Raw genomic sequence first — 60948 nt, forward strand, 5'->3', positions numbered from 1 at the left:
ATACCACATTCTCCTCTTGTTTACCTGAGTATTGTGGTCGTTATAAAACACTCAGTTACATCTTGGTTATATAGCTGTCTGGGACTGAATGTGCATTGGATCTACATGTGAGGACTAATGTGTCTGATTGTGATGGGGGATGACTGTGTATTCAACTGCTCTTGTTTTTTTAATGAATGATGGAGGTATATGCTGGGGGAGTGTAATGTTTGGCATGCAATGAATGTTGCCAACATACTGGGAAATTTGAGTGGAAAGCATAATGTTTGCATAAATGATGCATCATATTACGATCACAGTGAGCTAGCAACGCGCGTGTGAAGTCCCAAATGATGTGTGTGGAACTGGGGGCTGCAGTGCTTTATTTCTTTAAAAAAAATGTTTAGGAGGTACTCTCATTTCCCTACTCATATTGAAATACTGCCCCTCAATGAGGCCAAACTTAGATTCACAAAATGTTTAGGGCTATGCGTACCCCTGCGGCCCCCCAGGAAAAAGCACTGGGGGGCTGTATGTGAAGACTGCAACACAAGGGAGATGCAGAAGCATTATCAAACACTGCATGAATATGATTGCATGTATGTATGCCAGTACACGAGATTTTGAAAATCTGCATGTACGTACATTGGAGGTACACTTGAATCTGTGGTGTAAATAACATGTGTTTGCATACAACTGAAATGTGGATGTGCATGTGTACCATCTCATTTTGTGGCAGTCAGACCTGAGGCTGCATAGATGGATATGAAGTGATATAAATAGGCATGAATGGATAAGGATGGAGGCATGGGAGGGGAGTGTGTGCGAAGGGTGGATCTGGATGTGGTGCATAGATTTGAATGGAGGGATGAGAGTTGGTACACAATATTGATGAAGACTGAAAATGATGAAGCATTAGCTGAAGAGGAAAGGCATTTTTATGGAGGCAGCGCTTGAGCATGCCATGGGAAGGGGAGCATATGGGGGCTGAAAGAATCCAGAAAATGGCTGGACAAACTGATGGATGGATAAAAAGGGTTCAGACGAGGGGTGGGGAGACAGAAAAGAACCTGTTGGTGGACTAATACAAGCTTGGACGACTAGCCCGCTTGGTGCAGCAAGCAGAGAAACAGCATAGCAGGAGCTCTAGTACAGAAGCACAACAGGCAAGTCTCGCATGTGTTCAGCAACAACAAAAACAGCTCAGTAAAACCTTACATATTCACAGACACACAAACAATTCAGCAAATGGTGGATCCTCCTGTTTGGGGACACAGCAAAGAAGAACGATTTGGGGAGCTTCACCCGACCAAAACAGACCCGACAAATTCGATATCCCTCGACTGCCTGCAGCAAATTTAAGATGCCCATCATTTGCCCGTCGAGAGCCAGACTTCTAGGTTAGATCCGATGCCTACATAGGTGCATAAAACTTTCTTGGTTGGCGCTCTCCTTGTGCCCACCTAGGCAGATCCCTGCCCCTTGCGCACCCGCCCCGCCGCCCGGGGCTTCCTGGACCCCCACCGCCCCCTCCCCACCCGCAGGACCCCTTGCCACGAGAGAGCGCCCTGCCGGCGCGGGACCCGGCCAGGGCGCGAGCGAGGCAAGCCGCAGGGCTGTGCGCACAACCCCCCGCCTGCCCCCGCGAGCCCTGCGCGGCTTCCCGCCGCCCTGCCCTACCTCTCCGCCTTTCACTCCCGCGCCCGATCCTCCGCTGCCAGAACCACCAGCAGCGCGCGCGCTTCGCCCGCCGCAATCCGCCGTCGTTTGCATTCCTTCGGCGTCCGCGTCCTGCGCGCTTCCCAGACTGGCGCTGCGTGCGCCTCGCGGGGGCGGCGGGAGTGGGATGCGCGCGCGCGCACAAGCAGCCCCCCCCCCCCAGCGCGCAATCCCACTCCCTCCCCAGCCCCGCTTCGCCCTGCCCTGCCCTCTGCCAAGCCTGCCCCCCCCCCGATGGCTGCCCTCCATCCTACCTGCTGGCAGCCAGGCGGGAGCGCCGTGCGGAGTCAGCCCATGCCCGAGCCCGGCAGCCCCTTCCCGGCCCACGGAGCCAGCCAGCCACGCAGAGCGGCCCGCCTCCCGCCTCCACGCCTGGCGCGCCGGCTCCCTCCACCCTCCTCCTCGCCCGTCTCCCTTAAAGCAGCGCTCGGGCCCGGCCTTGTAAGGAAATAACTGGCCGGCGCCGTGGTCTCTCCGGAGAGGCTGGAAATCGCCGGAGGGGGACACGAGTGGTCACTCCAGAGCCGCTACTGCCTGAGAAGGAGGGACCATCAGAGGACATACGATCGGTCCAGGGTGTCGGGCACGATCTCCGAAACAGAGCCTCCACGTGCGGCGGCAGTGTATCTCTTGGCAGAGGGAGCTGAAGTCCTCTGTTGGAAGATCGCGTCTGACACGAAGGGACTAAGTCCCCCTGCGCTGCAGGGCTACCCTCCCACCCCCCCCAACTGCAATTCAGAGATATCATAGAACAATTCTAATTAACCTTGCGGGATGGTTGTCAAAAGGACCAGATCATACACCTGAAGCACTCTGAATACAGGCTTGTTCGCGTGGCACCTTGTATTGAGCACAGCTACAGTATGTCTCTACACAGGGCCACGTGTGTGTACACTCCGTGATTTGCACATTCAGTTACTGCGTATGCAGACTGAACCCTCTTAAAATGTTACGTGTGAATGACCCTGGAAGCCTGTGGCTCAGTTATTTGTTGACACATGTAAGCAGATTGTTCGCCTCTCTAACATCCTCCTAACAGCATCTGGTGGTGGTTCTTATTACAGTATTACAGATTCTGGGGCAAAGAACAAGGCAGGGCTGTTCCTGTGTTGCTCTGCTTGTAAGCCACTTCACAAGCACATGCAAAGCCACTGGTGTTCAGAGCATCCAGTGCCAAATGACAGGGCCGGCCCGCCCAGGAGACAAGGTGTGGTGACGGACCCAGCCTCCAAGGGAGGCATTGCCCGCTTCCAACGCTGCTGCTACTGTGGTGGCAGCAATAGCTTTGGTGCGGTTCCCAGAGGCTGGGTCTGCCGCCTCCTTGGCAGCCTCCCCCGCCCCCAGCAACCTCTTGGCAAATTTCTAACACATTTTTTCCTAACATAGTTTTTTGAAAATAGTATTTTATGACCACAAATCCATTTTCAACATGGGAATAATAATGCTACTCTACTTAGAGGGATACTCCAAGGATTACTGAGATAATGTATGTGAAGTTCTGCAGACTTGCAACTAGCACTATCCCAGCCTGTTCACAGGTCCTTATATGATCAGTGAAAACAGTTGGTCCTGGCAAGTTTTAACCGCTCTCAATCTTAACCTGATAGCTGCCATTTGTCCAGATTTTAATTTGTCTGAATTAATTTTAAGATGTATTTTAATTAATTGATGGCTGCTTTTATGTATACTGTGTTATTTATATGATGTTAGCCGCTCTGAGCCCAGCTCCAGCTGGGGAAGGCGGGGTACAAATAAAAATTATTATTGTTGTTGTTGTTATTATTATTATTACTATTATTATTAAATGGGATATGCTGCTGGTCTCCTCCCACCCTTGTCCCTGATGTTGATCTCCCCCACCTACATCCAGATGTAGATGTTCACTCACCCCTTCTTCCTCAGCAAGAAGGAAGGCACTATTTTGTGGTTCGCTTCAGGTGCCAAAATGTCTTGAGCCTGCCCTGCTAGATTGACCCAAATTCTGACGCAGCAAGGCACTTATAGATGACACAGATAGAAGAACTGAATCACAGTTCAGCAGTGCCGACTTGGACCCCAGACTGTGGGTGCCCAGCACGCATGCAGCGCCATTGTAACATTGTGTGGCATGACCTCATGACGCCATGTGATGTTGTGACAGCATGGCGTGGGGTGCACACACTCTGGTGCCACAGTGGTGACTGGGCCGGAGCCTGTGCCTCTGGTCGCAGCAGGCCCATGGCGTGTAGGTGCAGGCGCCGTCTAAGTCGCCCCCATGGCGCTGGAGTAGCAGAGGTAAGGTGGCGACTGGCAGGGGAGGGGAGGGGTAGAGGCCAGGCACCCACAGCAAAAAAATTGTGGGTGCCCAGGCAGCCCAGGCCCCCTGAAGCTGGCACCACTGCAAGTGTTAATCTTGCCCAGTCCTGATCATAGCTGCTGTAGGCCTCTGGTTGGCCCCTTTGAGAACCAGGTGCTGGAGTAGGTCACCTTTGGCCTGATCCAGCAGCGCTCTTCTTCTGTCATAGAATCATAGAATCATAGAGTTGGAAGAGACCACAAGGGCCATCGAGTCCAACCCCCTGCCAAGCAGGAAACACCACCAGAGCACTCCTGACATATGGTTGTCAAGCCTCTGCTTAAAGACCTCCAAAGAAGGAGACTCCACCACACTCCTTGGCAGCAAATTCCACTGTCAAACAGCTCTTACTGTCAGGAAGTTCTTCCTAATGTTTAGGTGGAATCTTCTTTCTTGTAGTTTGGATCCATTGCTCCGTGTCCGCTTCTCTGGAGCAGCAGAAAACAACCTTTCTCCCTCCTCTATGTGACATCCTTTTATATATTTGAACATGGCTATCATATCACCCCTTAACCTCCTCTTCTCCAGGCTAAACATGCCCAGCTCCCTTAGCCGTTCCTCATAAGGCATCGTTTCCAGGCCTTTGACCATTTTGGTTGCCCTCCTCTGGACACGTTCCAGTTTATCAGTGTCCTTCTTGAACTGTGGTGCCCAGAACTGGACACAGTACTCCAGGTGAGGTCTGACCAGAGCAGAATACAGTGGCACTATTACTTCCCTTGATCTAGATGCTATACTCCTATTGATGCAGCCCAGAATTGCATTGGCTTTTTTAGCTGCCGCGTCACACTGTTGGCTCATGTCAAGTTTGTGGTCAACCAAGACTCCTAGATCCTTTTCACATGTACTGCTCTCAAGCCAGGTGTCACCCATCTTGTATTTGTGCCTCTCATTTTTTTTGCCCAATTGCAATACTTTACATTTCTCCCTGTTAAAATTCATCTTGTTTGTTTTGGCCCAGTTCTCTAATCTGTCAAGGTCATTTTGAAGTGTGATCCTGTCCTCTGGGGTGTTAGCCACCCCTCCCAGTTTGGTGTCATCTGCAAATTTGATCAGGATGCCCTTGAGTCCATCATCCAAGTCGTTGATAAAGATGTTGAATAAGACCGGGCCCAAGACAGAACCCTGTGGCACCCCACTAGTCACTCTTCTCCAGGATGAAGAGGAACCATTGATGAGCACCCTTTGGGTTCGGTCAGTCAGCCAGTTACTTAATCTGTGGCCCTTGCAGACACTGATGGACTACAGCACCCCTTGGCCCTGAGCACTGGCAATACAAGCTGTTGGGAGTCGGGAGTACAATGAGATCCAGAGGTCCACTGGTTTCCCATTCCTGATCTATGGCAAAAGATGCTGACACAGTCAACAGGGAAAGTGCAAAAGCAATGCTCCTCAGCACCCATCAATTGCACATGTTCCAGCTAGACTATTCCCTTCTCTCCCCACACCAACTGTCTTGTGGGAAGGATTCTGGTGCATATGTGTGTGTGTATTTTAATGTGGTTTGATGTTTCTAGTGAGCTGTCTTGGAAGGATTTGTATGCTGAAAGGCGGGATAAAAATCACGGAAAGAAATAACCTGCCTTAATTAGAGGCTCCGCTTGCCTTGCCACGGCCAATGTCTATTGATAGACAAGATATTTTGCTGCCTGGGGCAAATGGCACCCACAATTCTAACAAAGCACTCAAATTATTTTGGCCCCCAAGGAAGAAAGTTCCAGGCACATGTGTCTCTGCCCCTCTATCCAGTAAAAAAATATAACAATAATAAATTCAAGTAACTAAAAATGGGCTGCCCTTCCATCCACCTCACATCGCTGAATGGTAGGGCTGGCCTGGGATAGGCCTATCCTCTCATGTCCACAATGGTCTAGAAGGGGAGGGAGTGGGGGACTGGCAACCTAGGAGAGGAGGGCAACTGATAACTTCTAGGCACAAGTTATGGACCATCCTCCTTTCCAAAGGCGGTTAGGGAAAGATCAGTGTTGGCATTCGTGCAGATAAATGAGCTGTTTTGCAACACATGGACACTAGATGGCATGTTTGCTTCAGTAAGGCAACAACACACTCAAGCATATGGTTGTGGGCAGTACACATGTATGTTGAAAAGCATTGTGTTTGAGGCAAGAGACAATTTAAGCCAGACTTTCCCAATCTCGGGCCCCAAAAAGTTATTGGACTACAATTCCCACCATCCCTGAACCATGATGGCTGGTGCTGATGGAAGTTGCAGTCCAACACCACCTGGGGACAGAAAGTTGGGAAAGGCTGATATGGATGGGTTTTTTGCGTGTGTGAATGGGAGACCATCAAGATTCCATGATCATATTTTTTCAGTTGTGGCCCCGATCTGGTGGAACGCTCTGTCACAAGAGACCAGGGCCCTGCGGGACTTGACATCTTTCTGCAGGGCCTGCAAGACAGAGCTGTTCCACTAGGCCTTTGGCCAAGGCACAGTCTGACCCCCTCGTTTGGTAATCCTCACAGAACTCTAGCCCAATGGTTGCCATTGATTTGATTTTGAACTGATTTTAGAATGAATTGATTTTAGAATGCTGTGTTTCTTTTATTGTTGTTAGCCACTCTGAGCCCATCTTCGACTGGGGAGGGCAGGATATAAATAATTTTTTTATTATTTTTATGACGATGATGATGATGATGTACCCCTGGAGTTGTGGTAAAGAGGCACAGGCCAACCTCCACTGAGGTAGAGGATGGCATATTTGAATGCTAAAAGGACTACGCACACACACATACACACAGCTGGAGGAGAAACATTCAGCCTTTCCTTATCCCTAAGAAGTTTTATTTTGTAATGGGGTCATTCCAACACATAGCCTCAAACTGGCAGCCTGAAGTGGTAGAATCCAGGAAAAGCTTTATCAGTTGATCTGTTATGTACTGAGCTGAATCCTAGATCAATAGGATCCAGAACGCAGCAGTCTGATTGGTCCGCAGGAGCCACCCAATCCAGCTCCAGGTGGAAGTGAATCAGCGATCTGATTGGCTTGCAGCAGCAGCCAATCAGGCTTCTGGAGGAGGTGAATCCACAACCTGATTGGCCTACAGGAGCAGCCCGGAATTAGCCAATCACACAGGGCCCATTGTGTAAATAATGTATATATAGCTAGACGTTTGTGGTTGAAGTTTCATTCATTGCTACTATGAGCTGAATAAAGAGCATGAAATTCACTCTCGACTCCAAGTATATTTCATGATCCCACCAAATGTACAAATGGGTCATAAGCAGCTAACTAGGACAGCTCACTTCAGGGTGGATCACCAGTTAATGGGTATTGGAAAAGATCCTGGCGAGCCCCTGGCAGTCAATGTAGCCATCACTAAACTAGGCAGGCAAATGATCTGACCTGTTGTGTGGTCTGTTGCAACAGTGCAGCGTGGAGGTGCTGTGGGTGCTGTGGCCTCAGGCACATTTCTTTTAGGGGGCACAACCAGGCGCCCCCACAGCAGGCTCCCTCATTGGAGCCTAACTCTGGCATGTGTGGGGGCTGTAGAGACAGCTTCCTTGTGTGGCCCAATGCCACCAGCCGCAGCTCCACTTCCAGGTCAAGCCTGACCGAGGGGTGGAGGGAGGCTGCATTGTGTGAGGCACCTGGCCACAACAGGTCTCACCTCTGTCGGGGGTGTGCCCCAGGCGCCCACCCAGAGCACCTTTAGATTATGCTCCACCACTGGTCTGTTGGTTGGCAAAGAAGAATTAGTTCTAAAAAGGAGAATTTCCTGGATGCCAGGATCCAGGTTTGGGGCAAGTGCTTTTTGGTGGGAGAACCCCAGCAGAGATTTAAAACCACAAAACATGCAGCAAAGCAAAGCATGGAAATATAGGCTGTTAGACCTTTAAAACATGTCCTTCTAAGTCCCTTCCAAAATTTCTCACTCCCCCTAGAGTAGAAAATGACCACACATTTGGTAAGCTAAAAATGGTTTATTTACAAACTCTCCAAAGATCAGATTCATGTGCTTTTGCATAACCTAGCATTCAGAAAACACAGGCAGTAAAACTTAGGTTAGTTCCAAAGTGATGGAAGTTCCTAGATTATTGTTATAGGAACATAAGGATGGCTTGTAGAAATGCCATCATGAGAACAAGTAATCATGAATGTATAATAAAAAGGATGTCTGGAGATACCACCCAAGTCTCCAGTTCTGAGCAGCCCTAAGGCCATTTATGGAACATTCATGAAATTCCACCTGGTTACAGTAGGGGGCTCCATGTCCATTCCACATGTAGGCAGCCGTGCTTTCTCAGCCAGAACTTACTTGACTTTAAAGACCATCATAAAGACAAATCTCGTTGCCACAGGATGGCAATGGAAATATTTGCAGGGCAGAACCTGAGAAACTCAGGACAAAATCAGAACTAGAATTCTGCAGTAGGAATTAGTTAAAGATGCAATTCAATACCGATTTGGTTTAAAAAAATATGCAACCTTCCCAGTAATACTTTTATACTGTAAAGCACCATGCGAAGGGCAGTAGATAAATATAATATGAATGAATGAATGGAACTGAACTCCTCTGGAAGCAATGTTATCAACTTCTGTTGATGCACAAGAAATACCAAGACTGCTATTAATGGGCATTGCTCCAAAAGATGTTGCTCCTTATCCCCTGTTCTCCTCCTTATTGGGGGAGGAGAATTGACCCTCACTGAAACATTTGACAACTTCCAGGTATTGCAAAAAAGCTTTGAATTTAGATGATAGAATAGAGCAAGGAGGCAAATGGGGGAAGCAATAGGTTTTATTAAATTACGCTGTAGGCTGCAACTTGATCAGAAATACATTGCACTACACCAGTGACTCACAGGATTAAAACCTCATGCAAGGTGGCAAAGTCCCGAGAGATCAAGTGACATGCCCAAGGTCATGTGAGGTATATATAACGGCAGAGTTGGAGTGTCTGCCTTTACCTTTCTTACCCCCACAATTCCTCCCATTCATTTCCTTTACTGAAAAGCCCTGGAGTGTTTCTGTTCTGCTCTGTATAAGAATCAGCTGGTCTGTGGGTCATTGCCAGATTTCCATGCCAAACCCAGATGGTCTGTGGGCCAAAGCCAAACCCCAGAAGGCTTTGTGTGTGAATTGCAGTGGAAATCTCATCACCTTCTGGGGCAACACGGAAATCCCCTCTTCCCGCATCACCCACCTTTTGCAAAATTGCTCATCCCATTTAATTTCAGCAGAAGAAACGAGACTCACCATCTGGTGACTTTTCCTCCATCTGGGAAAGGTGACAAGGAATGTGTCAGCTGAAAAACACATGTCTTCACACACACACATTTTCAGAAAGGCCATGACTTTCCTCCCATAATGTAAAGGGAACCAATATGGAATGGGATATGAGGCCTGGAAGAGGCAGGGACATTAAGAGTTTCAGGTGAAGTCCTGAGGGCAGGAGGCTTTTGGTTTTTTTTGTCTCAGTGGGACAAGAAATGGGGTCATATTGGACTTCTCCCTTTTAAGGAGTGGCCTGATTATTATTTATTTATACAATACAATTGAAGCACAGCGTGCCTCTATGGGATTGCATGAGGAGCTCAGCAGGTTCCTCTCTGGCAATTTAATGTGGATAATGCAGGGGAGAACAGAGGGAGTGGTGAGGAGGAGGCGGCAAGCAAATGTAGAAAAGAATCCTATTATTAGATAAGAACCTAAGAAGAACCTTGCTGGATCAGACCCATGGCCATCTAGCCTAGCATCCTCCCTCACAGTGGCCAGCTAGAGGCCCCCAAGGGAAGCCCACAAACAGGACCTGAGCGTGTGTTTGTGTATGGGAAAGAGAGGGGGGTGGGGAGAGGGGGTAGGACACTGTATTCTTGACTTGATTTGAAGCTGCTGGGCACCAGCCCTGTGACAGATGACATCCTCTCTGAGGAAGGGGCTTCTCCTCTGCTCAGGGCAGGAGGCAACACACCTCCAGGTGGTAAGATCTGTCAGGGTTTCTAATCCTGACTTCTCTTTCACACTAGATGAGCCTTCAGGGGGGAGCTCTTGGCATAGGCTTTGCTGCAGCCAGCACAGGTGTGCATGGCAGTCCATTTGCAGGGCCAGGAGCAGCAGCCCCTCTTGGGCTTGGCTTCCAGCAGAGAGAAGCTCATTGGAGTGGAGCACTGGCACAAAGGGGCTGCCCCATGCCCTGTTCCACCCCCAAAGTGCTGCCCCTAAAGGGATGACACCTTTCGGTGTTGCCCCTTCAGCAGCATCAATGACAAAGGGCTTATACAGCACCATGTATATAGAATTGTGCTTTACAAAATTCACGTTTTGTAATATTGTAGATGTATTGTAAAGGGACCCCTGACCGTTAGGTCCAGTTGTGGCCCACTCTGGGGTTGCGGTGCTCATCTCGCTTTATTGGCCGAGGGAGCCGGCGTACAGCTTCCATGTCATGTGACCAGCATGACTAAGCCGCTTCTGGTGAAACCAGAGCAGCGCACGGAAACACAATTTACCTTCCCGCCGGAGCGGTATCTATTTATCTACTTGCACTTTGAGGTGCTTTCGAACTGCTAGGTTGGCAGGAGCAGGGACCGAGCAACAGGAGCTCACCCCATCACGGGGATTTGAACCGCCGACCTTCTGATCGGCAAGTCCAAGGCTCTGTGGTTTAACCCACAGTGCCACCCACATCCCATATTGTAGATGTAGATATGAACAATAAAAAAGGATGCGAACTATTGAATTCACAGAGGCAGATCTTTCTGGAGCAGGGCTGGCCCACACATGAGGCAAAAACGAGGCTACTGCCTCAGGCAGCAAGTTCCCCAGGGGCAGCAGATCCCCATGCTGATCTTGCTCCACCACCTCTTGTTCCTGATGTTGAGCTTCCCCCACCCCTTCTTCCCTGGTGGGAAGGAGAGGTGCCTCATTTTGGGGTTCACCTCAGGTGCCAAAATGTCTCAGGCTGGCCATGCTCTGGGGAGGAGGTGGAGCCCAGAAAGGTGCCAAGGGTATTTTTATTTTGTAAATTTGGGGACAGAGCCCAGTTGGGGTTTTTTCAGGGGGGCTGGGGGCAGAGTCCAGTACAAAACCTGTCTGTTTAAGATGATGTACAACTTTAGCCTTCCTCCTGTTTTTCTGGCAACCAAAGGCAAAGCAAACAAACCACCAAGCTATGTGTGCTGGAGTTTTTTAACCCCAGCCGGTACATGAATAGTCTGTCCTGTTCCCCGGTGGGTAGGAGGTGAGGAGGTGGGAAAGACACCTACCCCCCCCCCCCGCCATGAAGGAGAAGCTTCCCCACCCTAGGAAGAGACAGGAAGGGACAGATCTTGCCAGGCTGGCAACCTTCCCTGGCATCATGTGCCTGAGCTTGGATTCTTTTTTTAAAGCGATCTCTCCCAGGCAGCGTTAAGAGGCAAATCCTGTTTATTTCAGGAGGTTGGTGGCTTATGCAGCATGCTGGGGACGCAAAGTGATTAGAGACATAAATTATCTTATGCTGAAGAGGGCCAGGAGTGCCAGGCAAGGGAGCAGAGGAACCATCTATGCCTGGGTCTCGTTCTCACACAAGAGACCTAACACTCCATCATTTAGCCCACCTTTTCAACAGATGCAGCATTATGAGGGGACAAAAATGACAGTGATCAATATGAATTTGCATGGATTTAGCCACCTCTGAATACTAGTTAGAACAGCAAAGTTTTTCAGCTTTCCTCCCCATTCCACTCCCCGCTCTCGCCCCCCCGAACACACACTTGGAGGTAGGGATCAGGATTCACAGAATTATGTCATAAACATGCATACCAAATTTCACTGAAATACCTCATGCTCAAGGGAGAGTATGGTTTACATATTTCCTGGCTCCTCTGAAAATGAGTAAGGCGTTAAGCTGGCTGTAGTTCAAACTTTAAATGGGGGGGGGGTGTTTCCTGAGCGCCTGCTTTCAGTGCAATGTCTCATTCTTCCAAGTATTTATCACTCTGTGGTGGGTTCTAAATCTTTCCTGGCACCTTTGGAAACAGCTGCAGCAAACTTCAGTTCTGCAACAGGGTCCCGAATGTTCACACTGGTTCAGAGCTTCCACAGAAATTAAGTCTCATTTTGTCCAATGGGGCTTACACACTAAAAAGTGCATTTAGGATTGCTGCCTGAATCTTTCTGGTATATAGCACAGTGCATGATATTCAATATGTTCTGCCTCCCTTTTGAGGAAAAAAGACAGGCTCTGAGGTGGCATTTGAACCTGAAGCACAGAATTGTGTTCTGAGCACATATACTAAATTCCGTTCAGATATCTCAATGATCAAAAGCTTTCTCATGTTACGAACAAATGAAATGCTGAATGGGCTATTTAAACCAAAGACCTCCTATTGCATGAAGTACAGAAGAGGGCAGCCAAAGTGACCAGGAGAGACTGGAGCACCTTCTTCAAGGAAAGCCTGAAGCATCAGACATTTTTTAGTTTAGAATGGGAGGGATGCATGATTGAAGTTTGTAAAAACTTGAATGCTGTTGGGGGTGGGGAGCGCTAGATTTATCTCCCTCTCTCAGGTTCACCAAATGAGAGGAAGGGGCAATTAGAATCTTAGAAGGGAACTTTGGGGTCATTGGGTCTTCTTAACCCCTGCTCAGTGCCGGCTCTGCAACAACAGCATCCCTGGCAAGATGTAGCGCAGACCCTCCAAGTGTCCCTATTTTCCAGGGACATCCCTGATTTAGAGAAGCTATCCTGGTTTCTGATTTCATCCTGAGATGTCCTGCTTTTCCTTAGGATGTCCCTATTTTCATTGGAGAAACATTGGACAGTATGGACTTATCCAAACCCCAAGCCATCTGAAGGCAATCCTTTATAGGGAAGTTTTTTTAAATGTTTAATGTTTTATGGTGTTTTTATATATGTTGGAAGCCACCCAGAGTGGCTGGGACAACCCAGTCAGATGGGTGGGGTATAAATAGTAAAATTATCATTATGGAATGTGACGTCCCTATTTTAATCGGAGAAATGTTGGAGGTTATGGTAGTGTGCTGACCTCTAATTTAGATAGCTTAACAAAAAGATTAGACACATTCAACAGATTTGCCAATCAGGAATATAGAAACACAGGAAGTTATCTTCTACTGACTCAGGCTCTTAGTCCATCAAAGATAAGTAATCAAATCAGTACTGTAATTGTGAATTTGTGTATGTGGCAAAATGCACATGCACACAATGCCATTCCATTTTGCACCAGGAAATGGAGGCAGAGAGAACAGGAATCCTGACTGCTGGCTTCTTCTGCTCTTACTTAGGTTGCCAGCTTTCGATTCCCTACTACATTCTGGTACATGGAAGGCCAGGGAGAAGATGCTGGATCAGACCCAGGGACAGGCAGAGCCCGGCAGACACCAGCAGAGGCACAGCTAATAGTAAAAGCTTTTTGCTGGCAGATACCATGCTTTGATCCGAGTGTGGGATGAAGAAGGGAATGTGAGTGTGAAGGCAATCTCTAAAAGATTCCTCAGCTAAGGTGTTGTGTGGCCATCACTCACCATGCACTCTGCTCCCTTAGGCACAAGAGAGTCAGGGCCTTTGAAAGTGCTCTGGGGTGCTGAGTTCATCAGCCTAGCTCATGCGCATGTGTGTGTGTGTGTGTGTGTGTGTGTGTGTGTGCATGTCTGCAAGGCTGAACAATAAACAGCAAATATGATTGTGGATTCAAAGATTACATGAGAATGCTGCCACTGATGACACACTCCCCTGCCCCCAAAACTTTCCAGCGTTACTTGCAAAATGTGGGCTGTGAGCCCAAAATTCTGGCTTTTGTATTAAAATAACAATAGGCAACTGCCCCAGAAGCCACAAAGCCTGGTCAATTTTTTGTTTTGCTCTGTTGGCAATCCTAGCACTTCTGTGATCCAATCCAAAGAAATTTATTTCTTCCCCTGTTTCAGGAAATGAAACCCAACAGGTCTCAGGGCCTGCAGTAGAGAAAAGAGGCAGCAATATGAACTCTAAAGCAGGGATAGGAGATGTAGTGCCTTCCAGACATTTTGGACTACAACTCCCACTGTCCCTTGTCATCTGCCACGCTGCCTGCAGTGGGTGAGAGTTGACATCTGGCACATCTGGAGGGCACCCTGTTGGCTTCCCCTGCCCTAAAGGGTGGTCTTGGCCAGTCCTGTTGCAGGACTCAGTTTGAACCAGGTCCAAGAACCTCCTTTCAGTGCCAGAACACGGACTTGGAGCACAGAGCACCTTTGAGCGCATGCACAGGGCATTCATTATAACAAGCAGTCTTGGCACAGCTGGAATGAGGGGTCTAGGTCAGTTATTTGAGGAAGGGTTAAGCCCCAGCGCCTGGCATTTTAGAAGTTAAGCACTCCCTAATTTCCAAGAATCCAAGGTCCCCTTGTACTAAAGAAGTGGTGGGGGAAACCTGTGGCCTTCCAGACGTGGTTGGATCAATGGGGGTTGCAGTCCAGCAACATCTGCAAGGCCACAGTTTAGCCACCTCTGCATTAAAGGATAGTATATTCTCTTGACCACAAGGGAGCTGGTTTATGAATTTTCATGGGGCTTTGTGGTAGCCAAGCAAAGTCATGGTTGCTTGCAGATGATCCAAGACATGATGAAAGAACAGGCATGACTGCTGAAGGAAATTGGTGAGGTGAATGCAGGAGTATAAGAGAGTCCTATGCTGGATCAGATGAATGGCTTCTCTTGCTCATCATCCTGTTTTTCTATGAGAAGTCCGGAAGCAGGACATGAGGGCAATAGTCCTCTCCCACTGTCATTCCCCAGGGACTGCTGTTCAGAAGCATCTCATCTTTTGGCCATCTGTCATAGATGCTTTAGTTGAGATTCCTGCGTTGCAGGAGGTTGGACTGGATGACCCTTGGGGTCCCTTCCAACTCTACAATTCTATGATTCTATGATTCCATGATCTTGGAGGGTAGAATGTAGCCTTCAGAGGTCACATGGGTCCTGAAACCCTGCAAATAATGGAGCCACAGGAGAGCTAGCAGCTGAGGAGGGAGGGGTTGTATGGCTTGGAGGGAGAAATAGGGCTCACTGGTGCTTACCCCGGACCCAAAATATTGTGTCCCCCTCCCTCCATTACAATACAGTACAAATACAACTAAAACATTAACGTCAAATATATGCATACCATTCATTAAGGCATAGGGAAACTTCCATATAAACTAACGCCCAATTTTTAGTCGTTAATGAAAATCAGTAAAGGAGTCTCATCATGTCTCCTTCTTGCCAATGCAAAGAGCAAATGCATGCATTTAGTTTATTTTGCCATTTTGGCTGCTCTCCATATTTTGGTTAGCTGCTGCTTGAAGGCTGGAGACCTGGGGCAGGACAGACCATTTGTTTGCATTCTCACAGCAGTCAAAAAGTTCCAAACCATGATGATGGCGCACTCTGGGGGTTCAGGCTTGTTAGCCTAAGTCTAGTGGCCCAAACGACAAGTAATGGCTCCACAGGCACAGGGAGCTCTTGAGCCTTTTTCAAAGCTTGGGTTTAGGTCTAAAATACGTGGAGTGAAACTGACAAAAAAGGCAAGTACAAAGTCCAGAGGCAAAATCATGTTGCAACAAAAACAACCAAACAGCCTTGTGGTGCCCTAAACACGTTTGTACAAAGTCCACAAGGGAGCATCTGACGGAGGCTCTAGCCTATAAAATATTATAAAACAATAACCTTGTGAAGCACGTAATTCCCTACATCAGGTGTGGGGAACCTTTGGCCCTCCAGATGTTGCTAAATAACCACTCCCATCAGCCCCAGTAAGAATGGCCAGTGCTGGATTTTGGGTGGTGTGGGTGGTTCCCCTGCACAGGGTGCCAAGTTGAGGGGGTGCAAAATTGAGAAGATCCATCCTTGAGAAGATTCATGGGGGGGCCACCAACTTTTGGCCTAGTTCAGGGTGCCATACTGTACTACCAAAGATGACCAAAGTCTGCCCCTGAGTGGCCTGTGGTGGTTAGGGATTGTGGTTCAACAACATCTGGAAGGACAATGATACTCCACACTCGTTCTACTCCACATGTTTACTCAGAAGTTAATTTCACTGTGTTCACTGGGGGCTACGCCCCAACAAACAAAAGCAACATGTTCATTAGCAGACTGAAGCAGCTACCTCAGGAGACTGATGCAGGTTGACTGAGGAGTGTTGCCAAAGTGTTAGAAGGCAAGAGTTGTGTGCGCTACATCAGAACCAGCCTGTGTCTGCTAAGGTAGCTGACTCCCATTGCTTACAATGGAGGGCACTGATCTATTGTAATTGCTGAAGTACTGTGTCCAGTTCTGGGTACCACAATTTAAGAGGGATGCTGACAAGCTGGAATGTGTGCAGAGGAGGCCAACCAAGATGATCAAGGGACTGGAAACCAAGCCTTATGAGGAATAGTTGAAGGAGCTGGTATGTTAAACCTGAGAAAGAGGAGAGTGAGAAGAGATCTGATGGCCATCTTCAAATGTCTCAAGGCCTGTCACATGGAAGAGGGAACAAGCTTGTTTTCTCCTGCTCTGGAGACTAGGAATCAAACCAATGGCTTCAAGTTACAAGAATGGAGATTCCAACTAAATGTCAGAAAAAACTTTCTGACAGTAAGAGCTGTTAGACTCTCCTTCCTAGGAGGTTTTTAAGCAGAGCTTGGATGGCCATCTGTCACTGATGCTTCAGTTGAGATTCCTGCATTGCAGGGGGTTGGACTAGATGACCCTCGGGATCCCTTCCAACTCTACACAGTTCTATAATTCTAAGATTCAACTTCTGTATGTGGGATTGCGAGGTGGAGAGAAGGGGAAATATTTTTTTTTTCTTTCACCTTAGACAGCTAAATGCCTTGGGCCAGCCAGTAACTCTATTTAGGACGGCAGCCAAAGTCTTTTAAGGTGTCCCATGACTCTGCTGCTTCTCATGTGCAAAGGGCCTTGTATCGCTGAGTGACTACAAGCCCTCCTGACACATATGAGTCTGCAGCACGGGATATTTGTGGGGGAGGGCACGCACAAAGAGTTGAGGTGAAGAGGGTTTTTTGCTTCATTTAAAGAAGACTTTGCCAATCTCCAGTTAATTTTAGACCACGGTGGTCCAATGTGTGGCCCGAGGGCCACGTGTAGCCTTTTTTAGTGACCCTCAGCAACCTCTGACACCCCCATCACCCACCCCCCAGCCCTCCTGCTGCCTTCCCAAAGCCCAGTGCTTTGGAAAGGAGTTGTGGGGCTCTAGGAGCCTGTCGAAGTATTGCTGGGGCCCACTTGGAATGAAGAGCCGGACCTCTCTCTTTTAGACTAAAACTACCCTCGATCCCGGGCTGATGGGAGTTGTAGTCCAAAGCATCTGGAGGGCACAGTTCAGACAGAGTCTAGTAGTATCCAGCCCGTGGTGAAATTTAACATTTCCTTATAGCCATTTAATCACCAACGAAGCGACTCCCCACCCCCCCAGCTCCAACGGGAGGTGGGAAGATAGATGCATAAGGCGGGCGGGAGCAGGTTTTGAAATTATCCTGCGCACATAACAGGATTATTTACAACAATGAGCAGAAGGCGGCATAACTCAGAGGTTTAATCCGTAACTGCTAGGGAAGGCAACCACAACAAAGAGAAGAGAGTCTTGCGTTCAAGCTCGGTTAGGAAAGTGCCGCGCGGGGGGGGGGGGACTCGCGGGAGGGGAGCGTGTGCTGTCACAGACTAACAGGCAGCGATCCTAAGCCTGCTAAACAACGAAGTGCGTCCACTTTTATTCAAGGAGGCGGAATCGGCCAGCGAGGCCGGCGCCGCCAGGGACGAGGCACCAGGCTCCGGGCGCGGGTGAGGAAGAGTATTGGGGAGCGCCGCGAGGCAGAGCGGATGTTGCGGCTGATTTCTTTGGGGATCCTATAGGCGACGGGCTGCCGCTGCTGCCTTTCTCTCTAGACGCCTCTCCCTTCGGAGCAGGTGCAACGGGGCTGGGCTGGGGGGGGGGAAGCAGCTCTTCCTCCGCGCCCCCCAACACCCACCGACCCAGCGAGCGGCTGCCCGTCTCTCCCTCCTGGCGGCCGGCGATGCTGGCGCGGCGCGCGGAGGAGGCGGGAGGAGGAGCCGGCGGGGGCGGGATCCTGACGGGGCGTGACGTCACGCGCGCTCCCTCCAGCTGCCTTCGAGGGAGGCGAGGGAGCGGCGGCGGCGGCAGAAGCGCAAAGGGAGCCGAGGCGGACGGGCGCGCAGCAGAAGGGAAGGGCTGACCGACCCCGCTCCGCCCGCGGCCCCGCTGAGCCTCCGGGCCGGCCACTGCGGGGGTGTCCCCCGCTCGGCTGCCCTCGCCGACCTTCGCCCTCCAGCAACTCCCTTCCCGCGTCCACTGAACACATGAGGTTTTTCAGGTTGACCTTCAAGTGCTTCGTGGATTGTTTCTGAGTCCCCCGGACTCGCCCCCGCGCTCCCCCCGCCGAGCCCCGACCCAGCGAGACCCCCCTCTCTGCCGCCGCCGCCGCCCGCCGCCCGCCCCTCCAGAGGGGCACCGGCTCCGCCGAGACCCCCCACGCGCCCGCCCGCCCGCCCGCCCGCCCGCCTTCCTCGGAGCATCGCCCGATTCGCCTGGAGGGGGGCGGCAGGGACTCGGGGTCCCCCCCCGGCGCCATGGCCAAGGGGGCTTCGTCGGACAGCAGCGGCTGCGGCGGCATCTACAGCGTCTCGGTGGAGCAGCAGGACAAAAAGGCCGCCATGTGCCCGGGAGTCCCCGCGGCGGGCAAAGGGGAGGCCGCGGACCCTCCTGGGCCGAGCGTGGCCCTGCCGCCCCCCGAGAGGGAGACGTGGACCCGGCAGATGGATTTTATCATGTCCTGCGTGGGCTTCGCCGTGGGGCTGGGCAACGTGTGGCGCTTCCCTTACCTGTGCTACAAGAACGGGGGAGGTGAGCAGCTGCGGGCACGTGCCGGGGGGGCGGGGTGCAACGGGGGGGTCCCGTCGGAAGGGCGCCCACCGAGGGGAGGCGGGTGCTGCCGCTTAGGGTGAGCGAGCAATTCCTCAGCAGGCGGGGATCGGGCTCCGAGAGGCGAACCTCTAGCAGGGGAATCTGGACAGGGGAGCTTTTTGCAGAAGCCGAGAGACAGGGTCCCCCCTCCCCGTACAAGTAGGTCCGAGATCCAAGGTAGTCCAGCCCAGCAGTGGGGAGCGTCGACAGGCGTCCAGCCTGGAAACGGAGACTGGGATCTCCAGGCGTCTCTTGCTATTCCCTGAACAAAAGGGCTGCTGTGTTCCATTCACGGACTCACGGCGGCAAAAGCAAAAAAGGAAAAAGAGATCACTTGGGATCCATTGGGAGAAAAGAGAGAGGGCCCTTTCCTACAAAAAGGAGGCTGCAGGGTTGAATTAGGGCACGTCTGCTTTTGGCCCCAGACGCTGTTTCAAAAGTCCAGGCACACGTGTAAAGAACATGTCTCTTGGCATGTCTAGAATGTCTTTCCCTTCCTAATGAATGACCACAGCCAACCTTCAGGCATCTGGGATCAAGCTCCTGGGGGACTACAGTGCTGGGTAATCTTCGGCTCCAGAAGGACCTCACATTTCAGAACTGAAACACCCTCCCTCGAAAAATGAGTCATGGCATCACTTGACATAAGGAATCTTGCCAGGTTGTAATTCTGGAGGCAACAGATAGAATCTGGAGGTGAGATGCTGGGAGGGAAGTTGAGAGGGTAGGGGTCCTGGTTATTGACCTGTAAAAAGGGACCAGAGGTGCCCATTTGAATAAAATATTTTTGGGTGGGGCAGGTAAGCCCTGCCCTGTCACCCTTAGGAGCCTCCAATATCCAGTCACTCGCCTTCCTTCACAGTCCGGCTACTTCAGCCTACAATTGTGGACCAAACTAGGGAAGTGAGGGGGGCACCTTGACCACCCCCTGCCTGCTGATTTATGTGGAAAATCCTGCCTCCCCTCCCTTGTTATTATTGCAAAGTATTTTTTTCTCTCAGGTAAATTTTGAAAGTGGACTTGAGCCTACTTAGTTGCAGGGGAACCCAGCCTCAGAGGAGGCATTTGTTTAAGGGAGAGTTTTGTATACATATGAGAGATTAGGCACTCCATTCTCCTGTCCCCATTGGCAAATGTGGCTGGGAACACATGCTCACTGAGGTAATGTCTAGCTTGATGCTTTGTATGTGAGGGAGCACACAGGTGGGGGGAGATATTTTATTTTTCAGTCTATCCCATTTAGGTCTTCTCTTTTTTCCAATGAGGTGGCACACATGGTTGCCCCCCTGCCCCATTTTAGCCCCACTACAACACTGTCAGGGAGGTTAGGCTGAGAGGGAGCGACAGGCTCAAGGTCACCCAAAGAGTTCTGTGGCTGAGTGAGGATTTGAACCCCTCAGGTCCTTGCCATCTGATGCTCTAAGCACTGCCATCTTCGGGTTCTCTCAAAACAGGTGGGCCTGTTGTTTCTTAGTTTCCGTGGGGCCCAAATGTCCTCTTGAGGCAAACCATGTCTCAGTAAGTAATAAAATAGCATAAACGTGAAGCAAACGTCCCCTGGCATCAGCCAAGGGTGTACTGGGCGCAGTGACTGCTGCCTGAATCTGCAGAGAACCTGAACAGACAAGAGCTCTTGGGCAGATCTGCTTGCACTCATTAAATCTCAATAGAGCGCCAGACCGTTAAGGTCAAGGATGACACATCAGGCCACCGTCAGCACCAACCGCCTCATGATTGGTCCATTTTTAACTGATGAAGCAGGGGATGGATGTGGAGGAGGAAGTCAATGGGAAGCGAGGATCAATTTGTTTCCACACAGGTGTGTTTAATTGGCACAACATGGTGCAGGAAGCAAGTGTTGTCAAACTACAATGGAAGGACAAATCTGCCAGGGAGAGATGGGAAAGAGGCAGGCGGGTGGGCACTGCCAGGGCGTTTTAGCTAAGCTCCAGGACCTGTTTCCAAAACATGAAACACAGGAAGGTCCGGAGTATGCTCTGTACATGCTCAGATGAAAGCCCCACACCCTAAAGGTTGCCACAGCCAGCTCCCATACACCTTGGCTTACATGCCAGAGGTCACAGATTTTCAGGCCAGCCTGCATTCTTTCCTGATGCCTATCAGTTTAAAAATTAATTGAAAAGAAAGAAAAGAAATTAAGTGTTGGGGCTGCTGGTGGTGGGGATCAATCCAGCCTGGAGGTCTGAATCCCACCATGCCACTGGCACATGACCTCAGCATTGCTCCATTCCTGATCAAGTGTCATGTGACTATAGGGCATGATGCCAAGTCTGCCATCTCATTCACCCCCAGGCTGGGGGTTTTCCCCCTCATTGCCTTTTGAAAGCAAGGAAACAAAAACAGAAAGTCAGAAGTTATTCTGCAAGGGAAAGCATTCCTTGTGCTGGCCGGGGAGAAAATGGGGTGATGAAATCACAGCTTGGGTGACGTGACATGTATCAGGTCACACACACACACACAGGCCAGTTGCTCCCTGGTAGAATGACCTGGCCCAGCTGAGAGGCCTGCATAGATGTCCCCCTGCCAAGCGCCCTCTGTGATGGGTGTGCCTTTGTGCAGCACCAACATGGTGCTGGGCTTGGACAGGGCAGACCCGGAATCAAACCTCACTCAAGCTGTGAAGCTCACCTGGTAACTTTAGGCCTAGTCACTATTTCTTAGCCTAATCTACCTCACAGAATTGTGAAGGTTGTGGGTGTGGGGAAGTGGGGTAACTCGGCTCTTTGGAGGAAGGGTGGGGTAAAAAAATACATAAAATAAATTCAGTGCAGATAAAATAGCTCTGGAATCCCAATGCAAGTGTGTTGTCAGCTTAGCTAGCATAGTGCCAGGTACTACTAACAAGATTGCTGCAAACTACATATCAGCTCCTCCTCCCTTTAGTGGTCTTACTCTTGCATTTTGCTTCCTGCATTAACTGAGGACTAAGGTAAAGGTAAAGGGACTCCTGACCGTTCAGTTCAGTCACGGATGACTCTGGGGTTGCGGTGCTCATCTCGCTTTACTGGCCAAGGGAGCTGGCATACAGCTTCTAGGTCATGTGGCCAGCATGACTAAGTGGCTTCTGGCGAACCAAAGTAGCGCACGGAAACGCTGTTTACCTTCCCACCGGAGCGGTACCTATTTATCTACTTGCACTTTGACGTGCTTTCGAACTGCTAGGTTGGCAGGAGCAGGGACTGAGCAACGGGAGCTCACCCCTTTGCGGGGATTCAAACTGCCGACCTTCTGATCGGCAAGTCCTAGGCTCTGTGGTTTAACCCACAGCGCCACCCGCATCCCTTAACTGAGGACTAGACACTTAAATATTGCTATTTTTTATATTAAGAATGCTGTGTATGGTGGTGAGGGGGTGCAACTTATGCTTTGGCAGAAAGTCAGCTCTTCAAGTTGCGTCCCTGGAGCCAGTCTATATCTATTACTTGCAGATGACATATTTAGACAGAACCCACAAATGCCAAATCTTGTTTTCTCACATTAAAGAGAGAAACAAGGAGAAAAATTGCTCAGTGTCAGGTGAGAAGCAGCAGCATTGTGGTCTGCAGACACCTGCTACTGGAACTGGTTAATGAAACTGGAAAAGAAATGGATACAGCCCCAGATATGTTACCCAGGCACCTCTTAGGTGGAATGAATTATTTCCCCTTTCCACTGGAAAGATCTGGGATCTGTCCTTCCTAGATGTTTTGACACTACTTGTATATCTTGTTATGCTAATAGAGCCTCACTGAATGGAGTAACTGAGCTAACACCCAAGGGATTGCCAAAATCTTGAAATTGGCAAGTGGCCTAGAGATGGTGTGTGTTTGTATGTCTTTGTGTGAGAGAATGGCACATGACTTATTATGCCATTAGAGTGCAGGGTTCCGCTTTTATCCAGCTTCTGTCCTGGGTTCTGAGGAAAGGATTTTTTTTTTTGTCTGGCCAGCAAAAGAGAGGGGCATGGCAAAATCCACCCCCAGCGTAGGCAGCTCATCACTCTTGACTCTCAACCCTGACAGAATAAAAGTTTAAACTGTTCTAATAACATTTTGAGGCTCATAGGAGCTTGGAGTCGGTGCGAGAGATGATTCAGGCAGTGCTGTGAGCCAGAGCGTTAAAGGGGTCAGGAAGGAAACTACATGGGAGTGTGATGCGGAGGTGAACAAAACATGGAGAAAGAATGTTTTGGACTGATATGTATCATCAAAGTTGGCTGGGGTGGGCAGGCCAGGCTTAAAGTAGCACATAAGAGAGACTGTCACTGGACAACCTTGCTGGCCTGGGATGACACCCCCCGCCCTGCTTGCTGGGTGCTTTCTAGGGAAAGTGGCAGGACGGGTGTTGGCTTGGGCTGAGACTGGGATAATCCACTGCCACCCCTCTGAGTGAGAGTGATGCAGGCATCCTCCCCTTTTTTAATCTGCAGGCAGCTGACGGCAGCTTCATTTGTATAAAAGCCACAGAAGGGCATAGGGCGGCTTGAGTACAAACGGCTTCTGCAGGATTCAGGGGCACAAGCGTGTTGCTCGGTGGCGTACAGGTGAATGTGTGAACTGCCTCAGCTGACAAACATGTATTGCATCAAGAGGAGGTATGACAGGAAAGTTCTCTTTGCAGCATTGCATCTGTTTTGCCTAATTTTTGGTCGTCAAGCATTAAACAGATATGTTACCTTGAGGGCCAGGCTAGTTTTGCTAGCTAGTCTGCCACGAGGCTTTATTCCTCCAGAGGAAACTGGCAACTCCCTGGTTCTGTGTCCTCAATGGCAAAGAACTTCCCTCTCCAACGAGGTCGGCTGGGCCACCAGTCAACTGTGTGCTCAGGGCAGGAATGTGTTAAGATGTCACTAGTTTCTCTCATATGTGACTGCAAGTCTCCACAGAACGGGGATCTTTTCTGCTTCCAGGGATTCATTTTTCCATTTTGATCAGTTGCATCTCTCTGGCTCATATTTTCTTGGTATGAATTCCCCTGAGTCAGAAAGAGGTCTGTGGAATCCTTTTCAAATGGCAGCAAAAGTTCTCAGTTGTCCCCATACAAATAGCCCTTGTTTAGTGAAAATAATCAGTAGGTTGCATTTGTAATTTCTTTCTCTATTTCCTGCCTTTAATGAGTCACTGATCTCGTATATAAAGGCAACACATGAGGCATGTTTACGCTACACATGTTTATTGCTATCATAAGTGTGTAATTGTCATGCCTTTCCTCACAGAATCCTGGGAACTGTGCGGAGAATTCCATTGAGGTTCCCAGAGTTCTTTGCAGAGAGGGAACTCCTGCTTAATACTACTGTCTATAGTGTAGATACACACTACATACATTACATTTTTTAAGGATGCTGAAGATTAAATTTGTCTAGAAGCTACATTCTCTGTCCTGGATGGCCAGATGCATGGGAGTTAACTACTATTACTCTGTTGTGTGAGATACACACTTTGCATGTTCTCAGAGGCACATTTTTCTTTTATTACTTCACATATCTCAGCAATTGATTCTGGCTTTGAAACCAAGGTGAGTGAAATGAGAGACAATAGATTTTGAAGCAAAGTGGGAGGCAGCTTGAACAGACACATAGGGCACAATCCTGCTCCTGCGCAGCGCCTGCTCATTTTTCTGCCTCTCAGGACCCAAATGTTTTGGGCCTTGAAAAACAGATTCCAGGGAGGGTTGGTCCTGTATATCAGGACTAACTCTTGAAGAGATAGAAAACTATTGTCTTGAATGGATGTCTTCTGACTGCAGTTGAGACTTCACATGATTGAATGTGTCTGCTCCATTTAAAACAACAACACCCTGCTATTGTTGTTGTTTTTTAAACAAAACACTAGTATGTCAGGGAGAAGGTGAGGCTAGATTTGCTTCCCACACACACGAGCACACACAGAATGAGGCACACTCAATTACATACACTGCCAGAGCCAGGCTCCTTCCACCCTATGAGCACATGTATGCACAGACGAGTGTTTGCAGTCCCTGGACCACGGATGCCCTTTCAAGCATACAGTGATGAATGGGTTCGCTGACCACTGCCCTGCTAATCCCCATGGGAAAGATCTTACATCTCCAAGATTATCCTCTTAGCCAGGGATTTGCAGGAAGAAGAGCAAGGCTTGGGCCTTCCCATAGCCCAGGGATCTGTGATATAAATAGCATCCCCCAGAGTGGTTCACACTGAGACCCACGTGCACCGGGAAACACACAGGGCTGTCAGTCACAGCCACAGGGCTGGCCTGCCAAGTGCCTTAGTGATGGCAGGAAAGACGTGGGCTGTTTGGGGAAGGAAGGCTGAGAAGCAGAAGCAGCAGCAGACAGGCGGAACAGCACACTTTGAAGCCAACCCAAGCTAAGATGGAAGAGCTAGGAGGATAAAAGCTGCAGGGGGGAGAAACAGGAACAAGATATTCTGTAGTGTAACTATTCTCTTTGCCGCTCCCTAGCAGCTATCTCAGGAATCTGTTCCTCTGTATATTCTGCAGTCATTTGTACATACTGACTCTTGTGCTACAAACAAAATATCTCTGAATGAAGCTGGAAGGTTATGTTTCAGTTAAAATGGGGGGAGGCAGCATTGGTTCAAGCTGCAATTCCATGGAATCTCAGAAAGCCACAGTTATTAGTTCTGGAAGCAAAGGTTCAGCTTCCTAAGAGTGGCAGTTTTATATATGTGCTTCTACTCCTTTATGACAGCAAACAATATGCTTCAGGGTGTGCTGGTGATGTCAGAAATCAAAAGGCTGAATAGGATTTCTAACAGTTTGCCTTCCAGTGTCATCAGTTAGAAGGAGAACAAAATGTGCAAAGCATGAGAAGTCATGCAAATTTCTGTACTTTATACATGGCACAGAAATAAGCTTTTTCAGCACAGAATTTGGGTTACCTTGCTACAGATTTTTATGATTATTTTAGTACAGAACACATAGGCCAGCCCATAGCTTGGGGGGTGGGGCTGGCATTGACGGGGGCTGGGATTGAAGAATGAGGGAGCTGTTGCTTACTTTGTGCTGCTCACCTGGCCACAGGTGTTTTCCTCATCCCTTACCTTCTTATTGCCCTCATTGGCGGGATTCCCATCTTCTTCCTGGAAATTTCCTTGGGGCAGTTCATGAAGGCTGGGAGCATCAACGTATGGAACATCGCACCACTGTTCAAAGGTAAGAGACTCCTTCTCCTGGAGCCTTACTTGCCTCTCCTCCTCCCCCCCTCCCCCCTCCAAATCTGGGGCTGGTTCACAACAGGTTCTTGCTTGCAATGGAAGGTCCGGCACCTCAACCGTTTTGGAGTGTATGCCTGTCTCCACCTCCACCTAATCTCCACCTCCTCCTGCCACCAAAGGGGCCTTGGTGCCCCTTGCCCCATGCAGGCTCTGGGGCTTACCTGGGAACAGCAGGGAACAACACTTAAGCAGTGCTATAAGCCACCATTTAGGCTGTAGCCCTTTCCCAGCCTCTCTAACCAAGTCAGTTTTGCTGATCTGTATCTGCTTTTGAGTAGAGAGCCCCACCTATTACTATGTGAATTTGATTCATACATGATGCTATATGAAGCAGAGGTGTGAATGTAGTCCCTCCAGTCTACATCAGATGTGTAGGAGAGTGGGGGAGTGAGGTCAGGGATTGACAGTCACCCATGTTAGCAGATGGCAGGAGAATAAGAAAGCTGAGGCAAGATGGAGTGTCCTAAAGTAATAAAAAATAATAAAAAGGAAGAGGTTGCAGGGAGACTTCATGATTCTTCAGGAGCTCACATTGTTGGATTGCCTGCAGGAATCATATTAAAAATCTTGGCTTTCATTAAAAAAGAAAAGTTTCTAGCCCTTATGGCTGTGAAGGTCTATTGAAATCTCAGAAGCCAGAGAGGTGGCCGAATAAGATGCCCACCTTATTCTGGAGATGGGGCTTCAGTCCTTCCCTTTTTCCCCAGTCCTTCCCATAAGAAGCAGAAGCAGAATAAACTGTTGTGCAGGGGTGCTTAATTTGCACCATTTATACAGGTTTCAGAATCCAGGTTTTCACGGTGCATGCACACCACCCAGTTAAACGTACACCACCCAGTACGATTGCAGGAGGCAGGCGTGGCACCGATGCTTTTGAGCCGCCTGAAGAAGTGGCACCTCATTGCCCCGGGCTCCTCTTTTCACGCAGCTCCTCTCTTCCACAGGACTGGGCTTTGCCTCTATGGTGATCGTCTTCTATTGCAACACCTACTACATCATGGTGCTTGCCTGGGGTTTCTATTACCTGGTGAAATCGTTTGCGGCCACCTTGCCCTGGGCAACCTGCGGGAACCCCTGGAACTCTGATGAATGTGTGGAGATCTTCCGGCATGAGGACTGCGCCAATGGCACTGCCACAGGCAACCTTACCTGTGATGAGCTCTCCGACAAGAGGTCGCCTGTCATCGAGTTTTGGGAGTGAGTGCTGGCATACACTGGCTAGTCATTACTCCTGGGATGAACTGGGTTGGCTGATCCACTGATCCAAAAAGACTGCCAAGCCCCTCTCCTCGCCTGCCACACCCTAGCCAATGCTCACTTTTTCTCTCCCTGATTGCAGGAACAAGGTGTTGCGTCTGTCAGGAGGCCTGGAGCTCCCTGGTGAGATCAACTGGGAGGTGACCCTCTGTCTGCTAGCCTGCTGGGTCCTTGTCTACTTCTGTGTCTGGAAGGGTGTCAAGTCCACAGGAAAGGTAGGGGGCTTGGGGAGGTGGCACGACTCCAGGGGCAGGAGCAAGCGGAGAAACATGTAGGTCAACCGGGGCAGAGGTCATCCTGGACTCTTGGCAGGATAGGCAATTGTCCTCCTTTAGGAATAGCCAACATGGTGCCCCCCACAGATTTCTAGACTCCCTTCAGCCCCAGCCAGCATAGCCAGTGGTCAAGGGCGATGAGAGTTGCAGTCCAGCAGTGTCTGGAGGGCTCTGTTTTGCCCCCCAGTTTCTGTCCTGTGTGACAGACCTATCTGTCCAAAAGAGCCCCAGATCCACTACTTGAGGAGACCACCTCATATCATGTCAACTGCGGCTTCCTCTAGAGATGTCCTGCTCCCATAGCATAAGTTTGCATCTCTTCTGCCATTTGCCGGTGGACTGAGACAGGAACAATTTTTGACAGCCGCAGCCAAACACTCCCTTCCTCTGTCTTGTCCTGATGGCAAAGATATACCTGGTTGGACAGCAGGGTAAACATCTAAATAAGTAAGCAAACAATAAAATTTGTGTGAGGAAAAGTTGGACGTTCCCACTCAAATGAATCACCTGAGGAATTTTGAAACCAGTTCCAATAAGATTATTAGGAATTCCTGGGGGATGGAATGTTCTTAGTCAAACAGTTTTGTGGGTGTCATTTCTGTTTCACACACAGAGATACTGTTTGACGTCCGCTAGGAGTCTGGGGCAGTTGAGGCAGCTTTCTACACAATACGTTCTCCCACCACTTTCAGAGACAGTCAGTTGCTGGGAAGAGCTGCTGTGCTCAGGTCTTGCTTGTATGCTTCCCACAGGCATCTGGTTGGTCCCTGTGAACAGGATGCTGGACTAGATGGGCCTTTGGCCTGATCCTACAGGCCTCTTCTTATGTTCTTGAGATCTGGTACCTGGTCCAAAACAGAGGCCTCTTTATTTCACCTAAAGTGACATTTTGATGCACAAGCACCTGAGGAAAGCAGAAAAGGGTTTTGACAAAGCTGAAAACCTTTCTCAGTGGGGCTCCATGTCTACACCCCTATCCCTTAGTTAGCACTTGCGTTTCGGAGAGTGGTCATGTGGAGCACAGGCCAGACATATGAAAACTGCTTTATCGTGAGTCCCACCATTAGGCTGTCTAGCCTGAGTAGCAGCTGCTTTCCCAAGACCTCAAGGGAGAAAAATGACATGGTGGCCGCCTATGTCAGGCTTTCCTTTCTTAGCCCTGCCACCTGAGACCCTCTTAAAAAGGGAAATGCCAGGGATTGAATTTGGGACATATGTATTTGGAATCCCTGTGCTCTGCTGATGACCTATGGCCCATTCCTTTCTGTACACAAAAAAGAAAGTCACAATTCTCCATTTGCCATGCGGTATGCATACACAATCTCTCTTTCTCTGTTGTGCGCATGCGCGCACACATTCCTCTCCTTCTCAGACACCCTGCGCCTGTTCCTCCTTTTCCTGTGCATGGCCAGTGCATTTGAAATCCCACCCGTCAGCAAGTTCCATGCCTGAGAGAGCCTGACATTTTTCACCAGACGGCAGCTGGAGGTGGGGGCAGCCGCCTTGAGACCTCGACGAGACAGGCACACATGTGGCTTGGCCTCCCACAGTAGGCCACTGTTGTGTTCACAAGGCCTGGCTGAGGAGAGGCCTTGGCAGCTGCCTGCCCACATGCTCTCCCCAGTAGTAGTGGACAATGAGAAGTCCCCAGAGATCCAGAGGAAGGGTGGGAGTGAAGGGGAAGCATTCAGAGTTAGGCCTTTATGTTTCTAAGAATGCCAGTCTGAAGAAAGTTGTTAAGGAGTGATGCCAAAGCATCTTTGCAGTGGAGAAACTGTTCATCACCCACAGGCTTGGTAAATTCCCATCAGAAGGAAGCAAGATGAAAGCCAGCTCCGTGTGTGTGTGTGTGTGTGTGTGTGTGTGTGTGTGTGTGTGTATATCCATATCCATTTCTATCCTGCAACAAAGAATGCTTTGTAATCCTGATCGCACTGAGCATCTCAGCAAACGTCTGGGGTCATGAGTGCTTAGGACTGCCTAGTCAACGACTCAGGAGAATACATCTGTGGCTTGAAATTCCCAAATGCAGCAGGAGATGAGTCAGATGTGTCTGTCCCCCCATCCACCCATTCAATTCACCCTCTATTTAAAACAATTTATTAAGAGGCAATAACCAATATTTATATTTATGGACATATTTTTAGCCGACTTTGCAGGGGAGCCCCATCACCTGCACCCCTGGCAGGGGCCCAGCTCACACACACACCCCAGCTATTGCCCTGCCTCCACCTCCTCCCTGCCCGCTATAACGGGCACAACTCCAGCTGTGTTATGCAGCAGGTGTGGGGAAGCCTGATGGTGACTGTGGAAGGTGGGGAGTGGGGGGCAGGAGAGCCATAGCTTCCTGGTCTCCCACAGTTTAGGGGTGCGTATGTGTGACAACTGGGCCTGGGCAATCCATACGTGTGGAGGTCTTCAGTCCAGGGCTGAGACACAAGCTATTTTGCCACCTGAGGCAGAAGCGCAGATGGTTAGCCGTTCCCCACATCACAGCACATACATAGATGCTGCATGCAAACTGTACCTTTAAAGCACACTCAAAGCACATCCTTTCCCTCAAAGAATTATGGGCATTGTAGTTTACAATGAAGTGTTTCAAATCCTTTGAAGTGTTTCAAAGGATTTGGGGCATCTTACCCAGTGGGGAAGCTTCACTGGCCACCTGACTCCATGTCACACTGCTGCTAAAAGTGCAGGAGGATGGCCAGTTTAAAAAGCAGCCACTGCAAAATATCAATAATTTGTGCCCCTTGGCAATGTTACTCCAAGGAAGTGCTCCAAGGAGGTACTTAAGCTATTCCTTTGCCAAAAATCCAAAGCTTTTCCCAAGTCATCTTGCACATGTTCCCCACCACCACCTCCTGCCCCATTGCATTCCCAATACTGAGCAGAAACCTGAAAAGCAAAGCCTTTTCTTTTCAGGCGTAACACTCTCCTGCCCCTCATCTCCTTTTTCAACACAGATTGTCTACTTCACTGCTACATTCCCTTACGTGGTGCTCATTATACTGCTAATCCGAGGGGTGATGCTGCCTGGAGCTCAGGATGGGATAATCTACTATCTCAAACCCGACTGGTCCAAACTGGCCTCCCCTCAGGTAAGTGGGAAGCGCAGTTGTGAGGGCAGCAGTAGGGTTGCCAACTTGTTAACCAGCCTCTGTAGCATTAAGAGCAACTTAGAATGCAGGAAGCAGCACAGAAGTGAGCAAGACCCTTTGGGTGTGGTTGGGCTCCCAACTCCCTTCGTCCCCAGCCAGCGTGGCCAATGGTGGGGGATGATGGTGTTGGAATCCAACAACATTTAGAGGGCCTCAGGTTCCTCAACCCTGAACACACCACAAGCGCAGCACCACAAAACAGAAAACAAGCAAAAGTCCAGCAGGTGCAGGAGATAAATGTATGGGCACCAGTTATACAAATCCCAATTTATTGCAACCAAATAGCTCTGCGTCAGTGATTTGTTAGGCAGTTTACTCCAAAAGTAGCCACTAGCCTACAGAGGGCTGCAGCTGTAACTGAAGTATTTCAAAACATAAATACAAATGTATTGCCTGTCAGGTAATACAGATCAAGCTGCTGTTAAGGGCACAATAGCCTTGGCTGGTTGAAAAGTTGGCAACTCTCTTGAGAAGGGGTTGAAGCCAGGACTCCTGGGCTCTTCCCTGTCATACCTCAATCTCTCTCTCTCTCTCTCTTTTTCTCTCCCAGGTGTGGATCGATGCTGGGACCCAAATCTTTTTCTCGTATGCCATAGGACTGGGGGCACTCACTGCCCTGGGCAGCTATAACCGGTTCAACAACAATTGCTATAAGTGAGATCCCATTTCCTATGCAACCAGGCAGGGCATAGGAAAAATATGCTATGCCCTGTAGGGTTGCCATCATTTCCCCACCTCTGCTAGCTGGGCTCCTGTCCCTTTAACAGCTGCATGGCAGGTGGAAATTCAACAGACAAAACACATTATCTCCAGGCATGAAAAACCTGGACCGGTTGAATTGTGGATATCATAAATTCATAGTTGGAAAGTTGCTTAGAGGACATAAAATCCAACACCCTGCTTGACACGGGAGGGATCAGCAAGACCAGGTGCAATCCCAGCATCCTGACAGATGGCAATCTTACCTCTGCTTAAATCTGGGATGGGGAACTTGTGGCCATGCTGGCTGGGGCTCATGGGAGTTGGAGACCAACAACATCTGAAGGGCCCCCCCCCCCCGGGCTTAAAATCCTCCAGCAAAAGAGAACGTCACCCCTCCCCACACAATCTTCTCCATTGTTCAACACCTTTGCCCCATAACAATGACTTGATGTGTAGGCAACTCATAAAAACTGATTTTTTCAGCCTTCAGCTGTAGCCAATCATAGCTTGATCTTCATCTATTAGCAAGTTGTGTCTGTTTATCTCCATCCCACAAAATGTATCACCTGTTGATTTCTGCATCTCAAACAGGGAGTTTTGCAAAATGCAAGAGACAGCCACGCCATTTGCTGGTTTTTCTGGCTAGTTTGGCAATGCTAGATGTCTACCCTACTTGACTGACTTGTCCAGTATGCAGAACGACTTCCATCTAGTAATAAAACAGCAATCACCCAGTAATAAAATAGTACATAATAATTTTGTGGCTGGTGAGCACTCTCCCTTTTCTCCTATGTAGAATGGAAGTTATTATGTATGATGGCATCAGGGCAGGGCAGGGAAATGATGTGTCATTTGACTACATCAGCGAGGCCAAGAGCAGGGTTGTCCGGGCAGCCCAGGACTTCCATACGCACAGCCCAGGCTTGCGTTTCAGTGCTGCTAATGCAGCGATTTGACTTCACACCTGGAGGTCCACTCTATTGTTTCTCGAGACAGATGGATGCCAACAACAACAATGTGTTCATCAAAGGAAAGCAATTATAAAATGTTATTTCTGTAAACTGAAATGGGACAAGTTATTAGGCACAACCGAATTCTATGCAGGATCATCAAAACTCTTCAGAAGGCTTGACACAGTGGGGCGTCACTTGGTCGTGGTGCTGGAGGAGACTTGCTTGACAATGGAGGTGGGCAGGTGCCAGAGAGGGCAGGGCTCCTCTTTCTACACCAGACTTTGCCAACCAGGAGCCCTGCAGATATTTTCGACTAGCACTCCCATCAGTCTCAGCTAGCATGTACTGGCTGGGGCTGGCTTGGAGATGTAATTCAAACACACCTTTAACAGGTGTATAGAAGCAAATGACAAGCCTCACCGGAATTCCCTCTTCTATGCAACTATGAATGGTGCCGCAGGAGCAGCTCTGCCTTCATTTCTTTATAGCCATTCTACTGGCAGTCAAACCACTGGCAACTGTTTTGAACCGCCCCTGCCCTCCCCCCCAATCCAAGATGGTTCTCTGAATCAATTTCATTTTGCCTAGGACTGATTATAGGGAACACTCACTGATTGCAATACTGAGTCTACTGAAAATGAAACAGTGCGGGAAATGTTCTCAATTGCAGATACCTTCCAAATCATCCACTGCTGCCAAACATTTCTGCTCCTGGAAGATTTCCATCACAATCCCAGGTATGTGTCTACTCAGAAATCCCACTGGTTTTTTTGGAGCTTACTCCCAGGAAGCATTTCTACGAGTGCACACTTACCTGGGAATAAGTCCCAATGAAGTCACTGGGACTTACTCCTGAGTAGACAGCGTAGAGGATCACAAAAGGAGACAGGGAAGCCACCAAACTGAATATTTTTGCTGCGCACCTGTATTTAATCATTGCCTCATATGCACACATGCAAGTCTCACCAAATGCATTAAGGATACAACAACTAGGAGAAGCTGTAGGTCCTGTGACAGGTTTCTGGATGTTCGCTCAAGCCAAGCTCTGTGGGTGGGGAGCCCTTGTGGAGGAGAATGATGGGCAAGCAAGCCTTTCGGTTCTCAAAGTTCCTTCCTCTCTGCACTCCCTCCTCTTGCTGATGTTGGGTTAAAGCCAGAGATGGGGACCTGGTATCTTCCAGATTTTGTCAATCTCCCCCCGGCCCCCAACAAGCCAGTGTGGCCAGTGGTGAGGCATGATGGGAATGGTAATCCACAGTATATGGAGGACCACTGTTTCCCCATCCCTGGATATAGCAGCACAATCCAACTTCCTGCCACATGTTCATGGCTGGACACTCTTAAGGTCTCCCTGCCTGATCTCCATCTCTGTGTTGCCTCCTGCTGCCAGCACATAGACTCCTCCTGACGTGACCTCCATCACATGCATGTGCTTCCAAACACTCAGTGAGTCTTCCTGCCTCTACGCCTCCTGCTGCTGATTGTGCTGGGCTTAGAGATACAGTCTCCCTCCCAACGCATCTCCCGATCCCACAAGCAGACTCTGAAACCCCACTCCCACTTGCCTCTATCTCCATGCTTCCTGCTGCTACTGGTTCTAGGCTCCCAGCCATAGGTTCCCTCCCACCAGCATGCCACATGCATATGTATGCAGGTATGTCATGTCAAAAGGCCTCCCACCTGCTGCTACTCCATTCGCAGCCTGATTAGACACGCCTAAACCCATTGAAAAACATGTGTGTTCAGGTGCCTCATTTGATATATGATGGAGTTATATGCTTCACAGTAGAGTATTATCTGGTCCTTGAATGTTGCCCACCAGTGTAAAATGGATATTTGCAGCTGACGAGATGGTGAATGCATTTGTTGATGAAAGTCCTTTGGGCCTTTCATTGCATTGCTAAGGAAGTCCCTCTTTTGCGTCTGCTTTTGATTGGAAAGGAAGCTGCCTTGTCGAGAGCCAGAGCAATGGTCCATCTGGCTCACCACCGATTGGCAACCGTTCTCCAGGTTCTCAGGCAGCACAAATGCCTTTCCTCTCCTCTCTCCTCTCTTCTCTTCCATGCCAGCCTGCAGCCCCAGTTGATAGCTATTTTGCCTTCCCTCCCCAGAGATGCCATCATCCTGGCTCTGATCAATAGTGGGACCAGCTTCTTCTCTGGCTTTGTGGTCTTCTCCATTCTGGGCTTCATGGCAGCAGAACAAGGAGTTGATATCTCCAAGGTAGCTGAATCTGGTGAGTGCTCAGACCACCTGTCACAGAGTCTCCTCGGGGACTGAGATGCTGGGTTGACTACTACTCTGCAAGAGGTAGTTATGGGACGGGGAACCCCATGGTTCTCCTCATGTTGGGGTGGCTACCTGTCATTTAAATCTCTCCATAACTGGAACTTGGCATTCATTCCCTTCCCAGCTGGCGAGAGGCCACTGTGCTGTAAGCCACAAGGCAGCTCAAGTGGGCCTGACAAAGGGTGCAAGGAAGGCTAATATTTTACTAAAAAAGGTAACTGATTCAGAGCAGGAAAGGGGAAATTGTGGCCTGTCATATGCTATAGAACCATAGAGCTGGAAGGGACCCCGAGGGTCACAGAGTCCAACACCCTTCAATGCAGGAATCTCAAACTAAAGCATCCATGACAGATGACCATCCAACTTCTGCTTAAAAGCCTCCACCTCAAAGGAAGGAGAGTCCACCACCTTCCAAGGGAGACCATTCCACAATTCTTACTGTCAAGAAGTTCTTCCTGGTGTTTAGTCAGAATGTTGTTTCTTGTAACTTGAAACCATTAATTCGAGTCCTACCCACCAGAGCAGGAGAAAACAAACTTGCTCCATCTTCCACATGACAGCTCTTTAGATATTTGAAGATGGCTATCACATCTCCTCTCAATCTACTCTTTTCCGGGCTAAACACGCCCAACTCCCTCCACCGTTCCTCATAAGGCTTAGTTTTCAGACCCTTAATCATCTTGGTTGCCCTCCTCGGCACATGTTCCAGCTTGTCAATATCCTTAAATTGTGGTGCCCACAACTGGACACCGGACTGCAGGTGTGGTCTGACCAAGGCAGAATAGAGCAGGACTATTACTTCTCATGATTGAGACACTATAATTCTGTTGATGCAACCTAAAATATCAGTAGCTTTTTCTTTCTTTTTTTTGCGCTGCTGCATCACACTGTTGACTCACGTTAAGCTTGTGGTCTACTAAGACCCCCAGATCCTTTTCATGTGTACTATTAGCAAGCCAGGTGCCCCCCACATTACATTTGTGCACCAGGTTATTCCTGCCTAAGTGCACAACCTTACATTTGGCCCTACTGAAATTCATTTTGTTACTTTTGGCCCTGTTCTTCAATCTGTTAAGGTCGTATTGAATCCTCATTGTGTCTTCTTTGGCATTAGCTACCTGCTAGTTTGGGAGTCATCTGCAAATTTGATGAGCATCCCCTCAGTTCCATTATCCAAGTCATTTATAAAGACATTGAACAACAACCAGCTCAGGACAGAACCCTGCGGCACCTCACTTGCCACTTTTTTCCAGGATGATGAGGAGCCATTAATGAGTACTCTTTGGGTTTGATCAGTCAACCAGCAACAAATCCACCTAACAGTTACCTTGTCTAGCCCACATTTTACTAACTTTTCCACAAGAGTATTCTGGGGGACTTTGTCAAAAATGTTGCTGAAATCAATATACACTGTATCCACAGCATTCCCCTGATACACCTAGCTTGTAAATCTTTTTTTTTAAAAAAGAAATGAGATTTGTCTGGCATGACTTGTTTTCAAGAAACCTGTGCTGGATTTTACTAATCACAGCATCCTTTTCTAAGTGCTCACACCCCTCCTCTAAGCTACGGGGACCTCACCTGTTCTCCAGGAATTCTCAAAGATTATAGACAGAGCCTCTGAGATTACAAGCTCTTTTAGTCCCCTTGGGTGCAGCTCCTGAGGCCCTGGAGATCTGAATTCATTCAAAGTAGCAAGATGTTCCCTTAGCACCTCTTTTCCTATCTTGGGCTTCTTGTGTCGTTTATTCTGTTATCACCAAGTTGGGCACTGCTTTCCTTTTGGGGGAAGACAGAGGCAAAGTAGGTGTTGGGCAGTTTTGCCTTCTCTTTTTGGTTGGACTCCAGCTCTCATCATGCCCATCTATGCCAATGGTCAGGGATGATGGGAGTTGGAGTCTAACAATGTTTGGAGAGCCACTGGTCTCCCATGCCTGTATTAAAACATGTTTGGATAGCTAGAGCTGTGTAAACTCTGAACAACAACTAACCTCTAGTAAAAGGTAGCGCATATTCTGCACTGCTGCTGGTTTTAGTCAGCACATAGTTTAGAAGTCTTCACCTTCTCGCGTGGTTTTTTCCTGTGCTAAGAAAACATTTCAACCTGAATGTTACTCAATAGAGTTCTAGGACACCCATCTCAGGAAAGCCCTTTAGATTCCTTTGGTTTGTGGCTACTGGAGATGGAAATGCACTTAATTATATGAGGATACCAAAAGAGCAGAAATTCTTTTAAACTGGAGGAAATGAGTTAGAGGATCTTCTTCGTATCTCTTTATTTGTCCAGTTTATGATCTGATGCAGAAATAATAACAAAAAGGGTTTGTTACATATGACCTGTCCAACTTAGGTTTGAGTTTATTTATGTTGTGGATGGGATTAATATTTTGCCCATATATAAAGTACTCTTGTTGTTGTTTTGGCCTTGCTGCTGTTAAAGCTAGGTATGGATTTACTGTATATCATTTTTCTTTATGGCCAATTACAGAAGTTGGAATTTAAGTGTTTTGATTAATTTGATTTCTCTCCCCCACACATCATTTTATATACACTGATTTGTGTTGCTTTTAAAGATGCTGTTTGTGAGTATTTTTTTTTGTCTTATCAGTGATAAAACACCATGCTTGGTATTCAACTAAGTTTTGCTCAGACCAGGCATATTGAAATTAATGGACCTAACTTAGTCATGTTCATTCATTTCATTGTGTCTCCTCTGAGTAAACCATAGTTGAATGCCATTTCACGCTTTGATAGTCCAATTTGGAAAAGAAATAAATTTATGATTGATTGATACTGTGTTCTAAGGAAAGCTAAATTCTGAGACTTCTGCGGATTTATATTGGCTTATTTTGCATAACGGATGGTTAGACCCTGCTTGTCATGAGAAGGGCAAAAAGCTACATAGCAATCTGAATAATGGTACTTTTCCTCCAACCCTCCCTCTTTCTAGTTCGTAATATCTTAGTATGTGCTGCCCACATCCTTCAAAGCCCATAAGGGCTTGAAACGGGTTTTGTTTTGAGGGAGGAAAATGAATGCTGAGATCCTTTGGATGCTGAATGTGAAAGTCAAAGCCCACTCCAGCACTTGCATTGCACAACAATAAAACTGTGTAGGAATCACCAGGACCGCCTGAACTCAGCAGCCATCGAATTCTGGTTTGATGCCAATGTAGTAGGTCCAATAAATTATTCAAGTCAATCATGCATAATTTGCTCCACTTCAAACCGGAGGAGAACCAGAAAGCTGTGTAGAGCTCTGAGCCCTTGGCAGCTGGAGTGGCCACCTCATTTCTGCAGCCCTGGTAACTAGAGGCTTGCTTTATTGTTACTAAATGTGTGCCAGACATTTATAGAGATGGACTTCTGCCCTAGGTGCCAACATCAGTGCTTGCATGAGGTACGTGTGACTGAGGCTGGTAGTCAACACTAGTTCTACTCAGAGTAAACCCATTGAAGTTAATGGGCATCGCTAACTAAGGTTCCTTAATGTAACTCTTGGTTGAATACAGCCCCAACTTCCCTTAATGGGATCCACATGTTCCAGCATTCTAAGATTGTCTCTTCCTTCCTCCCCTCTTCCCAGGGCCTGGCCTGGCATTTATCGCCTACCCACGAGCTGTCACTCTGATGCCTGTCGCTCCACTCTGGGCTGCCCTCTTTTTCTTCATGCTGCTGCTCCTGGGCTTGGATAGCCAGGTGAGAGTTTGGGGGCGGGGAGGGCAGGGCGGGAAGTAGCCAAGAAGCAGAGTGTTTTCATGAAGGAGGAGGGGAGGGCAAAGCAAGCACATTGCCCGACATCTTACTATTTTCCTTCCTTCTTTCTCCAATCGCCTTGCTCTTATATCTCACTCCCCACCTCCACAGTTCGTGGGCGTCGAAGGCTTTATCACTGGTATCCTGGATTTCTTCCCAGCCACCTACACCTTCCGATTCCAGCGAGAGGTCATTGTGGCTGTTTCCTGTGCTGTCTGCTTCTTCCTTGAGCTGTCCATGGTGACCGAGGTATAATACAACAGAGGACCTCCCTCACTGTGACCTTCTCCCTGCACAAGCATCACTGGAATGAATGAGGAGGACTTGGTGCAGGAGATTTTGTTTATGTAGAAGATTTATACCCCACTTTTCTATCAAAGATCCTCAAGGCGATTTACAATCCATTGCAATAAGATTTGCGCACACACACATATCTCCTAAAATCTACATAGTCCTGGCAGTCCTTAGCTTTCCTTTGCTCTGCTCTCCCAGGGCAGCTGGAACAGAGTGTTTCTTTCTGGAAGGATAGGAGGAAAGAAGCTCCCTGCTGCTTCTCCCTCTCTGGCTGATGTGTGGTGCTGATGTTTCCTTTGCCCCGATGTTCTTCCAGGGGAGCAGAGAATGCAGCTTCCTAGTTGCCCTTGGTCTCAAGTTCTCAGTAGATTGTATTCCATCATCCTTTAATGGCACCCAAAATCTGTGGTCCAAGGTCGCTAATATTGTTGCTAGTAAATTTGGGCTCCTCCTGCTGCTCTCACAGTCAGATCCAGAATACAAGCAAAGCAAAAAAAAAAAAACGTGTAGTAAAATTTTAATTGCCAATTATTCCTAAACACATGCTAGAACAGAACAAAGCAAAAAGATGCATTGATATGGCTTTCAGGCTGGAAAGATTTGAGTCTCTGTTGTTCTACTTGCTGGCAAAGTGGCTGCAATCTGCCTGCAAGACTTTAGATCTGAGTTATGTAACAGTTCAGGTTTAGTGAAGCTTATTTTGCAATGCATCTCAGGACTTAGGTGGAATCCAATTGTTGCTGAAATCTTGTAAGAAGCCTGGCTTAACTTAACAGGGCATGTTCTGCAAGGCCCTAATTTCCAAAAAGGGATCTATAGGGGCTCCACTCAGTATAAGTGTTTCTCAGTCATTGGTTTAATGACTGTACACAGCAGCTGAGGCGCCTTTACCTTGATCTATTAAGGCTGGCTCACCTTGTGTGCCAGTGTCCAAAATAGACTAATGGTCTTGTTCAGGGGAGCTACGCGAAGGTATAAGTGACCTGACAAAGAGATCTCCTCGCAAAGCAGGAAAGGGGTTGGCTTTACGGTCAGAGAGTATAGGCAGATCTGGCAGTGAATAGCTATCAGCTGAGGTCAGAAAAAATTGACACAAGATCCTGGAGCTGCCTGGGGCCTCATGCTCCCTCTTCACGCCCCTGCCTGATTAAGTAGCTTATCAAGGGCCTCTGCTATGCCTTTGTTACCACAACTGCACCTGCCAGCTGTCCTTTGCTTAAGTGTGCAAACAGATGGGCTTAGAATCAATGGCCGCTGTGCTCTAGAAGTGCCCTCACCACTTCTGGTGGCTGTTGGGTGTACCTATTCCTTTTCAGAACCAGGCCCAAGGAAAACTGTCCAGTGAGTTGGGAGCAACTGGCTGTGCACAGTACTGATTGGCTGGTGGCTTAGACATCACAATACCATTTCCCTCTCCCCTGGGCAATTTTTGAACTTTAAAAAAACTGATCTGAGCTTTAAAAAATAAATATTAAAGCAGAGTACTGCACAAACATTTAATTTCAAATATGTACAGGTGATGCTTAATTTTTTAAAAAAAAATAAATGGTGGACAGCCCACCTGAACCATTGGCAATAAGGCTGCAGTCCTAACCTGCTTACCTTGGAGCAAGCCTTGTTAAATTCAGTAGGACATACTTCTGAAAGACATGGCATGGGTTGCACTGGAATTCAGTTTTTGAAGCAGAGGCAGTTATGTCTGTTAAGTGCAGCAAGAAGGTGGCCGCTCCTATTTTTAGGCACAAACCCTCTGCTATGAGATTCCTGAACTGTGTGCCAGAGCACATTAATTGTAATCAGAGCACATGACTGAGGGTGAGGTGAGGCTCAAACGACTAAGCCATCAGGTCAGCTGCAACAAGCACCCTGTGATCATGTGGGCAGGGAGTCCTTTATTGACAGTCTTCCCTTGGTGCCCGTATTTGGGCAGTGACATCACCCTGAAGAAAGGAGTAAGGACAGCCTGGGATTCCCAGATGCAGCCTGTCCTGCAGCCCCTGACAGGTGCAGGGGAATCCCAGAAGCACCACTGTTGCCACAGGGTGTGCGTACATGGTGGAAGGATGCACAATTTATATTCACCACCTCAGGCCTTTGACATGCCTACCTTCTCTTGCCACAGACCCCTTTGCCTGTGGGCCAGCCATCCTCTTCAGCACCTGCCTCCCCGCACTGCTGTTCTTCCTTTCTCCACTCCTTGCTGTCCCTAAGCAGGAGAAGGGGGTTCCCCAAAGCAGTGCCAGGAAAAGAAGTGTTGCTCCTGCTGTGGAGAAATGAGCTGCTCTGAACCACTGCTAAGAAGTAAGGCTGACCCCCTAGTTAGAAGAATGGAGGTGCTTCAGGAATGTTGAAGGGAGGTGTGGGATGGTAGGAGCCAGGTGCTGGGAACAAGAAGCCACTGGATAAGCATTTTGTTGTGCCCTGCGAACCTCACACCCAGGCCCTCCGCCCAGGGGGGTATGTATGTCTTCCAGCTATTTGATTACTACTCGGCAAGTGGCACGACCCTTCTCTGGCAGGCCTTCTGGGAGTGCATAGCAGTCGGCTGGGTTTACGGTAAGATCAAGTTGTGTCCCTGTTTGGAAGAGTGGGGGGAACTCAATTGGCTAAACAGAGAAGCAGTCGCAAATGTTGACACTGCATGCTGGTCCCCCAGAATGCCAGCTGGTCGTCACAGATGTGTACAGGCTGCACTCTGGATAAATTGGAGAAAATGTTTCTAGTCTTCTTGGGTGAAGAGGGAGACCACTGTTGCATTTAAGATGGGTGCCACCTTTGGAGAGTGGCTCAATTACTATTTGTAGCAAACACCGGGCAGCATACAGAACACAACCTGCCCCCCCATGCTACCTTCACAGAATTCCCAGAGTGATTTAACAATCTATTATTTTCCCCAGAGAACTCTGAGAATTGTAGCTCTGAGAGGGGAATAGGGGTCTCCTAACTACACTCGGCACCCTTAACAAACTACAGTTCCCAGGATTCTGTTCCTAGTGACACAATGCTGCTTTAAATGCATAGTGTAGACGGGACCTCAAACTGCATGTGGCCAGGGCAGACTCATGTTTTTAAACATAAATGTTTTCTGTTGGCTTGTGGGGAATTGAGGGGCATTGAGTCTGTGTGTCACTGAGCCTTTCCACCTGCCTTATCCCCACCTGGCACTGTTTTCCAGATGGGGAGAGGGAAAAAACCTCTGGGGAATAAACTGCAGGGATATGAGGGCCAGATCAGGAGTGACACTCAGCACTGCTTGAGTGTTGGAAGTCACAGACGCCCAACATACTTTGCAAGTGAAAGGAGGATGTTTTAATATGATTTTAAAACAAAAACAAAAAACACTGTTGGCCAGAATGCTCATTTGTATTACAAATTATTCTCTTCAGCTTTCTGTCTTGTATTTCATTTTATTTATTGCATTTATATGGCACCTTTGCTCCAGGGAGCTTTTGCCTGCAGTGTGCAAGAGACACAAAGGGATTTAGGACTGATGTGTGAAAATGCCCTTTCAATTTGCACCAAGGGAGCCAACAACCATGGAGTGGTGTAATTTGTTTACATGGTCAACACTATGACAGCCTTGGTTTGAAACAGCAGGCAAAATGTCAGTATAGCAAATATATGGCACAAGGTCACTTGCCACAGATTTAAAGCAAGGGCAGCCAATGCTGTGTCCTCCAGGTGTTCTTTGGCTCCCGTCTGGCTGGAGCTGGTGTCCAACAATGTCTGCAAGGTGCCATGTTAGCTAAAAGGTAAAGGGACCCCTGACCGTTAGGTCCAGTCGCAGGCAACTCTGGGGTTGCGGTGCTCATCTCGCTTTATTGGCCAAGGGAGCCGGTGTACAGCTTCCGGGTCATGTGGCCAGCATGACTAAGCCGCTTCTGGCGAACCAGAGCAGTGCACGGAAACGCCGTTTACCTTCCCGCTGGAGCAGTACCTATTTATCTACTTGCACTTTGACGTGCTTTCGAACTGCTAGGTGGGCAGGAGCAGGGACCGAGCAACGGGAGCTCACCCCGTCGCGGGGATTCAAACCGCCAACCTTCTGATCAGCAAGCCCTAGGCTCTGTGGTTTAACCCACAGTGCCACCCACATCCCTACTCCTGCTTTAAGGGTTGGTCTCATGCTAGAACTGTTCCTGGACTTTAGACTGCCAGTGGGGCAAGCGGAAGGTCCCATGACCGGATGCGTGTGGGGAAATACCCACGGATAGCTAGCTTGGCAAAGAAAAGGGCAGACTACCATTCTTCTCCTTGCAAGTGTGTTTACTCCTTTGTAAAATATATGAGGGAGCATTTCATCATCAACCCCACCCACATCTGGAGCCTAAAACAACCCAGGAACCGTTTACCCGCATGTTCTGCTGCTCATTTGGACTGGCTCTAACCACTGGCAGAGGAAGGGGGTGTGGGGGGTGCGGTCTGCCCCAGATGTCATCCCTGAGGGGGGTGACATCACCACCCCGCCCCCCTGGGACGCTCACCCCGCCCCCAGATGCACAGCATGTGTGCCGCTCCAGGTGCCACAGCAGCTAGCTCCACCTCTGGCTAACACACACCTAAACTCCCTTACATATTTCACAGTCTGAGTGGCTGAAAAGCAACAAAAGAGTGGATTTCACAAAAGGCCCACTTCACACTCCAGTGCAAAGGGAAAACACTAAGCACCTTTCCCCCACATAAACAATACCTCATGCCATAGTTGTCAACTCGCTGGGGCCCTGGGTGCCCAAGCACCCACAGAATTCCCCATGAAAGGGCTGGGCACCCACAATTTTTGGTGCCAGGGCCATGCACGCTGCAGGGCACTCATAGTCGTGGGGCCAAGCTGCACACTTCAGCCATCATAGTTAGAAGCACAGTGGGGCAGTTAAAAGGGGCTGAATAGTAACTATTCCACATGAACATGCTCACTTAGTGATTGTGTGTTCAAGGTCAGGGTTAGCATTGCTCTGGCTTAATGGGTCGGGAGCAAAACGAGGTGTGACCTTGTGTGTGCAGCAAATGTGGGCAAAAGTTGAAACTGGCATGTTTTGTTCTGCCCCATCCCCAGTCATAGGTGTCTCTACTTCCCTTTCCTCTCTGGGCTCCTGGGCAGAGCTGTGCCCTTGAAAGGTTCCTGTTTTATCTGTAGCAACTAGGAGAGGGAGGAGGGAGGAGCAGGCGAGCAGGGCTGCCTACGTGGGGCCAAGGGCTTTCCAAGAGGCTCCAGGAGGGGTTGGAACAAAGAATCATAAACCTTTGCTCCATCTCAAAGAGGCAGCATTTCCCTTAAGACAGCCTTTCTCAACCTGTGGGTCCCCAGATGTTGTTGAACTACAACTCCCATCACCCCTAGCTAGCAAGGCCAGAGCTCAGGGATGATGGGAGTTGTAGTCCAACAACATCTGGGGACCCACAAGTTGAGAACCGCTGCAAGAGTACTATTGGCTGAGGAGCTACAGCAGGAGAGGGCTATTCCCTCCTGCTCTCCCATCGACCCCTGACCAGCTGCTGTGGGAAGCAAGATGCTGGCCTGGACAGTCCTTTGTTCTGAGCCAGCAGGGCTCTTGCTATGCTCTCATGCGCTCTCCCAACTTCCTCCAGGTGCCGATCGTTTCATGGATGACATTGCCTGCATGATTGGCTACCGGCCCTCCCTGTGGATGAAGTGGTGCTGGATGTTCCTGACTCCTCTCATCTGCCTGGTAATATTCCAGGGTGGGATTCTAAGGGGGGAGAGTGGTGTGGGCCGTGGATACAAGGACATCTCTTGGGCGCCAGTATAAAAGCTCTTCATGTTCCTAGCTCAACTGTTCCCCAGTAGGATTTCTGGGCCTTAAACTGGTGGGTGACAGGCAGAAATCCAGCAGGAAAAGATTCACCTGTGTGTGAATCTGGCTGCCACTAAAGACACACAGGAAGGGACATATCGGGAGCTGCCTCATACTCAGGTCCATTGGTAGCTCAGCTTGTCTGCACTGACAGGCAGCAGCTTTCCAGGGTTTCAGACAAGGAACATTCTCAGCCCTACCAGGAGATGCTGGAGATTGAACCTGAGAACTTCTGTGTGGAAAGAAAATGCTCTGCCCCTGAACTACAGTCTGCCTGCAAGTCAGGTGGCCGTCCTGTTCCTGAGCAAAAGCACTGAATCATTTGGGGAGAAATGCAACAGGTGACACTTTTGCAGCTCAGAGAAGAGTGGCTGCCTTTTTTTGCTGACCCTGCTCACATTTTTAGCAGCAGCCAGGCACACACACACAGAGAGAGAGATTTAGTGGCTCAAACTTTTCCAGGCATAGCGATAAGTGGTAGGAAAATGAGCAAAGCTGAGGAGGAAAAAAAGAGGTGTGTGGCATGACACACACAAATGGTGCTTCAGGGATGCAAGACTGGGCAAAAACATTTTGATGCCTGAAGCAGAAAACCCAAAATGACACATTTTCCTTCCTATTAATTAAGCTGCTGCAAAATCCCCTGGGGAAGTTCACCTGCAGAAAACTCACTGACATTACCAGGAATTACTGTGATCTTCTGCCACTCCTTTTCAACAGACAGAGACTGGTGCACTCAAACTTCCCAAGGGATTGCTAAGGAGGGAGAAGGTGAATGCACCATTTTGGATCTTATCTCTCTGGCATTCACATGTCGTGGAGTGACAACTGCATGGTGCATTTGGCCTGCTTTGTCTGCCTCCCCCTCTGCTGCCCCTAATTGCACCCAAAGTCTTCTGTTGGAGGTGGTTGCCTCCCCTTCCTAGGTCATGGTGAAGCCAACTCCAGACAAAAAATATTTGCATCTTCTCCGTAGTCCCATTGGCAGCTAAATGTAGAGCTACAGCTGTTTTCAAGCAGGAGAGTGCTCTGCATTCTCCTCTCAGAATCTGTCCCCATAGAACCACATGTGCCCAATTCTTGCTCTCTTTCTCTGCCCCACCAACACCACCACTTCAGATGTTTCCCCCACCTGGTGCCACTGCTGATTTGGGTTGTCAGGTTATGGAGCTTGGGAGCTAAAGGGTGGTGCCAAGAGGTGAGGCCTGGTGGAATGAGGCACAGCCTGGTGAGGGTGGGTAAGGACACCTAGTGGGCTGTGCCCAGTGGATCAGGACTGCAGCCTCACATAAGGGGAGAACCAAAGTTCTCATCTCATCAAAATATTGATGCTTCACACCTGAAATCTAAGAACCCTTACCGGTGAGGTAATGGCTGCTAGACTTCTACAGATTCCAAACAGATTCCATACAAATGTAACATTGACAGAGAGGCGAGGTGTGAGTTCTTGTTCACAGAGGCTGGGCAGACACCATGACAGATCTGACAAGCAACATCTGTAGAGGTGCCCTGGAACCTAGCAGAGAACTGGGTTCAAATTCCAGCTCAGCTGTGGCTCTTGGCCTTCCTTCATGCCTGCAAAATGGGAATATTAAATCTGTCCCAGTACACTTTGCCTCCTGCAAGTGGTAAACATGGGTCTGCACACTCAGGCATCCACACTTATAGTGTGCACTCTCAAAGGATCACAAGAATGCTCCCAATCACTTTCCATACCCAGGTGCTGCTGCTGTTGTGAGCAGCTTTTTGCAGCTGGAAAACCTGCTTATATCAACAGTTGTGACAGCAAGCAGCCATTGTCCACAAAGTAAGGTCACCCAAAGGAAGTGGCTGCAATCTTGGGTGCCTCCCGTGTGTCTGATTGGGTATGTAGAGCTGTGTGAGCCATGATGGCAAAAACCCGATGTGTGGACACCTTAGAGAACAACTTGAATGCTCCCTAGAGATAGGTCCATTCACCAGAACATGGTCAAAATGTTAAAGAGGGATACCAACATTTTCCTTCTAAGCAAGAAAAGAAAGGAAAACTGAAAGGTTTGGAGGGGAGGTGGGGTTACAAACCTGACTGCACCAGACAACCACTTGATACCTCTCAACCCCCCCGTACCCCCACTTTTCCAGGGCGTCTTTCTTTTCAATGTTGCCTACTACAAGCCATTGATCTACAACAACAGCTACGTCTACCCCTGGTGGGGAGAAGCCATCGGCTGGGGCTTCGCACTATCCTCCATGCTGTGTGTCCCTCTTACTGCTCTCTACAAGCTCATCCGTGCCAAGGGGACACTGGCTGAGGTGAGGCTGCTTCCCAGATCTCCAGAATGGAAGAGACCCAGGACTCCCAGGTTCAAATGGGGGGGGGTGAGCCTGGAGGGTGAACATCCCACACCATGACCAGGGGTGTGCCAGGGGGCAATGCATGCTGAAGCACTCTAGCCCATGAGGATTGCAGACATGTGCTGAAGCCATGCATGCTTCAACGCCCACCTGCCCCAGTGTGCAGCAGCCATGAGTTGTGCCAGAAGGGCCCCTGCCCCTTGCCAGCAGACCCTGTTGAGCGCTGCCTGTGGAGGGCTCCTGATTTCTTTGGGTCGCTGCTCCCCTGCTCCTATAGTGACTTGTCCAGGTCAGTGATCTGATCAGTTTGCAGAGGCTACTATGGCCACAGCCTGCAGCCAGCCCTCTCCTTTCCTCCTTTCTCCAGCTCCTCCCTCCTGAGATGCTTCTCAGCAGCCGTGGCTTAGCTGCTTGCTGATCTGATACCGCCAGTGAGAGTCCTACAGACATGCTGGTGCTTGTTTCGTTTAGAGAATTTGAGGCACTTCTTAGGCACATGGAGCCTTCTCAGTTCACTTAGTGCATTGCCCTTTCACCCAGATCTAGCAGGCTAGTTTTATTTTTCGGTGCTTCTGCCATTTTTAGTACAATAGCCGTAAGATGCAAAACTAGAAGAGGAGTATACGCTTGGGAAAACATCCCATTGCCACCCACTTGCCTGCCTGCCTGTCCATTTTGTCAAAGGCAGATCTGGAGAATCGTCTTAAGGCTGTAGAGAGACAAATATCAAATTAAAGCATATAAACAGAAAAGTAGAAGTTTTGACATTGAATGGCTCAAGGCAGAAAAACTCAACCAAAAAAAGAACAATACTGAGAAGGGATACTTCAGGGATTGCTGCCACCTTAACAATTTCCTCTGAGAGCTCTGGCTTGAGTTGAAGTTACTTTGAGTCTTCTGTAGCTGTTCCCTCTTCTGCTGACATGATGGGGGAAGTACAGAAACATTCCAACTTCTGCAAAGTTAAGAGAAAATGTAAGCACAGTGTGTTTAAGGTTAGGTGTTGGTGGTGGGAAGGGGCAAGGAAGAGAGCAGCACTGCTGAAGCCTTGGCCATCCTTTGAGAGAGAGGGAGTACGTGAAGGCCATGTCAGGTTAGTGTGCTGCTGGGGGCATTGGCTATGAGACTGTCAATGTCTCTAGCAGTAAAGGGCACAGAGAATGTATTATGTGCAAAAAAGCATGCATTTGTTGAGTTTCTACAGGTCTTCACTGTCTGTTTCTCTCCACTCAACAGCGCTGGCACCACCTCACCCAGCCGATCTGGGGGTTGCACCATCTGGAATACAAGGTGCCTGAATCAGAATTTGGCGTTCTGACCACCTTGACTCCTGCCTCAGATGGGGGCAGCAAGGCAGTCATCCTGGAGAGCGTCATGTGACCAATGCTCGCCCACTCTTCTCCCACAACAAGAGGCCACAAGAGGTCTTTGTGCCGCTCAACCCCTGGCTGCCATTGGGGGGAGGGGGAGATGGGATACAGTTCACCTGCCATGTGTGGAATGGGGGGCGGTGCTCCCTGCTTGTTGGGGGGAAAGGTATTGCTGGTTCTTTATTCACTTCCCACCTTCTCCTCTCAGGGGCCAGAATGAAGCCCAGCTGGGCGAGCCAGCCCCTCAGATCTCTGAGTGGAGGGTGGGGGTCCTAAAGGCCATAGGGGTGGGGGGTGGGGGGAGGGAAGTGGGGGGGAGAGAGAGCCTTAGATTTACATTTTTTAAAAAAAGAAAAGTTATTTTTTAAAGATAAAATATTTTAAATTTCTATATATGCATTATATATCTCTTACCTATCTATATTTAGCCAAACACACAGGAGGGAGAATTCCCTCCCACCCAAAGGGATCCAGAAGTCCTGGAATTTTATTCCCAGAGCTCTCTGGGATCTTAACGGGTTAGATGCAGGACGCCTGGGTTCCACTCCTGCTCTGTGAGAGGAGACAGTCAAAAGAAGCAGGAAGGGGTTAAAAAGGGGTGCTGTGGACCAGGACACCTGGGTGCGACCCACAGTGGCAAGTGGGGGAGCCATATGCAGCAGCTTGTGGTGAGCAGCTGGGTCCCTGTTGCGATGAGGTGGCAGACGTACCCCTCCCTGCCTCCAATGGCCTGTGTGGAATAGCCCTGCCGTCCCCACGGGGAGGCAAGGCATAATGTCTGCCCTCCTTGAGCCCACTTCCTTGACCAACCACAGTGTTACGGGAAGCCCATTCCTCTGCCCCAACAGAAGCGTTTTGTAAAGCAGCCAGCCGCAACTAGGCCCTTGGGCTGAGGTTTACAGTGCACAAAGGAACTCTTTTATGCCCCTGACTTCGCCCAGGTGCACAGAACTGCTCTCAGATATACTAGCATCTGATTCAGAAGCAAACCCTGGCATAATCTCTGCCACAGGATGGCATAAATCTTTGGAGCGCTTTGTGGGAAACTGTGTTTAATAGCATTAGAAAGTTTCCTCAAACTCACTCTGAGGTATTGCCAACCCCTCTGTCTTCCCCTGCAAAGAACAAACCCCTTTCGTAAATTTCTGGCCTTCTGCAGGTTCCCAACACCTCCTAAGGCTCCCTGCTATTAAGTCACTCTGTTATTCAGACATGGCAGACTGATCAAGGGGAAAGTGCACCAGGCCTCAGCCTCTAGACTCCCTCACGTGCTACACTTCTGGTGCATACACCTAAAAATGTAAAGTCTGAACCTGACAGACAGGTGTTTGCAAACTTGGGTACCATTTAGGTACAATGGTAAAGGCACTGGGATTGGCTGCGTACACTTGCTGGCTGCTCCAGGTTCACTGTTTGGGTCATTCATGTGACAACTAGGGGGGTTCCTTTTTGAGGTTCAGATGTGTTCTCAAATAGTGGCAACCCATGTTCATTGGTGCCCACACAGCTGATTGGCGGGAACAGCATGTCAACCGTGGGAGGCGGAAGTTCTCGATGGCCAACATTTCTGCAGGTGCCCCACCCCTTGCGCCAGTGTATCTTAAGGAGCGCTGGGACTCTGAAATCCAACTTGTGAAATGATTTGTGGGAATTTTCTTCCTGATTGCTGGAGTGGGGTGGGGTGAGACGACATGTGGAATTCTCCCTTAACTTAGATAAGGAACCCAGGTGTCCTGTGTGTCCAAGTCAAGATTATACTCAAAATCCCTTAACCCTGCCTGACAGGATCTGACCAGTTTCCTGTCTCTGAAACAAGTAGCTGGTATCCCTCTATGCTTAGCTTCTCCTCCCACACTCCCTCAAAAAAAATATGTTTGCTACGCTTTTAATTTGCACATTTTCTATGACAGAGTAAGAGATAGTATTTGTGTGTGAGAGAGTGATAAACTCACATACTTATACATATATCTCAAACAAGCATAACTTTAACAGTACAAAAAGCTTCTCGCGTGTATATTTTTAATGGAAGCACTTATAAAAGAAAGAGAAATATCTAATTTTCTTAATATTTCTGCAGGTTGTAAAAAAAAGCAGAGACAAAGAGAGAAATCACAGAATTTTATTTTGTGACAAAATTATAAATATTATGTCTATATTTGTTTCATAAATACATACATATAAATATATATATATATAATGAGATTAAATTGCATAACAAGCCAACCTCATGCTACAGGGGATTGGGGTGTTTGGAAATTGTAGCGGGGGGGGGGGTTGTGTGGAGTGGGTGGGGGAGGAAGTCAGTGTAGCAAATAACAGTGGGGGGGAGGAAATGTGGACAGGATTATGAGGGTTACACTGTGTTCGCTGCACTAGCCAAGACTTGAGTGATTTGTTCCATTCTCTGCTGCGTGTAGCTTGCTTTGTCTACACTCCTAATGTATAACGTGCACTTAATGTGTTAACTGATACTTCACAGAATAGGTCCCACCTCCTAGCATGACAAAATTCCTGCACAGAAAGCTAAACAGAGCCTCCATGGTCACATGCTGTATACCTTTAAATTGCACACTCTGAGGAACAGAGGAGGGATGTTGTCTTCATGAGCAGCCTGTGAGCATCTCAAGGGCATCTGCCTGCCATCTGTTGAAAACAGAATGCTGGACTATGATGGACCTGAGGTCCAATCCAGCAGGACTCAAGTGGTTATGCTTTCTTTCAAGCAAGAAAAAGCATGCAGTGTTCTTGTGGACCACATCTGACAAGTCACAAGCAGAGACATACCTACAGGTCACTTAAATTGGCCCTTGCCCAGGGGGGCAAAATTCACACCTGTTGACTCTGGCTCAGAGTGCCTAGGGGCCCCTCTGCCCACTTCCTGGGCCACCCCTCCATTACTCTGGGCAGCCAGGCATGGCACGTCGACTCCTCTGGGTGCCTCGGTGGACCTCTTTGCCAAGGGTGCAAGGGAGCCTAGGAATGCCTCTGATTACACGTGTTTCATCTTGCTGGGTTCACAGCAGAATACCAGTTGTTAAACATGACATTCTACATGCAAGTTGCATACAATTTCTTTCCTGAAATGTGCAGGAGATTTGCCAACATAACAAATTTGCCAATTCTTAACAAAATGCTCTTTAACACCAGCAAATTTTATTTGGGCAAGCGCTTTGGAAAACCTTCTCCACCTCCTCCTCTATCAAGTTGTTTGCTTTTAAACTTCTGCTGATTATGGAATTCTCAGTTGTTTAATCACATGCCTTTTGAATGATTCGTTTTAAATATATTTGCATGTTACCAAAATCTCAATATAGGTGCCTTTTTGAGATGTGTATTGCATTGTAAGTATAAGATCTGTGACTCCCTGTTCTAATGAAAGGTCATATTTTAATGCTTTCCTCTATCATTTCCTATTATGGCACAGCATCAGAGCCAAAATAGCCTCAAAAGACATGTGCTGTTTGTTCTCAGTCCCAGCAACCAAAATCTGCCCTCAGCACCTAAAATTAAACCTTACAATCCTATTTCTTATGCTCATGGCTGCTCAGGTTCAACAACCTTTATTAACATGGACTCCCATTCTGCATTTTGCACACACTTGCCTATATGAATTCTTACAACAGCATCTTTTCAATATTTTAAATGTTTTTGCATGCACACACAACCACATAAACTTTAGTCTGAGCACTGTATAAGTGGGGTAGAATTTGTTTTGTTTTGTTTTTAATTATTCTACCACCACTCCTCAAATGGAAACAATAGCTTCTCTCCCTGCCCCCATTCCCCAGTAATTATTGGAAGAGGAAGCCTTCATGCATTGCTAACTGGCTACAAAATGCAAATCTTTCAAAATACTCTGTATGGGAAGAAGAGGGAATATTGTATTAAGAAACACAAATTTAAATAACAAAGGGACTCACTCAGCAGTGAACACCACCTTGGAATGGAACTAGGTGCTGGTGCAGAACTGGTTGGATCTCAAGAGTTGTTTGGACATTTCCAGGAGATACTTCAGATTTTCTCCACCCACCCCACTGTCCTACCAGCAAGTCTGTTGATTCTTTCTTTCTGAGGAATCTTGCATGCCCCCTGGTCCAGCCCTACTCTCTCTGCAGGTGTTAAAACATCTTGCCACAGATTGCTCTGGGTGTTAACCCAACAGTTGCTGGGACTCTGTAGACACCTTGTGCTTTCTGAGTCATATTCTGCTGCTAATGACCAAGGTTCCTAGCATAGGACATTGGGAAATAATCAATAGATGGGAGTTATCATTCTTAATCAGTTTGGGCCAGCTGAAGATTGGGTCATGCTCCATGCTATGGTCCATCCTTCCTGGTCCCTACCTCCTGCCTATGTACATTGCACTTTGGGTAAGGGGATCAGGGACAAATTCTTTTCCCAGCTGGAAGAGGCACCAAATTGTAGGTTTGTACAGGTCTGGACTATGTACTGGTTTTTGGTTGGGGCTGAGCTTTTCACCTGACCTAGGAGCTGCATATCCTTTGCCAAACACCCCTCCCCCTTGTAACGGCTTGTCGGTTCTTCATCTCTCCCCTATTACTGCTTAGCTATGTAACACAGCCTCTCCTGTTCATCTCCTGAAAACAACCTCTGCCCCACCCCACGCTGCAAGTAACAACTAACCCTTTGATAAAGCAGATGGAAGTCCTGGGATTCCTGATGGATGGAAGGGCTGAAATCTGGCCAGATTTTTCTTCATTTTTCAAAGGCCATTAGCTTCTGGCACAGATTGCCAAAGTGGGGCCATTGATTTCCTGTCTGTCCCAGACCAAAACAAACCACCTTTCCTAAGTGATGATAAATGCAACTGCCTTACTCATATAATGATTGGAGAGGAATTTGCTGGCCTATGCTAATGATCTAAATAGTCTCTTTTTGCTTTTGATCGTAAGACTACAGACCACTTTTCCTGACATTCTGAGCTATTGCACAGGATTTTTACACCCCTTTGTGTTTCCCTTACAAATTTGCAAGCCAGAGCAAAGGCAATAGGGCCCAAGAACCCAGTGCTTTCCACTCTTGAATGGCTGGGGATGGGGAATGTCAACATGGTTTAGGAGGTGAGAAGTTGTTTTGCTAACAATGGTTAGTTCTGAGGATGAAATAACTGCTGTGCTCTTTAAGCCTGAGAATGCCAACCAGTTCCACCAGTTCCAGTTTCCATAATAACTGTGAGAGTTATTTCCCTTGCAACTGGGCCCAAAATTAGGGATTTTCCAAACACCACCACCTCTTTCTGCTGCTGCTGCCATCATTAAGATGTTCCAGACCTGTGAACGTGCCAAGTGTCTGCCCAGCACCCTCCTGCAAATTGAGGGGCGAGTGGCTATCAGAAGTCTCATCTGCTCAGGGCCAGGTTTCACTGGGAGAGCAACTGTTCCATCTTCTTGCATGCACACTCACGCCTGCATTGCCAGAGCCGTGGGAGAACCCAAACACAGTCTTCCAGGGTTTCAGCTTTAAGTCCACCAGTGTTGTCTCAATGCCAGTGTTGTCTCAGACCTTCTCCTTCGCTTCCTACCCCTCAAGTCCTGCCCAGTGCAGGTTATATACTGTCTGTGATTTTTGTGCTAACTTTATCATGGAACATAGCAATAAAAGGAACCACCCTGATCTTCCAGCTGAATGTGTCTTTGTTTATTGTGGGGAGCTCGGGTTGGGGGAAAGAGGGAGGAATTCTGCTCATAAACCCACCAGTTCCGTTGTTGGGTTATGAACAGAATTTTTCACACACACACAGCACCCAGCCAATCAAAATTCTGCATGCAGGGAACTCAAAAGGCTGCTCAAAATGGAGGCTATAGATATCTATAACATGAGATACAGTTTTCACCACTTCAAGACAAAGCTTTGGAGAGAGAGATTTCTAGTAACAGGGAAGGTGTGAGGAAGGGAGAGCAGGTGATGGCCACGCCAGGGAAGATCACTTGGGAAGCATAAAGGAGTGGTCAAGAAGCAGGACTATGAGGACTCTGGCTCTGAACCTTGGACCCCAGATATTTGCCCCACCTTTTCTCCAAGGAGTTTGAGGTATATACAGTACATGGCTCTTTCCCCCATCAGCTCTTTGTTTTGTTTTTTAGTTCTCACAATAGCCACGTGGGGTAGGTTAGACCAAGAGAGAGTGACTGGCTCAATGTCACCCAGTCACCTTCATGGCTCAGTGTGGATTTGAACCCTGGTACTCCAGGTTCCAGTCTGGCACCCTATAACCATTATGCCACATTGTATGTCAAGGTCTCCAGGGTGTTGGAAGCAAAGGGAAAGCTTGGCTGTTTGCCTCAGGGCCCATCCCTGGCCTTCTCTTCTTTGGAAAGTTTAAAACAACCCAACTTTCCCTACCTGTTGTAGTCTCTCTCTCTGATAGGGAGTGAGTCAGAAGCCATCGCCAATGTAGGTAGAAGTAGTCTCTTCTTCTTTGGTGATCACTCGTAGCCGAGTAAGATTGTCTTCCATAAACACGGTTTTAACAATGAGTACGTAAGTGACTGTGGAGGCCAATTCTGGATCCACACGTCCTTCCATGGTGGGGACATTGGTTTCTGGGCAGGAGTTGATCATGGTGTGGATTTGCCAAGCATGCCTTCCTCTTATCACGTTTCTCCCTTGCATCCTGAGTTTGAGTGTCTTCAAAGCCCAGGACGCCTTTGGTAAAGGCTGTTCTCCAACTGGAGCGTTCACAGGCCAGTGTTTCCCAGTTGTCAGTGTTTATACTGCATATTTTAAGATTTGCCTTGAGACAGTCTTTAAACCTCTTTTGTTGACCACCAGCATTATGCTTTCCATTTTTAAGTTCGGAATAGAGTAGTTGCTTTGGAAGACGAATCCTACAAGGAAGATCAGTTAGGAGACACATTAAAGTGTGTCTGTGCTTGTGCTTTATTTTTTGAAGTAGGCCATGAGCCCCAGAAGCCCTGGAAATCCTACAAAGAAAGGCCCAGAAGTACTACACAACTGGAGTCAACCCAGGAAAATGCAAACAACGAAAAAGGTCTCAGCAGGACCAGAACACCATTACCTGTACTTTTATTGACTAGCCCACCTCTCTCACACATACAGGATTTGGGCCAGTTGCTGCCAGGTAGGCTTAGATCTGGAACTTTTCACTTTAGAAAAGGACAAGGGCTGCTGGTGTCAGGAGTGAGCCAGCAATAAATCACACAGAGCAAGTGAAGTTAACTCTTTATCAGAAGAAACAGGATCTGCTCAGGAGTGCCAGGCTAATGAGCACAACCACTCTTCTTTGGAAGGTTGTCTGCTTTTCCACAGATGCCTAAGTCTCCTCCCCTCCCACATTTTGAGACTGCACTGGTGTGCCTGACTTTGCTCCTCCCGCTTCATGCCCTTCCCTAGCCCTGGGAGACCAGTGGGGAGGGGAGCATGTTGCAGTAGGAGGGAGCAGTGGACTAGGGGTCTAGGCTTGCCCCCAAAATGTTCCCAGTAAATTAGAGTATTACAGTATTAAAGCCTGATGCCTCCTTCACAAAGTCTGGGAATCTTCTGCCCGGTTTAGAGAGGGAGGTGCAATGCATACACACGGGACATCACACATGCGACATTGGCCCCTCAAGTTGGTGCCACTGGCCCTCATTGTTCCTCTGTGAAAAAGTTTCACTGCACACCATTGGGAGGGGGACGCACCCATGCTTCTGCACCAGCCTAACTCATCTTTGCCTCTTGATCTCTCTTGTCCCCCCCGCCCCCCCCCCCGCTCCAGCTTCTGCTTCTGCACCTGGACTTCTCTCTGCCACAGTCTCTCCCTTCTCACTAAGCCCTGTTGCCTCTTCAGCTTCTGCCACCTCCTCCTCCCAATCTTCTCCCTCTGTCCACTCATCATCGGCCTCCAGGGTGTCAGGGCCAATTTGTATGGTAGCCCAAATTTTTAGGTCTTTATGTGTTTATGTGCTTATCTTGGATTTTAATCTTTAAGCTGTTGTTGTACACTGCTTTAAATGTATATTTTATTCTTGTGAAAGCTGTCCCAGTTGTGCTTTTCGAGCTGCTCTTTGACCGTAATAAATCATGATGATGACCCCTGGGGGTTCCAAGGGGGTGCCTCCCACCATTCCTCTGCATCCAAACAGCCCATGACATCTGGCACCTGTTTGAATATATTTGCATAAGTCATGAGGACTAGCACCTTCCCTATTTCACACATGCAAGAGCTTTCAGGGCAGGTGATTTAAACTGCCAAACTACAAATCCATGGGAAATTACTGAAAAAAATCCAGCACCATTAAAAGCAGGCTATGGGGAGGGTAACTTCAAAGGAAGTTTCCCAGTGGATTGCACCCCTATATGGAAGGAATAGAGCTCAGGGAAAGAAAGAGGGGAAATTATTGCCATGGAAATTTGTGTGTGATTAAAAATGGCTCCCTTTCTTCTTACACAGAACAGTAAGTCCTCAGGGAGCAAAGCCTGGGAACGGGGTGCCGACTTAAATAAAATATTGGAGGGGCCCAGGTAAGCTCTGTCACACATAATCAATCACATGACACAGCACACACAGACACCATTTGAATGGCAATGCCCATCAACTGGGGGGGGGGGGAGGTTCCCTCAAATATTTGATTGGTGGGGCCTCTTTCCTTGGAGGTTTTCAAACAGAGGTTGGGTTGCCACCTGTCATGAATGCTTTAGTTGAGATTCTTGCATTGCAGGGGGTTGGACTAGATGACCCTTGCAACCCTACAATTCTGTGATGGGACCTCGGCCCCTGGGAGCTGGCTCCTATGTCTGGCAAGATCAACTGGGCCATACACACAAGTCAAAATACTTGGCCAAGGCAGTGTGGAGTTTAGCGAGGGCAGAGCCCAATGATTATTGTGCAGGCATGTTGTCAATGGCAAAGAACCATCAGCCTATTGGGCTGCACAGAGCAAGTTCTACTAATTTATTTATTCTTCTTTTAAAGACACTGATACCAAGTTTCGTAGCTAAGGCCTCTTTGGCTCTCAAACTGACACCCCACCCTTTGTCCCCACCACCTCCAGGGCTGGAATTCTTGAAACCATAAACAGATTGGGGACGCATATTCTGTTGCTCCACGAAGCAAGGGAGTGCGAGAGAGAAAAGAGAGTAGCTTGGCACTCAGGAAGACATCATGCAGCCAAAGCTCTGTCTCCACTCTGCCTCAGCTTCCCCACGGCCAAGACTGGCAGATGAAACAGACGCCGCAACAGCAGGATGAAGAGAGGCAGGCCAAGGGAAAGGCTGGCTCAGAAAGAGCAGCCAAAAGGCCAACTGCTCAGGCCTGCCCCCAAATTCTCACTGAGGCCTATATCACAGCCACTTGCCCATCTTTTTGGCAAGGATTCTCTGGCTTTAAAATCCCCATGCCAAACAGGAGTTCAACAGGTAAACCTGCCCATACCTGTTGCATTCTGTGCTGGGATTGTTGGGGGGGGGGCGGAGAACTATGAGGAATGGCACTCCTCCAAAGATCAGGAGAATATGGTGGTGGGAAAGCACCATAAGGAAGTAAAGTAAGATTAGCATATAGACTGGCACAAAAGTGGTTTCCAGGCTGGATTTCAACTCGTCAGTACAAGTGTGACCTGAAACAAAGTGCTGCCATGGATCCACACCGTCTGCCAACTGGAAGGCTGATGTTCAGGGTTCCAGGCAGCCAGCAATGCCCTTCCAAGCCACAAAGGGCTGGAGGCCGCCAATGTCTCTTCTCAGCCCCTTTTCCTTTTCCTGATGAGAGTCAACATTGTGTAACTGGTACAGGCAGCTCAGTCCTGGATTTATTACAAATTATTGTTTTGTGGGGTTTTATGTTTGCCCCATTCAGGTTGTTGTTCTTAATGTTTTGTTATTCTGCGTACCTTGAGATTCAACCCAAACATGCAGATATATGGGATCGGTGGGAGAGGGTGGTGGCTTCCCATGGGCAAGGAACATGTCTGGATGCAATGGAGGTTTCTGTAGCCACGAAAGACCAAAAACTCTTATTACTCCAAACCTTTCAAGCTTCTGCAGAAGCAAAATATGTGCATTTCCTGAAGTATACTTTTATAATTAGGGATGTATCCCAAAAGCATCCTTGGAGCTCTTCCAGGTGACGGGTCTATCAAGCATTCATCCTGATTCACTTGCACAAAGCTTATGCAGAGATTAGACAATGTGTGCTCTGTATTGAACATTTATTCTGATTCGTATGCAGGGCTGTTTTATAACAATGAGCATTCATCCCAATTTGTTTGTGGGGTATTTATATGTCTTCCCATTAAACATTCATTTACCACACACCTTTCACTGCATGTCCCCAGCACATTTCTGACTGCAAAAGGTCTGTTGTCGTTTTAAAGAATAATTGTTGTGCCTTTGGCACCAAGAGTGCGTTAATCACCTTAATTTAATTTCACATTCCTTAATTTCCAGTATGTGTTTAAATGGCTCACACAAAATAGTGACAGGCTGGAGGCATCCCTTGACTGTGGAATCAAGACAGAGCTGGATAAAGGATTTAGAAGCAAGCACTTGGTGCACCACCATTGACAATTTGGTTTAAGAAAGCTGTATGCAGAGCTCTGTAACAAATCTCACTTGCTACCTCCTGAAAGTGCTTCGAGGGATGCAAAGCTGAAGATTTTGCAGCTGGCTTTTATCACTTATTTCACTAATCATCCTGAAAGGAACTTTCTCTCTCCTAGCCCTGAGTTCACTTGGAAATATTTTCATGACCTAGATGCTCATCCTGTTATTTTGAGGTTTTTGTATGCTGTTCTCTCGCTTCCACCCCTTTAACAGCTCTCTGATGGATCCCCTATTATCTGTGTGCTCTTTATGTATACTTTCCCCACTCTGTACCAGTGGTTCAATTTTTATCCTGTTTTATTAAGATGTAAACTTTAATTTAAAAGAGTGAGGGTTTGCAAGGCTCTTGGCATGGGCAAGACCCACAGGTAGAGATCCTTAACTGGTGAGGGGGCAGGGGGAAAACAGTGGGCACCAACTAAATGATGCTTTATGGGCCACTCAGACACTTTGATGGACCTCTCTCACTTCCTCATCCCTATTTATGGATGGGCAAACTGCCATCTCCAGTCATTGATGGGCTATAAGCCCCATCATCCTTGACTATTGCCTGCACTGGGAATAGGGGCTGATGGAATCTGGAGTCCAAGGTCATCTCAAGGGTACCACAGGTTCTCCAGCCCTGCCTCCCAATCCAGTTTGCTTACTCTACATAAAAGCGGTGGGAACAGGGAAGCTTTATCACTTTGTGCTGAGTTCAGTGCTGAAATAGCTGCATAGCTACAGGCCTCCAGGACTCTGGCATTTGCTCTACTTGATCAACTCCCAGCACAAGGCATATAAATCAAGAGCTGCCAGGCTATAAGCACTTCCTCGTGCCTCTCCCTGCATCCCTAGACAAAGGCAGGGCATGGAATTTTGTTTCTTGCTCCAAAACTCAAGTTACTAGCCTTCATGGTTACAAAATGTCTTAAAACTGTAAATATCCCTCCTGGAAGCCAATTTTCTTGTCCAAATTATATGCCTCCATTATCTGATAATAATGAAGCCAGTCTCGCACTTTGTTTTTTAATTTCTCAAAACTCTGCAGTTTCAGTCTATCTCCATCTTGTTCCAAAATTTCCCAATATTTCGGCTTCCAGGTGGAAAAATCAAAATTAGAAACAGAACTATTAGAACCCAAAACTAAGATTTTGTCAAAGATGTATAACTTGCTGTTGAAATGGAATACTCAGGATGAAACGGTGAAATCTGCTATGATTAAATGGGCACAAGATGTTAGACATAACATAATGATGGCTGACTGGGAACAGTTATGGACCACAGGTATGAAGTTTACGGCACACAATGCCTTAAGAGAGAATATTATGAAAATGATATACAGGTGGTACATGACCCCAGTCAAGCTTGCAAAAATCTATCATTTGCCCGATAACAAATGTTGGAAATGTAAAGAAACTGAAGGTACATTCTTTCACCACTGGTGGACGTGCCCAAGGATTAAGGCTTTCTGGGAGATGATATATAATGAATTGAAAAGGGTATTTAAATATACCTTCTTGAAGAAACCAGAGGCCTTTCTCCTGGGCATAGTCGGCCAACTGGTGTTAAAGAAGGATAGAACTTTCTTTATGTATGCCACAACAGCAGCAAGAATACTTATTGCAAAGTATTGGAAGACACAAGACCTACCCACTCTGGAAGAATGGCAAATGAAGGTGATGGACTACATGGAACTGGCGGAAATGACTGGCAGAATCCGAGACCAGGGAGAAGAGTCGGTGGAAGAAGATTGGAAGAAATTTAAAGACTATTTACAGAAATATTGCAAAATTAATGAATGTTAGAATGATGTTGGAATGAAGCTAGGTGGTTTAAGCAGTAATGCCATAAAGGTGTATGTGAAAAAGGATTGATAACAGATGAAAATTTAAAGTTATAGTATATTAAGTTAAAGGATTATGAGGAAACAAAGAGGAAAAGAAATTGCTGACTTAACTAATTGAACTGGAATACAAAAAAGGGAGGTATGAGGAGGTCAGGGAAACAAGGATATGAATCTAAGCTATGGAAAGATTG

At 48.2% G+C, this 60948-nt stretch overlaps 1 protein-coding gene and 1 long non-coding RNA gene across 3 annotated transcripts; one reads left to right on the forward strand and one right to left on the reverse strand.

Annotated features, from left to right (window-relative positions):
• The first annotated feature begins 18550 nt into the window (after positions 1-18550).
• SLC6A8 (solute carrier family 6 member 8) lies at positions 18551-54007 on the forward strand. 2 transcript variants are annotated; one of them, XM_080987370.1, is made up of 13 exons: positions 18551-18887; positions 25970-26101; positions 27108-27360; positions 27503-27635; positions 30662-30796; positions 31407-31510; positions 34623-34747; positions 38386-38498; positions 38667-38804; positions 41303-41405; positions 44436-44536; positions 46784-46954; positions 48233-54007. In XM_080987370.1, exons 1-13 carry the CDS (start codon positions 18614-18616, stop codon positions 48374-48376), a joined length of 1926 nt encoding a protein of 641 aa, XP_080843496.1. In that variant the 5' UTR covers positions 18551-18613; the 3' UTR covers positions 48377-54007. The 2 variants fall into 2 exon arrangements, with proteins under 2 accessions (XP_080843496.1, XP_080843497.1); XM_080987371.1 differs by having other exon boundaries at positions 18756-18887; positions 26050-26101.
• On the reverse strand, positions 49993-56884 carry LOC308466548. Its single transcript, XR_013980876.1, has 2 exons — positions 52029-56884; positions 49993-51968 (listed from the first exon to the last, which is right to left on the reverse strand). It is a non-coding gene; the product is annotated as an uncharacterized lncRNA (long non-coding RNA).
• Positions 56885-60948: the final 4064 nt, after the last annotated feature.

Source organism: Podarcis pityusensis (assembly GCF_964106645.2).
Source record: "Podarcis pityusensis genome assembly, chromosome: 17".
Classification (NCBI taxonomy): domain Eukaryota; kingdom Metazoa; phylum Chordata; class Lepidosauria; order Squamata; family Lacertidae; genus Podarcis; species Podarcis pityusensis.

What these genes read in the sequence shown, in the direction of transcription:
- SLC6A8 (XM_080987370.1), top strand. Translation starts at nt 18,614, where the DNA reads ATGGCCAAGGGGGCTTCGTCGGACAGCAGCGGCTGCGGCGGCATCTAC. An exon ending in GTGCTACAAGAACGGGGGAG is followed by an intron (nt 18,888 to 25,969) that starts GTGAGCAGCTGC and finishes ACCTGGCCACAG; the next exon opens with GTGTTTTCCTCATCCCTTAC. An exon ending in TCCTGGGCTTGGATAGCCAG is followed by an intron (nt 38,499 to 38,666) that starts GTGAGAGTTTGG and finishes CCACCTCCACAG; the next exon opens with TTCGTGGGCGTCGAAGGCTT.